The sequence below is a fragment of the Medicago truncatula genome, chromosome 8 (assembly GCF_003473485.1).
Source record: "Medicago truncatula cultivar Jemalong A17 chromosome 8, MtrunA17r5.0-ANR, whole genome shotgun sequence".
Taxonomy (NCBI): domain Eukaryota; kingdom Viridiplantae; phylum Streptophyta; class Magnoliopsida; order Fabales; family Fabaceae; genus Medicago; species Medicago truncatula.
In genome coordinates this window covers 23,352,984-23,425,072 of record NC_053049.1, presented here as the reverse complement: position 1 = coordinate 23,425,072, position 72,089 = coordinate 23,352,984, and the positions used below count along the sequence as shown (strand labels likewise).

General features: G+C 35.1%; 2 protein-coding genes across 5 annotated transcripts; one reads left to right on the top strand and one right to left on the bottom strand.

Annotated features, from left to right (window-relative positions):
• Positions 1-38,529: 38,529 nt before the first annotated feature.
• LOC25501262 (probable leucine-rich repeat receptor-like serine/threonine-protein kinase At3g14840) lies at positions 38,530-48,957 on the top strand. 3 transcript variants are annotated; one of them, XM_039828894.1, is made up of 24 exons: positions 38,530-38,549; positions 38,893-39,067; positions 41,242-41,287; positions 41,389-41,457; positions 41,608-41,679; positions 41,758-41,829; positions 41,934-42,005; positions 42,285-42,356; positions 42,459-42,530; positions 42,614-42,685; positions 42,858-42,929; positions 43,097-43,168; positions 43,946-44,008; positions 44,362-44,427; positions 44,537-44,572; positions 44,666-44,706; positions 44,870-45,252; positions 45,348-45,543; positions 45,630-45,773; positions 46,061-46,179; positions 46,286-46,496; positions 46,585-46,834; positions 47,027-47,177; positions 48,416-48,957. In XM_039828894.1, exons 2-24 carry the CDS (start codon positions 38,998-39,000, stop codon positions 48,788-48,790), a joined length of 2,796 nt encoding a protein of 931 aa, XP_039684828.1. In that variant the 5' UTR covers positions 38,530-38,549; positions 38,893-38,997; the 3' UTR covers positions 48,791-48,957. The 3 variants fall into 3 exon arrangements, with proteins under 3 accessions (XP_039684828.1, XP_039684826.1, XP_039684827.1); XM_039828892.1 differs by lacking the exon at positions 38,530-38,549 and adding an exon at positions 38,589-38,820 and having other exon boundaries at positions 41,216-41,287; XM_039828893.1 differs by lacking the exon at positions 38,530-38,549 and adding an exon at positions 38,601-38,820.
• Positions 48,958-52,291: 3,334 nt separating this feature from the next.
• On the bottom strand, positions 52,292-63,714 carry LOC25501263 (probable leucine-rich repeat receptor-like serine/threonine-protein kinase At3g14840). Of its 2 annotated transcripts, none has more exons than XM_039828670.1 (24): positions 63,465-63,714; positions 63,213-63,387; positions 59,422-59,493; positions 59,255-59,323; positions 59,039-59,110; positions 58,888-58,959; positions 58,712-58,783; positions 58,456-58,527; positions 58,282-58,353; positions 58,113-58,184; positions 57,905-57,976; positions 57,582-57,653; positions 56,770-56,832; positions 56,413-56,478; positions 56,272-56,307; positions 56,142-56,182; positions 55,596-55,978; positions 55,305-55,500; positions 55,075-55,218; positions 54,669-54,787; positions 54,352-54,562; positions 54,013-54,262; positions 53,670-53,820; positions 52,292-52,853 (listed from the first exon to the last, which is right to left on the bottom strand). In XM_039828670.1, the coding sequence occupies exons 1-24, from the start codon at positions 63,559-63,561 to the stop codon at positions 52,488-52,490; spliced, it is 3,015 nt and encodes a 1,004-aa protein (XP_039684604.1). In that variant the 5' UTR covers positions 63,562-63,714; the 3' UTR covers positions 52,292-52,487. The 2 variants fall into 2 exon arrangements, with proteins under 2 accessions (XP_039684604.1, XP_039684605.1); XM_039828671.1 differs by having other exon boundaries at positions 59,422-59,467; positions 63,465-63,713.
• Positions 63,715-72,089: the final 8,375 nt, after the last annotated feature.

Genomic DNA, 72,089 nt, shown 5'->3' with positions numbered 1-72,089 from the left:
TTGCAAACTTGATTAGGTTTGGAATGTGGAACACCTGGAGGAAGGGTCATATTGTAACACTCCTATTTCTATTAAATCAATTAAACATGTAAATAATACATTTGTTCAAGAAATAGAGGCTACGCCATCATTCAAAATTCAAAACCAAAGATTCAAAAACTCATGCATATATAATCTCAACAGTCGCAGCGGAATATAAACCAGAGTAATACAAATATACATGTCATGAATCAATAATTACATCAACATAGATGCATCTCAAAATTCCAACACTGGTAATCTCCAAACATAACAAAGTCTAAGCAAAAGATAATCTAGACTGACACACCGAAGCCTAGATCAGAGCCGACTAAACACTAAACACCGATATCGGAGAAAGCTCCCGATATCCACCAAGCACAAAACTCACCAAGCACTACTCCTGCAAACGTCTACCCATCCATACAGACAGGTAGGCAGTTACATCCACTTGGGGTAAGTATTACATCATCATAATCAAAATAATAGTTAACATGAATAATTCAATATAAACATCATGCATTTGATCAATAATGATATTCTCATATATATATATATATATATACATCAAAACCCCAATAACTCACATCAATAATCACCAATCACATGTGTCATGAACAAATATCAATTTCCAATTATTCACACACAATCACCAAACACATATATCAATAAGACTCATGTCATGATATGCACCTATCGACACATATATGCATGTGGTACCAAATCACCTCAAGGTCGTCACCCATATCAAGACCACCAAGGGTCTCTGCAAAGCCTGAAGCCCAAAATCTAGATCACTAAGGATCTCTGCAAGACCGAAGTCCACAACTAGATCATAGATGGTCTCTGCTAGGCCTGAGCCCAATTATGAATAAAACATCATATAAAATCTCAACCCGACTATAATGCATGGACATGTACAAGGACTCAATAATGCGACAACAATCCACAATTTTCACCTCAATATATAGGACAACACACAACTATATTGATTATCTCCATTTCATTTACATTATCAAGAAAACATGCCCATACACAATTAAATCATAGCATTCATCATCACCACATTAACATGATTATCAATAATCAACAATGTCATTCAACATCAACTATCACATATAGTTTCACCATTCAAGCATTCTTTACATTCTAAGTAAGATAGCATACACATCTCATGATACACATCATATTCAAAACAATCATTCATTCATACAACTTCACTTAGTTATATAAACATAGTCACCACAATTCTTAAGACAATTGATTCAAGAAACATTTCCGACCAAAAACCATATCAAGTGGCCACCGGCCAACATTGACAAACTCCGAGACAAAACGGCATAGACAAGTTGAAAACCTTCAAACAATCTTAATCGACAATGTATTCATGAAGTTAAGTCGCCTCCGGATCATTAAACATTAACCCAAGCACAACTTAAGTTCGTATGAAAAATCCAATTTCACAACCTTTCACATTCTACATGATTAAGATGTTTGACGACTCTTACAAGTTTTACCTAAGTCTATATGAGTTGTAGGTTCAACTAATATGTTCCAATGTTTGCAAAAGTTTGTTTCCGACAAAAGGCCAAGTTCCAAAATTTCCCAAGTTAAGACTCAAATGAAGAATTTCAAGTTTAGGCAAGCTAATCATTGTTCCAGTAGGTTTTAGGGGATTGACAGTAGTTAAACATGTTTAAAGAATCATTTTACAAAGCTCGGATTGGCCCCCAAAGACCCGGAACAAAAATAAAGTGGCTGAAAACTGGACCTGTTCGCTTAAGCGACCACCTGGTTCGCTTAAGCGAACGAGTTACAGTAGCAAACCTACTTGCACGCTTTCTGGTTCGCTGACTGGTCGCTCGCCAGTTCGCTTAAGTGACCACATGTTCGCTTAAGCGAACGAGTTCCAGTAGCAACCAGAAATCTTCGCTTACCAGCACGCTAACTGGTCGCTTAAGCGACCCAACCCAGAAAAATCAGTATGACTGTTCGCTTACAGGCGGCTTAAGCGAACCTCTAAGCGAACATTCACAGTTTTGCATAAAATGTTACGGGTTTGGACCCCTTTTCACCCAAAATCCCCAATTTTGATCCTTGATCGTCCAAATGTGTTTCCAGAACATGTTTATAGGTCAATATGACTAGAAAGACTCACAAAGACTCAATCAAACTTGAAAACACTTGACAATTGGACTAATTCACCATTTTCACCAAAACACCAACAACATCTCATTTCTCAACAACAATCCAAGAATTATGCAAACCCTAGCCATGAATTATCATCAACAACATGACTAAACAACAACAACAACAATTGATGATGAAATTTATCACAATTCATCAACAACAATGCATAATTCACCAATTGAGCATATTTTCACACATACCCATTTTCATACACTTTGAACAAGTAATTCAACTAACACAATTCAATTATTCATAACTTCGTACATCTAAACATGTCATCATAATTAGAGTACGGATTTCATCATTTATGAACAATTAATCAATTCATCCAATTAAGCACTTTTCATACAAATAATTGAAATTACAAAAGTGATTATGATGAATTATAACCCCCTTACCTTAGTAGATTAATCTCCCTAGCTTAGGCTTCAATTTTTCTCCTAGCTCTCTATCACCCTTGATTCTTCAAGTCCTATTCTCTCTAACCCTTTTCTCCTCTTGCTCCCACTTTCTCTCTCTATTCACTCTGAAAAATATCTTATGAAGGAAAGCGTGAGGAAATTCTCATAAGAGTAGGTTTTTATACTAAGTCCCCTTATTGGGCCTAACCCTCCACTTAATGTACTTAACCCATTTCTATTCAAACCAAAAATGTTTCTACACTCTAACCGGTAATTCACTAATAACGGTCATGTAATGGTAAAATGTCACTAACGGTCACTAAACGGTAAAATCTTAATTTTACTCTAGTAACTTAGTAAAACAACGGTTCTCACTAATCACTAAAAACAATTCTCACCAACAATTATAATTTTACCCGTCCTCACAAAATGACCAAAATACCCTTCTAACACGGAAACCCATGAAAATGCACCCAATGAAGAATAATCACACACAAACACATAAAACACATAATAAAAGTAATTAAAATAAATCTAGCTAAAAAAAAACCGGGCTATTACACATATAAACATCTTCCTGAAGCTCACCATGTAGAAAAGCATTATTTACATCAAGTTGATGTAGGTGCCAATGATTTATAGATGCCAAAGCAATGATAAACCTGACAATTGTGAGCTTGGCTACAGGGGAGTATGTATCAAAGTAATCCAAACCCTCAATTTGATTATAACCTTTGGCCACTAATCTTGCTTTATATCTCTCTATGGATCCATCAGCATTGTGTTTTACTTTGAAAATCCATCTGCACCCAATAGGCTTGGCTGTTGGAGGTAAATCAACTATTTGCCAAGTACCAGTTTGATGAAGAGCAGTCAGTTCATCTTGCATAGCTTGCTTCCAACAATCATGTTTAACAGCCTCAACATAGGTTTTAGGTTCAATATGGGTAGTAATAGACAAAGCAAACAAAGAATGAGAGTTAGATAAATGTGAATAAGAATGAAAAGCAGATAAAGGATATTTACTGGTTAAGTGGTTAGTTTGTTTAGTATGTGCAGATGAACAAATGAAATCCTACAAGTAAGCAGGTGTTTGTTTAGTTCTAGAAGAAATTATAAGAGGTGGAGTGACAGGAGTGGGAGGGTTAATAGGTGCAGGAGGTGGTGAAGGTTGAGGGATATGTGATGCAGGAGTATCAATAAAAGTTTATGCATGTGGAGAAGATGTGAAATATTGCCAATTTGATGTTGGATGAGGTGTAGATGAAATGTAAGGTAAAACTGACTCATGGAAGGTAACATTTCTAGATATGAAAATTTCTTTGGTGTCAATGTCATAGAGAACAAAGCCTTTATAACCTGACTTGTAACCCAAGAAAACAAACTTTCTAGCTCGAGTGCAGTTTAGTCCTATGAGCTTGAAGAGTAGAAGCATAACATAAACAACCAAAAACTTTGAATGAATTTATATCAGATAAAATATTGTACAAGACATGATAAGGAGATTGGTTTTGAAGAATAGGAGTAGGGACTCTATTAATGAGGAAAACAACATGAAAAACAACATAGGACCAAAAGAAATGAGGAAGTTTAGATTGAAAAAGGAGAGCCCTAGCAACATTTAAGATATGTTGATGCTTCCTTTCAACTATACCATTTTGTTCAGGAGTCTCAACACAAGACCTTTGATGAAGAATACCATGAGAGGCATAAAAATCAGATAACAAAAATTCTGGGCCATTATCAGATCTTATGATTTTAGGAGTGACATTGTGTTGAGTTTGAATAAGATGAATGAAATTTTTGATATGGGATGGAACTTCAGATTTATTTTTGAGTAAAATGGTCCATAAAAATATACTATAATCATCAATAATAGTGAGGAAATATCTATGACCATGTATGGAAACTTTAGCAATAGGCCCTCAAATATCAAAGTGAAGTAATTCAAAATTAGATGATGCAATAGAGGTGCTGGAAGAATAAGGTAATTTTCTGTGTCTGGCAAAATGATAGATATCACATATGGATTTATTATCAATGGTAATAGCAGGATACAAATGATGAATCTGAGACATTCTTTGATTGGACAAATGTCCCAATCTAAAGAGTGCCAAAGAGCATTGGAAGGTATATGAATATTATCATTGCAAGAAACTGAATTACATGACTGAAATTGAACTTTATTACAAGGAAATTTATTAAGGAAAACAAATGATTGACTAAAGGTTGAAGGAGTGGGAATTCTCAATCTATAGAGACCATCATAGAGATCACCCAAACCAATCATCTTTTGTGATTTCACATCCTGTATGATACATTGATCATTCACCAAATTGAACTTGTAAGTCATGAGTTTGCAAATTTTAGAAACAGAAAGGAGATTGACTTGAAAACGAGGTGAGTATAAGACATTAGTGATATGAAAATTGGGTGACAAGCTAACAGTTCCAGCATGATGAACTAAAACAGATGTGCCATTAGGTAAAGTAACAGGAACATGCTTAATTTTGTAAAAGGAATGAAGAAAATGCATAGATGAACAAATGTGTTCATTTGCACCTGAATCAATGAGCCAATAAGGTGATTTAGCATGCAAGGAACATGTATAAATAGTGTTTATACATGCAGAACTAGTCATGGTGGATGGTGTGGAGATGATATGATTGGTGGTTGCTGAAGGGGTGAGAGATGCTGAGGAAACCAAAGATGATTGTTGGAGCAAGGAGACAAGATAAGCATACTGGTCTTTAGTCAAACTAGTTTGAGAAATAGTTGAAGAACCTGCATTAATTGGAGTTTTGGGGGTTTTATTAGAATTAATAGAAATTAAGTGGGAGTTAATTAAAAATTAAAGGGGAGTTAAGTGTAAGAGTTAGGAAGAGAGAGAAGTCAGAAAACTGTTTCACGTACAAACAGAGCTTTTGGGAGAAAAAGGGAGAAGAGCCAAGTGAAGGACCAGAAAGATTGTAGAACGTTGTTCGTCTGAATTTAAGGTAAGGGTGAGGTTTACTTTCAATGGTATAGATTGAATTTCTAATTTTGATTCTAACAAGAGGGTTTTGGTGAATTGGGGAAAATAGGTTTTGATTATTGATTCTTGAATTGAAAATGTATAGAAACCATAATAATACTGCAAACAGTTTTGGGGATTGGATTGGGGAAAATTGGGATTTTTGGTGAAAAACTGCAGAATTCACGACTCGCCCTGGCGAAGCCAATTTCGCCATTCCTTCACCATTGGTTCACCCTGGCAAAAGTGCCCAGTAAATTTCCCGAGAGCACTGCCTTAGTTCACCATTGCCTCGCCACTGGTTCGCCCTGCCGAAAAGCCTTTTTGTTGAATTTCGCCAGGCGAGATTAGTAGTTCGCCTGGCGAAAGTGCCCAGAACTGAACCATATTTTTTGGTTTTGTATACCTAGTCGTACGCATTGTTTGGTTGATTCTTTTGGATGTACTAATGATTATATATGATTATATTATTTACCAAGAGGATGTTGATTGTTGAATTGTGTATAATTACACTTAAATAAATTATACAAATTGTTGGATTTCATTGTCGAAGGTTGTTGTGTCATAGTTGACCATGGTGATGATAAGTTATATTCATATATGGATTGTTGTGTAGCATGATGTTGTCGTTGAGTTGTATGTAGATATACACAAATGTTGAGTCCATTGCATAAACATAAAGTGGTGAGGGCTCATGCCCTAGAACGCCTTGTCGTTCAAAGCGGTGAGGGCTCATGCCCTAGAACGTCCTGTCGTTCAAATGGTGAGGGCTTATGCCCTGTGAATGCTTTAACCATTCAAACTCGGTGAGGGCTCATGCCTTGGAATGCCTTTTCATTCAAACGCGTAAAATGGTACCACATGCATGTGCATTGTCGCATTCTGTTGAGGAGTCCTAGTGGTATTGTCATGTCATTGCATGAGTCATTGTTGATGATTGAGTAGTTCCTGATATTGATTGAAGTTGAATGTAACACCCCGTTCCCAAAATCAATAGATATTGCATCGGAGTAATAACCCAAACGGGCATGTCACACTACATTTTCACAAATTTCTTAAATAGAATATAAAACAATTTAATAAACAACCAACTTTAATCATTTCTTCAAAACTTTGCAGCGGAATATTTTCAACTTTACATAACAACAACATCCAACATAATTAATCTCCAATAAATAATTCTTGGCATAAAAGCCTCATCAAAGAAATTCAAACAACAATAGGGCTACATCATCATGTTCCAAAATTTGATACATAGGAATGAAAATAAGCAATAAAATCCCATCATGTACGTATCAGAGCCCTAGACTCTTGAGCCACCACCTACTACTCAAGATCACCTGCAAGTTACCCATAGGAAGGGCAACATTTTCAAGGAGAAGGGGTAAGATTCACAACAATAAATATAGATAATAAATTCATCAATTGAATCTAACACCCTATCATAATAATAATTCTTCAATATATAAAAATATCCTCATTATCATCATCAACAACAAATGGTAATTAAAAACCAACAACATCGACTCATGCAACACTCAACAACTCCACTAAGATTCCTCTACAATGCTCATGCATGTGGTACCATATTTAGGGCCGGAGCCCTCACCGCTAATTGAATGGTTAAAGCATTCATTTCAGGACATAAGTCCTCACCGCTAAACACCGCTTTCAACAACAAAATGTTCCACCGCTTTGAACGACAAGGCGTTCCAGGGAAAGAGCCCTCCCGCTTCATATGCTTTTGCAACTGACCCACTAGTGTATATCTACATACAACTTAACAATGCATATGTTTTCATATGGCTTACAACTCCGCAATTCAAACAACATGTATGATTTAATAAATATAACATATATTACAGTCATCAACAAATCAACATAAGTAATCCACCAATCCAGAACATACACAATTAATTACAATTATGCTCATACATCAATTTCATTCAACATCATTCAACTAAACAACAAACAGTTTTGAAACTGGGTAACTCGACTCGCGAGTACTTCTACTCGCTATGGCGAGCTCACGAAAAAGGGTCACTCGCTATGGCGAGTTCAAGGCAAACAGAAAAAGGCTGGTCTTGGGAGTTTTGACACTTTTCTCACTAAATCTTCATTTTTAAGTTCCCTATTCAACTTTTTAATCTGAAAATTGTCCCAGACCTCTCTAAAATCATCTAGGCACTTAAAACTATCCATATTACACCTTATAACAACAATATGAAAATCCAGGTTTTCTCACAGGTACTCGCCACGGCGACTTGTCTTGCTCGCGAGGCGAGCTATGAAGTTGCTCACTCGCTAAGGCGAGCACAGGCTACTCACGAGACGAGCGATGAACTTCTGTACGGGCAGCATGCATGTTTTTCCCAAAAATCCAAATTTTCTCAATTTCACTCCCCAAATCAGTTTACAGATATGAATGAAATGTTGTATGCACTCAGAACCTATTCCTAATATCAGAACAACAATTCCTACACTCAATTCACTCAAAAACCTAGAATTCAACATAAACCCCAAAATTCCCAATTCTCACATAAACCTGTTAAAATCAAAATCAGAATTTATCAACTACACTATTGAAGTAAACCTCACCCTTACCTTAGTTTTGCAGAAAGAAATGCACAACAATTGATTCTCTTGGCTCTACTTGCTCTTCTCTCCCTTTTCTCCCAAAAGTTTGGTTTCACGTAAAAGCAGTTCTGACCATTCTTTTCCTAACTCCCCAATATTAACTCCCCCTTAATTTCATTTACTCCCCCTTAATTCTATTAATTATAGCATAACCCCCAAAACTCCAATTAATATAAATTTCCCACTTATTCTAATTATTATTAAAATAAACTATATAATAAAATAATACACACCACATAAATCACAAATATTATTTAAATTCACATAAAAGACTCTAAATAAATCCAAAATAAATAAAATAACGACTAGGGCGTTACATTGTATATGTTGATAATGATGTGATCATGAAATATATAAATATATTGAAGTATTGATGATATTTATGGTGTTAGATTCAATTGATGAATTTTTATCTATTATTATTGTTTGTGAATCTCACCTCTTCTGCTTGGAAATGTTGCCCTTCCTATGGGTAACTTACAGGTGATGAAGAATAGTAGAGTGTTCGCTTAAGTGTCTAGGGCTCTGATACGTAACGGGATGGGAAATAGTTGTTTATTTTCATTCCTTATGTATCAAATTTTGGAACATGATGTGGAGCCTTTTTATTGTTGTTTGAAACAATTATTGATGAATATTTACGTTGAGGCCTTTGTGCCAGAATTATTATTGGAGAATTCATCGTTGATGTTGATGTTATTTATTGAAAAATATTCCGCTGCAAAGTATTGATATTTTATCAAGGTTGTTTTATTAAATAGTATTTATTCTATTTAGAGATTTTGAAAAGCAGTGTGACATGCCCGTTTATTTGTGGAACTCTGATTATTTTAATTGTTATTTAATTGATTGGGATAACAGGGGTGTTACAATTGGTATCATAGCAGGTTGGTCCGTCCGGCCAAGTAGTAGAGTCGTGTTGAGCCACGTAGGATAGAGTGTCAACTCTAAGTTGTCTTTTGTTGTTCTGATTGTTGTTTCTTATGTAGAATTTTTGAGATGGCTGGGAGAAATGATGATGCTCTTGCTGCTGCACTTGAGGTTGTAGCTCAAGCTGTACAACAACAACCGAATGCTGGTGCTGGTAATGATGGTGTGAGGATGCCGGAAACCTTTCTGAGAAACCATCCACCAACATTCAAAGGGAGGTATGACCCTGATGGAGCTCAGAAGTGGCTCAAAGAGGTTGAGAGCATTTTCAGAGTCATGCAATGCAGTGAGGTTCAAAAGGTGCGGTTTGGTACGCACATGCTGGCTGAAGAAGCTAATGACTGGTGGGTGAGTCTGTTACCCATTCTAGAACAGGATGATGCTGCTATGACCTGGGCTGTGTTCAGGAGAGAGTTTCTGAACAGGTACGTCCCGGAGGATGTCCGAGGTCAGAAAGAGATTGAGTTTCTGGAATTGAAACAAGGGGATATGTCTGTGACGGAGTATGCAGCTGAGTTCTCCAAATCATCAAGTTTGAAAATGGTCTGAGAGCTGATATCAAGCGGGCCATTGGTTATCAAAAGATAATAAATTTTTCTGATTTGGTAAGCAGTTGTAGGATATATGAAGAGGATACCAAAGCTCATTACAAGGTGATGAGTGAGCGCAGTGGCAAGGGATAGCAGAGTCGTCCGAAGCCGTATAGTGCCCCTGCGGACAAGGGTAAACAGAGGATGATTGATGAGAGGAGGCCTAAGAGGAGAGATGCTCCTACTGAGATTGTTTGTTTCAAGTGTGGCGAAAAAAGCCACAAGAGTAATGTATGTGACCGTGATGAGAAGAAGTATTTCAGATGTGGACAGAAATGACACACATTAGCTGATTGCAAGAGTGGGGATGTTGTTTGCTATAATTGTGATGAAGAGGGGCATATTAGCTCACAGTGCAAGAAGCCTAAGAAGGTTCGGACAGGTGGCAAGGTATTTGCATTGACTAGTACGCAGACTGTGAATAAGGACCGACTTATCAGAGGTACTTGTTTCTTTAATAGTACTCCTTTAATTGCTATTATAGATACTGGTGCTACTCATTGTTTCATTGTTGTTGATTGTGCATATAAGTTGGGTTTGGTTATATCTGATATGAATGGAGAAATGGTTGTTGAAACTCCAGCTAAGGGTTCAGTAACTACTTCTCTTGTTTGTTTGAGTTGTCCATTGTCTATGTTTGGTAGAGACTTTGAAGTCGATCTAGTATGTTTGTCGTTGACGAATATGGATGTAATCTTTGGGATAAACTGGTTAGAGTATAACCGTGTTCATATTAATTGTTTTAGTAAGACGATACATTTTTCGTCTGCTGAGGAAGAGAGTGAAGCTGAGTTCTTGACTACTAAACAGTTGAAGCAGTTAGAACGTGATGGAATCTTAATGTTTTCCTTAATGGCATACTTGTCGTTGGAGAATCAAGTTGTGATTGATAGATTGCCAGTTGTGAATGAATTTCCAGAAGTTTTTCCTGATGAGATTCCTGATGTGCCACCAGAGAGGGAGGTTGAATTTTCAATTGATCTTGTTCCCGGAACGAAGCCGGTGTCGATGGCACCTTACTGTATGTCGGCGTCCGAGTTAGCTGAATTGAAGAAACAGTTGGAGGACTTGCTTGATAAGAAATTTGTAAGACCAAGTGTTTCACCTTGGGGAGCACCGGTATTGCTGGTTAAGAAGAATGATGGTAGCATGAGGTTATGTATAGATTACCGTCAGCTGAATAAAGTGACGATAAAGAATAGGTATCCACTTCTGAGGATTGATGATTTAATGGATCAGTTAGTGGGTGCACGTGTGTTCAGTAAAATTGATTTGAGGTCAGGTTACCATCAGATTAAGGTGAAGGATGAGGATATGCAGAAGACGGCCTTTAGGACACGATATGGTCATTATGAATAAAAGGTGATGCCTTTCGGTGTTACTAATTCGCCTGGTGTAACGCCCACTTTTATTTAATTAATTATTTAATTGAGTCTACACGAGTTATATTATATTTATATAATATATGTGTGATTTACGATGATTTGAGATGATTTATGTGATATGATGATTTTTATGAGGAGATGAGACTTATTTTGTTGTTTAATAAAATAAGATTTGAAAACAAAATAAAATATTTAGTTAGGGGCTGTTTTGAGATTTTAGAGAGTTTTGGGGGAGAAAGAGAGATAAGATAAGATATTAGGAGGAGATATAAAAAGGAAAGACCTAGGTTTTTAGAAACACTTTGTACGTACGACTGTTTTTGGAGAAAAGGGAGAAAAAGCCAAGAGAAGAGCAAGAGAGACCTAGGGCTGCGATTTTCATCTATAAGGTAAGGGTGAGACTAACTCTGCAATTTTATTAATCATGTAATCCATCTTGTTGTATTTAGCAAGAAATAGGATTGAATTGGAGAAGTCGAGAATTAGGTCAAATTGTTAGAATTGATGATTAAACGGTGAAAGTTGGTTAGATTGATGTAGAAACTGTCCTTTGACCTTAGAATATGATTAGGATGAATTCTGGAATTGAAATTAGGCTTAAAACCATGTGAGATGATGGATTTTCGTAAAAACTGCACTTCTGCCCGAGCCTATATTCATCGCTCGCCCTCGCGAACGATGATCCTCGCCTCGAGAGTGATGAAGTTCATCGCTCGCCACGCGAGCCAATTACCCTCGCCTTGCGAGTTGCACGTTGCAGCTCGCCCCAATGAACAATGTTACTCGCCATAGCGAGCATGACCAGAGAGCATGTAGAATTCTGTATTTTTTTTACTTTTGAGTTGAACCTTAGATGTTTTTGAGTGCCTAAAGATGTTTATTAATGATTAAATGATAACTTAGAATGGGATTGAACCTGGTTTAGCTTAGAACAACATTAGTTGGGAATCTGACTAGTACTCGCCATGGTGAGCAGATGCTCTCGCCTCGCGAGCACTTCCAAAACTGAGTGCAAATGAGGATGTTGCGATCTGTGTCGCATAATTTGATTAGAGATGGAACCCTGGGTAGTAATGTGACCTATTTAAGAAGTTAACTGCAATCTGTGAAGCTGTTATGAAATGTTAATGTTGAATATGATGTGATTTAATGATTAATTGCATTACTTGAGTTATGAATGAGTGATTGAAATGTTGCTTTTATTTGATATCGTTATGTGATGTCATACTGTTGTTGCAATCTGCCTATGCTGCTATTGTTATTTAACTATGTTGCATGAATTGATATAAGATTGTCAAGACGATGTTGAACCTCCAAATTATTAGATACATAAAAGATGATGATTAAGATGTTTTAAGAGATTGAGTCCATGCATTAGCATACATATGTTGGGGGCTCATGCCCTGGAGCTTAGTAGTCAACACGATGGAGCACTAGCTCAAATTAACGATGGGGGCTTATGCCCTGGAAGTATATTAATACTCAAATAACGATGGGGGCTCAGGCCCTGAATTGGTACCACATGCCTATAAGAGGTCTAAGTTGCATAGTCGCATAGTCGAGTCATTGATGAAAGATGTTAAGATGCTATGAGATTTATGATGTTTAAATGAAGTGATTACTTGATATATTATTATCTATGATGCTATGATGTTAAGATTCTTAAGTTGAAGTTTTATTTTGTTGATTATGATTGTTGAATTATATTGATTAATATTATTGTTTTGTGAAATCTCACCCCTTCTGCTTGGAAATCTTGCTCTTCGTATGAGTAACTTGCAGGTGATCGAGCTTAGAGTGGTGTGTTGCTGTCGTGAGTGACGTGTTCCTCACTGAGTCGTTTAGGTTGCTCTGATACGTAACGGGATGGGGTTCTTGATTGCATGCTTCATTTCCTTTACGTATTTGACTATGATATTTATGCTTAAGTTGTTTAACTGAAATATTATGACGAGGCCTGCGTGCCAAAACTATTTTTGATGATGAAACTAATTCCGCTGCGATGTTCGAAGAATTTTGTCGAAGGATAATTTGTTATCTATCTATTTATGATTTTTGAGAAATGTGATATCCCGTTTTATGATGTTTACTTTGATAATTGTTAAGAAATTTTTATGTTGGGAAAACGGGGTGTTACAATTGGTATCAGAGCAGGTCGGTCCGTCCGGCCAATTACATGAGTCGTGTCGAGTCTTAGTAATATTTGTATTACTATCTTATGTTGTTGTTACCTGTGGTGTAGAATCTCAGAGATGGCTGGAAGAAACGATGTTGCGTTAGGTGCTGCACTACCAGCCGTAGCTCAAGCTGTGGGGCAATAGCCTAATGCAAATGCTGGTGCGAATGCTGAGTCGAGGATGCTGGAAACCTTTCTGAGGAATCATCCTCCTACTTTCAAGGGAAGATATGACCCTGAGGGAGCCCAGACGTGGCTTAAGGAGATTGAGAGAGTTTTCCGTGTGATGCAGTGCACCGAAGTTCAGAAGGTGCGTTTTGGTACTCATCAGCTGGCTGAGGAAGCTGATGATTGGTGGATTAGTCTTCTACCTACTTTCGAGCAAGACGGTACTATTGTGACTTGGGCTGTGTTTAGGAGGGAGTTCCTAAACAGATACATTCTGGAAGATGTTCGCGGGAAGAAAGAGATAGAGTTCCTTGAGCTGAAGCAAGGAAACATGTCTGTGACTGAGTATGCTGCCAAGTTTGTGGAGTTGGCAAAGTTTTATCCGCATTACACTGCTGAGACTACTGAGTTCTCAAAGTGCATCAAGTTTGAGAACGGGTTACGTACTGAGATCAAGAGGGCAATTGGTTACCAGAAGATCCGAGTTTTCTCCGAGCTGGTGAGCAGTTGCAGGATTTACGAGGAGGATACCAAGGCTCATTACAAGGTCGTGAATGAGTGGAAGACTAAGGGCCAGCAGAGTCGCCCTAAGCCTTATAGCGCCCCTGCTGATAAGGGCAAATAGAGGATGGTCGAAGATAGGCGACCAAGGAAGAAGGATGTTCCTGCTGAGATTGTCTTCTTTAATTGTGGTGAGAAAGGCCACAAGAGCAATGCTTGTCCGAGAGAGGTGAAAAGATGTTTCCGATGTGGTAAGAAGGGTCATGCACTAGCTGAGTGCAAACATAATGACATTGTGTGCTTCAATTGTAATGAAGAGGGTCACATTGGTTCTCAGTGCAAGCAGCCTAAGAAGGCGCCGACTACTGGTAGAGTTTTCACTTTGACTGGTACTCAGACCGAGAATGAGGATCGGCTGATCAGAGGTACATGTTATATTGATAATACTCCTTTAGTTGCTATTATTGATACTGGTGCTACGCATTGTTTTATTGCTTTCGATTGTGCTTCTACTTTGGGTCTTGTTATGTCTGATATGAATGGAGAGATGGTTGTCGAAACTCCAGCTAAGGGTTCGGTGACTACTTCTCTCGTATGTTTGAAATGTCCTTTGTCTATGTTTGGTCGTGATTTTGAGATGGATTTAGTTTGTCTACCCTTGAGCGGTATGGATGTGATTCTGGGTATGAACTGGTTGGAATACAACCATGTTCACATTAATTGTTTTAGCAAGTTAGTGTATTTCTCCTCCGTCGAAGAGGAAAGTGGTGCAGAGTTCTTGTCTACCAAGCAGCTGAAGCAACTGGAACGGGATGGTATTTTGATGTTTTCCTTGATGGCTTCCTTATCTATTGAGAATCAAGCAGTGATTGATAAGCTACAAGTGGTATGCGATTTTCCTGAAGTTTTTCCAGATGAAATTCCTGATGTGTCTCCAGAGAGAGAAGTTGAGTTTTCTAATGATCTTGTTCCTGGAACGAAGCCGGTGTCGATGGCACCTTATCGTATGTCAGCTTCCGAGTTAGCTGAGTTGAAGAAACGGTTAGAAGATTTGCTTGAGAAGAAGTTTGTTAGACCAAGTGTTTCACCTTGGGGAGCGCCCGTTTTGTTAGTAAAGAAGAAAGATGGTAGTATGAGATTATGTATCGATTACCGTCAGTTGAACAAAGTAACTATCAAGAATAGGTATCCACTTCCGAGAATTGATGACTTGATGGATCAGTTAGTGGGTGCACGTGTTTTCAGCAAGATTGATTTGAGATCAGGTTATCACCAGATTAAAGTAAAAGATGAAGATATGTAGAAGACAACTTTCAGAACACTGTATGGTCACTATGAATATAAAGTTATGCCTTTTGGTGTTACCAATGCGCCTGGAGTGTTTATGGAGTACATGAATCGCATCTTTCATGCATTTTTGGATCGGTTCGTGGTTGTTTTTATCGACGATATTTTGATTTACTCCAAGACTGAAGAAGAACATGCTGAGAATCTGAAGATTGTCTTGCAAGTGTTGAAAGAGAAGAAATTTTATGCTAAATTATCTAAGTATGATTTCTGGTTGAAAGAGGTAAGTTTTCTTGGCCATGTTATTTCTGGTGATGGTATTGCTGTAGATCCCTCTAAAGTTGATGCAGTATCGCAATGGGAGACACCTAAGTCAGTTACAGTGATTAGAAGCTTCTTGGGTTTAGCTGGTTACTACAGGAGATTTTTTGAAGGATTTTCCAAGTTAGCACTTCCACTAACGCAGTTGACTTGTAAAGGTAAAGCTTTTGTGTGGGATGTTCAATGTGAGAACAGTTTCAATGAATTGAAGAAGCGGTTGACGACAGCTCCGGTTTTGATTTTGCCGAAGTCCGATGAACCTTTTGTGGTATATTGTGATGCGTCCAAGCTGGGTTTAGGTGGTGTACTTATGCAAGATGGTAAAGTGGTAGCTTATGCTTCAAGACAGTTGAGAATTCACGAGAAGAATTACCCCACACATGATTTATAGTTGGCGGTTGTGGTCTTTGTATTGAAGATATGGAGACATTACTTGTATGGTTCGAGATTTGAGGTGTTTAGTGATCATAAAAGCTTGAAATATTTGTTCGATCAGAAAGAATTGAATATGAGGCAGCGTAGATGGCTGGAATTGCTGAAAGATTATGACTTTGGTTTGAATTATCATCCAGGTAAAGCTAATGTTGTTGCAGATGCCTTGAGTAAAAAGACATTGCATATGTCCGCTATGATGGTTAGAGAGTTTGAGTTGCTTGAACAGTTTAGAGATATGAGCTTAGTTTGTGAGTGGTCACCTCAGAGTGTGAAACTGGGAATGCTGAAAATTGATAGTGAATTTTTGAAGAGTATCAAAGAAGCACAGAAAGTTGATGTCAAGTTTGTAGACTTGTTGGTTGCTAGTAATCAGGCTGAAGATGGTGACTTTAAGGTCGATGACCATGGTGTATTGAGATTCCGAGGTCGAATTTGTATTCTTGACAATGAAGAGATGAAGAAAATGATTCTTGAAGAGAGTCATAGAAGTAGCTTGAGTATTCATCCGGGAGCTACGAAGATGTATCATGATCTAAAGAAGATATTCTGGTGGTCTGGATTAAAACGTGATGTGGCACAGTTTGTGTATTCCTGTTTGGTTTGTCAGAAGTCGAAGATTGAACATCAGAAACCTGCTGGTATGATGGTATCTTTAGATGTGCCAGAGTGGAAATGGGATAGTATATCCATGGATTTTGTGATGAGTTTGCCGAATACTCCTAGAGGGAATGACGCAATTTGGGTGACTGTTGATAGATTGACGAAGTCGGCTCATTTTCTACCGATTAATATCAGTTTTCCTGTTGCCCAGTTGGCAGAGATTTATATCAATGAAATTGTGAAGTTGCATGGTGTTCCTTCGAGCATTGTAACAAATAGAGATCCAAGATTTACTTCTAGATTTTGGAAGAGTTTGCAGGAGGCTTTGGGTTCTAAGTTGAGATTGAGCTCGACGTATCATCCGCAGACAGATGGTCAGTCGGAGAGGACGATTCAGTCGCTAGAGGATTTGTTGAGATTTAGTGTACTTGAGCAAGGAGGAACTTGGGATAGTCATCTTCCGTTGATAGAGTTCACGTACAATAACAATTATCATTCTAGTATTGGAATGGCACCTTTGGAGGCTTTATATGGTCGAAGATGCAGAACTCCGTTGTGTTGGTTTGAGTCAGGAGAAAGAGTGGTCTTAGGACCAGAGATTGTTCAGCAGACTACTGAGAAAGTTAAGATGATTCAAGAGAAGATGAAAGCGTCGCAGAGTCGACAAAAGAGTTATCATGATAAGCGTAGAAAGGATCTTGAGTTTCAAGAAGGAGACCACGTGTTTTTGAGAGTCACTCCTGTGACTGGTGTTGGACGTGCTTTGAAGTCAAAGAAGTTGACTCCGAGATTTATTGGTCCGTATCAGATATCGGAAATAGTTGGAACGGTGGCGTAACGAGTGGGATTACCACCGCATCTTTTGAATTTGCACGATGTGTTTCATGTGTCGCAACTTCGGAAGTATGTACCGGATCCATCCCATGTGATCCAAAGTGATGATGTGCAAGTAAGAGACAACCTTACGGTAGAGACTTTATCGGTGAGGATTGATGATCGAAAAGTGAAGACGTTGAGAGGCAAGGAGATACCTCTTGTGAGGGTCGTTTGGAACGGAGCGACTAGTGAAAGCTTGACGTGGGAGCTAGAGAGTAAGATGTTGGAGTCTTATCCAGAGTTGTTTGCTTGAGGTAAATTTTCGAGGACGAAAATCTTATAAGTTGGGGAGAGTTGTAACGCCCACTTTTATTTAATTAATTATTTAATTGAGTCTAGACGAGTTATATTATATTTATATAATATATGTGTGATTTACGATGATTTGAGATGATTTATGTGATATGATGATTTTTATGAGGAGATGAGACTTATTTTGTTGTTTAATAAAATAATATTTGAAAGAAAATAAAATATTTAGTTAGCGGCTGTTTTGAGATTTTAGAGAGTTTTAGGGGAGAAAGAGAGATAAGATAAGATATTAGGAGGAGATATAAAAAGGAAAGACCTAGTTTTTAGAAACACTTCGTACGTACGACTGTTTTTGGAGAAAAGGGAGAAAAAGCCAAGAGAAGAGCAAGAGAGACCTAGGGCTGCGATTTTCATCTATAAGGTAAGGGTGAGACTAACTCTGTAATTTTATTAATCATGTAATCCATCTGGTTGTATTTAGCAAGAAATAGGATTGAATTGGAGAAGTCGAGAATTAGGTCAAATTGTTAGAATTGATGATTAAACGGTGAAAGTTGGTTAGATTGATGTAGAAACTGTCCTTTGACCTTAGAATATGATTAGGATGAATTCTCGAATTGAAATTAGGCTTAAAACCATGTGAGATGATGGATTTTCGTAAAAACTGCACTTCTGCCCGAGCCTATATTCATCGCTCGCCCTCGCGAACGATGATCCTCGCCTCGAGAGTGATGAAGTTCATCGCTCGCCACGCGAGCCAATTACCCTCGCCTCGCGAGTTGCACGTTGCAGCTCGCCCCAATGAACAATGTTACTCGCCATAGCGAGCATGACCAGAGAGCATGTAGAATTTTGTATTTTTTTTACTTTTGAGTTGAACCTTAGATGTTTTTGAGTGCCTAAAGATGTTTATTAATGATTAAATGATAACTTAGAATGGGATTGAACCTGGTTTAGCTTAGAACAACATTAGTTGGGAATCTGACTAGTACTCGCAATGGCGAGCAGATGCTCTCGCCTCGCGAGCACTTCCAGAACTGAGTGCAAGTGAGGATGTTGCGATCTGTGTCGCATAATTTGATTAGAGATGGAACCCTAGGTAGTAATGTGACCTATTTAAGAAGTTAACTGCAATTTGTGAAGCTGTTATGAAATGTTAATGTTGAATATGATGTGATTTAATGATTAATTGCATTACTTGAGTTATGAATGAGTGATTGAAATGTTGCTTTGATTTGATATCGTTATGTGATGTCATACTGTTGTTGCAATCTGCCTATGCTGCTATTGTTATTTAACTATGTTGCATGAATTGATATAAGATGATCAAGACGATGTTGAACCTCCAAATTATTGGATACATAAAAGATGATGATTAAGATGTTTTAAGAGATTGAGTCCATGCATTAGCATACATATGTTGGGGGCTCATGCCCTGGAGCTTAGTACTCAACACGATGGAGCATTAGCTTAAATTAACGATGGGGGCTTATGCCCTGGAAGTATATTAATACTCAAATAACGATGGAGGCTCAGGCCCTGAATTGGTACCACATGCCTATAAGAGGTCTAAGTTGCATAGTCGCATAGTCGAGTCATTGATGAAAGATGTTAAGATGCTATGAGATTTATGATGTTTAAATGAAGTGATTACTTGATATATTATTATCTATGATGCTATGATGTTTAAGATTCTTATGTTGAAGTTTTATGTTGTTGATTACGATTGTTGAATTATATTGATTAATATTATTGTTTTGTGAAATCTCACCCCTTCTGCTTGGAAATGTTACAATTGGTATCAGAGCAGGTTGGTCCGTCCGGCCGAGTAGTAGTCGTGTTGAGCCACCTAGGATAGAGTGTCAACTCTAATGTTGTTTTGTTGTTGTTCTAAATTGTTGTTTCTTATGTAGAATCTTAAGATGGCTGGTCGTAATGATGCTGCTCTTGCTGCTGCACTTGAGGCTGTAGCTCAAGCTGTTCAACAGCAACCGCATGCTGGAGCCGGTAACGGTGAGGTGAGGATGTTGGAGACCTTTTTGAGGAATCATCCACCAGCATTCAAAGGGAGGTATGATCCTGACGGCGCCCAAAAGTGGCTTAAGGAAGTGGAACAGATTTTCAGGGTCATGCAATGCTCAGAGGTGCAAAAGGTGCGGTTCGGAACGCACATGCTAGCTGAGGAGGCAGATGACTGGTGGGTAAGTTTGTTACCTGTGTTGAAACAGGATGGAGCTGCAGTGACCTGGGCTGTGTTCAGGAGAGATATTTTGAATAGGTACTTCCTGGAAGATGTCCGAGGAAAGAAAGAGATTGAATTTCTGGAGCTGAAGCAGGGTGACATGTCTGTCATAGAGTATGCTGCGAAGTTAGTGGAACTTGCAAAGTTCTACCCTCATTATACTGCAGAGACAGCTGAATTCTCCAAATGTATAAAGTTCGAGAATGGCTTGAGAGCTGACATCAAGAGAGCCATTTGGTATCAGAAGATCAAAAACTTCTCTGAATTGGTAAGTAGCTGCAGAATCTATGAGGAGGACACGAAAGCTCATTACAAGGTGATGAGTGATCGAAGGAGCAAAGGATAGCAGAGTCGTCCGAAGCCGTATAGTGCTCCTGCTGACAAAGGGAAGCAGAGGTTGAATGATGAGAGGAGGCCCAATCGGAGAAATGCTCCTGCTGAGATCGTTTGTTACAAGTGTGGCGAGAAAGGCCACAAGAGTAATGTTTGTACTAAAGATGAGAAGAAGTGTTTTAGGTGTGGTCAGAAGGGATACACTCTAGCTGATTGCAAGCGTGGTGATGTTGTTTGTTATAACTACAATGAAGAGGGCCATATCAGTTTACAGTGCACACAACCGAAGAAGGTTAGGACCGGTGAGGATTGATGATCGTAAAGTGAAGACGTTGAGAGGCAAGGAGATACCTCTCGTGAGAGTCGTTTGGACGGGAACGACTGGTGAAAGCTTGACGTGGGAGCTTGAGACTAAGATGCTGGAGTCTTATCCAGAGTTGTTTGCTTAAGGTACATTTTCGAGGACGAAAATCTTTTAAGTGGGGGAGAGTTGTAACGCCCACTTTCGTTAATTGTTTATTTAATCGAGTTTAGGCGATTATATTATATTTATATAATATATGCATTATTTTGGTATGATTTGAATGATTTACGACTATATTGATGGTTTGGTTGATATTGTGATAAGCTATGAGTTTTGGAAGATTTGATAAGATTAAGGGACTTATTTTATTGTTAAATAAAATAAAGATTTGAAAATAATATAAAATATTTAGTTAAGGGTTGTTTTGAGATTTTAGATAGTTTTGACGGAGAAAGTGAGATAAGATAAGTTATTAAGAGGAGATATAAATAGAGAATACCTAATTGTTAGAAAAACCATTGTACGTGAAAACTTTTGGAAAAGGGAGAAAAAGCTTAGAAGGGAGAAGATCAAAGAGAGGGCTGCGATTTCTTCATAACTAGGTAAGGGTGAGACTAATAACTCAGTAATGTTAATTGATTGTGATTTTGATGATTAGTTAGCAAGCTTTAGGATTGAATTGGAGAAAACGAAAACTAGGTCAAATACCTAGAATTGATAATCAAACGGTAGGAATTGGATAAATTGATGTACAAAGTGCCCCGAGACCTTAGATAATGTTTAGGACGAACTTTGGAATCAATATCAGGCTTAGAACCATGTGAATCGTTGAATTTTTGTGAAAATAGGAAGTCTGGCCGTAGCGACATTCATCGCTCGCCACGGCGAGCTATGAATCTCGCCTCGCGACCCCTTTTCCCTCGCCTCACAAGTTGTGCAATGCAGCTCGCCACAGCGAGCAACCTTACTCGCCATAGCGAGCTAAGGCAGAGAGCATGTTAGATTTTGTATTTTCGACTTTTTAGTTGGACCTTGAGTGCCTTTGAGTGCCTGAACATACCTAGTAATGATTAGGGATGAATGTAGGACAAGATTAAACCCAGAACAGCTTTAGTTTGGTTTTGTCTGGTACTCGCCATGGCGAGTAGGAACTCTCGCCTCGCGAGCACTTCCAGATTGGAGTGCATTGAGTGTTTGTGCGATCTGTGTCGCACGCTTTGATCAATAGTGAACCCTTAATTGGTAATGAAACTTAATGATGACGTTTAATGCAATCTGTAAAGCCGTTTAATATATGTTGATATTAATTGAGCATGAATTAATGTATTATACATTATGTAAGATTATGAATGAAATATTATGATGCCATTGAATTGCAATTGATATATTGATATCATCCTGTTGTTGTGTGACTTGACTATGCTGCTGCTGTTATTTAACTAAGTGCATAATGTCTATATATGATGAATAAGATGACGTTTAGCTCCAAATTATTGGATGCTTATTGATATGTTGATTACGGTGATTTGTTGATAAGAGTCCATGCATTAGCATTCATTGAGCTTAGTCCTCACCACGATTATTAGGAGTTTTGTCCTCCGCACGATTTATTAGGAGCTTTGTCCTCCGCACGTTTAAAGTATATTAATACTTATGATGACGATTGGTACCACATGCATATAAGGAGTCTAAGAGCATTGTCGCATTGTCATGTCTAGTATGCTATGTTGTTGATGACGATTGAATATGTGATTACGTGATGATTGTTTATCAAATATGAAAAGTTGTTTAAGATTGATATGATGTTAATTATGATTCAAATTACTTTGATTAACATTATTTTGTTATGAAATCCAATTTCAAAACCCAATTTCAATCCCCCGATTACCCAAAACGTTTTCCAACAGATGTTTACAGGTTCAATACACAACTAGGCATCTCAAGGAACACAAAACAGGCATCAACAACAACAATTCAGATCATTCTAGCAATCATGCAGAACCTCCAATTTTCCCAACCAATTCTAATCTCCTTCAAATTCTGATCATAGCAATCATTATAGATTAAGAAAATCATTCTGAACACGAAAACTAAACACATTAAACATGATTCTTACACCATTCCTTTCAAAATCAGCATCAACCCTAATTCTCAATTTTTAGTTTCAAGAACAATTCAATTAGATCAATTTTCAGAAATTATATACTATGATTATTGAGAGATAGTCTCACCCTTACCTTAATTCAGACAATCGCACGACACACGGTTGATCTTGGCTCTACTTGTTCTTCTCTCCCCTTGTTCTTGGTTTTCTCTCCCAAAACTTGTTTCACGTAAAAATGCTTCTGACCTTTTCTTTTCCTAACTCCCAAAAACTATAACTCCCCCTTTATTTCATTAAACTCCCCTTAATTCTATTAATTCCTAATTAACTCCCCATACTCCAAAATAATTATATTTCTGATAATATTCTCATTAAATTAAAATAAATCATATAATAAAATAATACACACCACATAAATCACACATATTATTTAAAAACACATAAAAGACTCTAATTAATTCTAAAATAAATAAAATAACGACTAGGGCGTTACATCCGTTGTCTATGTTTGGTAGAGACTTTGAAGTTGACTTAGTGTGTTTACCGTTGACGGGAATGGATGTTATTTTTGGGATGAACTAGTTAGAGTATAACCGAGTTCATATCAATTGTTTTAGCAAGACGGTGCATTTTTCTTCTACGGAAGAAGAGAGTGGAGCAGAATTCCTAACTACTAAACAGTTGAAGCAGTTGGAGCGCGATGAAATTCTTATGTTTTCTTTGATGGCATCTTTGTCATTAGAAAATCAAGCTGTGATTGACAGGTTACCGGTGGTGAATGAGTTTCCTGAAGTTTTTCCGGATGAGATTCCAGATGTACCACCAGAGAGGGAGGTTGAGTTTTCAATTGACCTTGTTACGGGAACGAAGCCGGTGTCGATGGCTCCTTATCGCATGTCAGCTTCTGAGTTAGCTGAATTGAAGAAACAGTTGGAAGACTTGCTTGATAAGAAGTTTGTAAGACCCAGTGTTTCACTGTGGGGAGTGTGTTGTTGGTAAAGAAGAAGGACGGTAGCATGAGGTTATGCATTGACTATCGTCGGTTGAATAAAGTTACAATAAAGAACAGATATCCACTTCCGAGGATTGACGACTTAATGGATCAGTTAGTGGGTGCAAAGGTTTTCAGTAAGATTGACTTGAGGTCAGGTTACCATCAGATCAAAGTGAATGATGAAGATATGCAGAAGACGGCCTTTAGGACACGATATGGTCATTACGAATACAAGGTGATGCCTTTCGGTGTTACTAATGCGCCTGGTGTGTTCATGGAGTATATGAACCGAATTTTCCATGCTTACCTGGATAAATTTGTGGTTGTATTTATTGATGATATTCTGATTTATTCTAAGACTAAAGAGGAGCATGCAGAACATCTGAAGATTGTGTTGCAAATATTGAAAGAGAAAAAGTTGTATGCTAAGTTGTCGAAGTGTGAGTTCTGGTTAAGTGAAGTGAGTTTTCTTGGCCATATTATTTCTGGTAGTGGTATTGCAGTTGACCCGTCGAAAGTTGATGCAGTATCACAATGGGAGACTCCAAAGTCAGTGACTGAAATCAGAAGTTTCTTGGGTTTGGCTGGTTATTACTGCAGGTTCTTTGAGGGATTTTCGAAGTTAGCACTTTCGTTGACTCAGTTAACCTGTAAGGGTAAGTCGTTTGTGTGGGATGCTCAGTTTGAGAGTAGTTTCAATGAGTTGAAGCGAAGATTGACAACTGCTCCTATTTTGATTCTACCGAAGCCGGAAGAACCGTTTGTTGTTTACTGTGATGCGTCTAAGCTGGGCTTAGGTGGTGTTTTGATGCAAGATGGTAAGGTGGTAGCGTATGCTTCTAGGCAGCTAAGAATTCATGAAAAGAATTATCCTACGCATGATTTGGAGTTGGCTGCGGTGGTTTTTGTTTTGAAGATTTGGAGGCATTATTTGTATGGTTCCAGATTTGAAGTATTCAGTGATCACAAGAGTCTAAAATATTTATTTGATAAGAAGGAATTGAACATGAGGCAGAGGAGATGGTTAGAGCTGTTGAAGGACTACGATTTTGGTTTGAATTACCATCCTGGTAAAGCCAATGTGGTTGCAGATGCCTTGAGTAGGAAAACGCTGCATATGTCTGCTGGTGAAAGAATTCCATTTTCTAGAACAGTTTAGAGAGTTGAGCCTTGTCTGTGAATTGACACCTCAGAGTGTTCAGTTGGGGATGCTGAAGATTAATAGTGATTTCTTGAATAGTATCTGAGAAGCATAACAAGTGGATGTGAAGTTTGTTGATTTAATGGTTGCTGGTAATGGCACTGAGGATAGTGACTTCAAGGTTGATGATCAGGGTGTGTTGAGGTTCAGAGGAAGAATTTGCATTCCTGATGATGATGGTTTGAAAAAGTTGATTTTAGAGGAAAGTCACAAGAGTAGCTTGAGTATTCATTCGGGAGCTACGAAAATGTATCATGATTTGAGGAAGCTGTTTTGGTGGTCCGGTTTGAAGCGTGACGTCGCTCATTTTGTATATGCATGTTTGACTTGCTAGAAGTCTAAGGTTGAACATCAGAAGCCTGCAGTGTTGTTGACACCGTTGGATGTGCCGGAGTGGAAATGGGATAGCATTTCTATGGATTTTGTGACGAATTTACCACATACTCCGAGAGGGCATGATTCTATATGGGTTGTGGTCGACAGGTTGACGAAGTCGGCGCACTTCATTCCGATTAATATCAGTTATCCGATAGCTCAGTTGGCGGAGATTTATATTCATAACATTGTGAAGCTACATGGTGTACCGTCGAGTATTGTGTCAGATGGAGATCCGAGGTTCACTTCTAGATTCTGGAAGAGTTTGCATGATGCTTTGGGTTCGAAGTTGAGGTTGAGTTCGGCTTATCATCCGCAGACAGATGGTCAGTCGGAGAGGACGATACAATCATTGGAGGATTTACTGAGAGTGTGTGTACTTTAGCAAGGTGGAGCTTGGGATAGTCACCTACCGTTGATAGAGTTCACGTACAACAACAGTTACCATTCGAGTATTGGTATGGCACCGTTCGAAGCTTTGTATGGTCGGAGGTGCAGGACTCCTTTATGCTGGTTTGAGTCAGGAGAGAGTGTTGTGTTGGGACCGGATTTGGTTCATCAGACTACAGAGAAAGTCAAGATGATCAGAGAAAAGATGAAAGCGTCGCAGAGTCGACAGAAGAGTTATCATGACAAGCGTAGGAAGGCACTTGAGTTTCAGGAGGGTGATCATGTATTTCTGAGGGTTACTCCTATGACGGGTGTAGGACGAGCATTGAAGTCGAGGAAGTTGACTCCAAAGTTCATTGGTCCGTATCAGATTTCAGAGAGGGTTGGAACAGTGGCATATAGAGTTGGTTTGCCACCACATCTTCGAACTTGCATGATGTGTTTCATGTGTCGCAACTTTGAAAGTATGTAGCGGATCCTTCGCATGTTATTCCGAGAGATGATGTGCAGGTTAGAGACAACCTTACAGTTGAGACCTTACCGTTGAGAATTGAAGACCGTGAGGTGAAGAAGTTGAGAGGCAAGGATATACCTCTAGTGAAGGTTGTTTGGGGTGGAGTAACCAGTGAGAGTTTGACTTGGGAGCTGGAGAGTAAGATGCGGGAGTCGTATCCAGAGTTGTTTGTTTGAGGTAAGATTTCGAGGACGAAATTCTCTAAGTTGGGGAGAGTTGTAACGCCCTAGTCGTTATTTTATTTATTTTGGATTTATTTAGAGTCTTTTATGTGATTTTAAATAATATTTGTGATTTATGTGGTGTGTATTATTTTATTATATAGTTTATTTTAATAATAATTAGAATAAGTGGGAAATTAATATTATTTTGAAATTTGGGGAGTTAAATAGGATTTAATAAGAATTAAGGGAGTTTAATGAAATATAGGGAAGTTACATTTTGGGAGTTAAGAAAAGAGAATATCAGAAAAACGTTTTTACGTGAAAATCAACTTTTGGGAGAAAAGGGAGAGAAGAGCAAGTTGAGCTAAGAACCAAGTTGTGGTGCATATTTTTCTGCAATTCTAAGGTAAGGGTGAGGTTTATTTCAATAAGTGTAGATGATTGATTCTGATTTTTGATTTTTAACAGGATTATATTAGAATTGGGGATTTAGGTTATTGTTGAATTATTGGGTTTTGGGAGTAAAGATTGTGGTTCTGATGTTAGAAATAGGTTCTGAGTGTGTACAACAAGTCAATTCACATCTGTAAATTGATTTGGGGAGTGAAAGTGAGAAAATTGGGATTTTGGGGTAAAAACCTGCATTCTGCCCGTACACAAGTTCATCGCTCGCCTCGCGAGTAGCCTATGCTCCCCATAGCGAGTGAGCAACTTCATAGCTCGCCTCGCGAGCAAGACAACTCGTTGTGGCGAGTACCTGTGAGAAAAACTGGGTTTTTGGATTGTTGTTATAAGGTGTAAGGTGGATAGTTTTAGGTGCCCATATGTTTTTAGAGAGGTCTGGGACAATTTTTCAGATTAAAAAGATGAATAGGGAACGTAAAAATGAGGTTTTAGTGAGAAAAATGTCAAAACTCCCGAGAGCACCCCTTTTCCAGTTCGCCTCGTACTCGCCACTGCGAGTAACCTTTTGCTTGAGCTCGCCATGGCGAGCAGATGCACTCGCGAGGCGAGTTGCCCAATTTTAGAGCTGTTTGTGTTTAATTGTTTATTGTTGATTGGTATTGGTGTCTAAGCATGACTATTATAAATGGTGTATTTTTCTGGGATTATTGGATTAATTATAATGATTTGTTGTTGGTTGGGATGTATGCTTCCATTTAATTAAGTTATACATGATGTTGCATTATGGAGTGGTGAGTCATATAAATACATATGCATTGTTGGAGTTGTATGTAGATATATACAAGCGGGTCAGTTGCATAAGCATATAAAGCGGGAGGGCTCTTGCCCTGGAACGCCTTGTCGTTCAAAGCGGTGGAACACATGTTGTTCAAAGCGGTGTTTAGCGGTGAGGACTTATGTCCTGAAAAAGAATGCTTTAACCATTCTATTAGCGGTGAGGGCTTCGGCCCTGATTATGGTACCACATGCATGAGTGTTGTAGAAGAGTCTTAGTGGAGCGGTTGTGGGTTGCATGAGTCGATGGTGTTGGTCTTATTTACCATTTGTTGTTGATGTTGATAATGATGATATTTATATATGTTGATGAATTATTATTATGATAGGGTGTTAGATTCAAATTGATGAATTTATTATCTATATTTATTGTTGTGAATATCACCCCTTCTGCTTGAAAATGTTGCCCTTCATATGGGTAACTTGCAGGTGATCCTGAGTAGTAGGTGGTGGCTCAACGTCTAGGGCTCTGATTAGAGCTGTCAAAACAGGCGGCCCGGCCCTAAACGGGCCGGCCCTAGCGGGCTTCGGGCTTTAGCGGGCCGGGCCAAAAAGCCCGGTTGACAAAACGGGCTTGAAATATACTACCCGAGCCCGGCCCTACATGGGCCGCGGGCTAAACGGGCCGGCCCGTATTAAAAATTATATATATTTTTTATTTTAAAAAAATACTATAAAACACTACTATAATTTTTTTATAAATAATATTTTTAATATGTTTAAATAATGTCTAGCACAAAAGTAAATTGTAAACATTTTCGTACAAACGTCGTAAACTAAAACGACGAGAAAAATGATTTTAAATAAATTAGATATGTTATGGTTATAGATATTTATATATTCGATCTTTAAAACTATAAATAACGAAATGAATAAATATAATTTTATATTACATTTATATTTGTGTTAATTCATTGAATTTTCACTTTTGTTTCTTACTTTGATAATCAACTAAGTAAATAATTATTTGAAAAATATATATAATTTATAGATTTTTTTTTTGTTATGCGGGCTAACGGGCTACCCGCGGCCCATTCAGGCTAGCCCTAACGGGTACCGGGCTTTTAAGGGCCGGGCTAAAAAGCCCTATTAAAATTCGGGCTCAATATTTTAGGCCCAAGCCCTATATTTATTCGGGCTAAACGGGCCGGCCCGTTTTGACAGCTCTAGCTCTGATACGTACGGGATGGGATTACTTTTTTTATTTTCATTCCTATGTATCAATTTTTGGAACATTCTAATGTAGCCCTAATTGTTGTTGAATTATTTGATTATGGTTTACTTTGGTGAGGCTTTTTATGCCAAGACTATTAGTGGAGAATCACACGACTATGCTGTTGTTATTAATGATGAATATTCCGCTGCAAAGTTTTGATGAGATGATTTAAGTTGGTTATTTATTAAAGGCTAAAATATGGTTTTGGTCCCTGCAAATATGGCTCGTTTTGGTTTTAGTCCCTGTAAAAAAAATTTGTTGTTTTTGGTCCCTGCAAATATGTCTCATTTTGGTTTTGGTCCCTGACTCGACTTTTGTGATAATTTGCACACGTGTCACATGATGACTGAACCATTTATTAGAGAAATAGTCCCTGCAAAATCTTTTGATTTTGAAAAAGGTCCCTGCAAAATATTTTGATTTTGGAAATAGTCCCTGCAGGGACTATTTCCAAAAACAAAATATTTTGCGGGGACCAAAAACAACAATTTTTTTTTACAGGGACTAAAACCAAAACGAGACATATTTGTAGGGACCAAAACCATATTTTAGCCTTTATTAAATAGTTTCATATTCTATTTAAGAAATTTTAAAAATGTAGTGTGACATGCCCGTTTGGGTTATTACTCTGATTTATTATTTATTATTTAATTGTTTTTGGGTAACGGGGTGTTACATCTAAGTTGGGCTTAGGTGGTGTTTTGATGCAAGATGGCAAAGTGGTAGCTTATGCTTCTAGGCAGTTGAGGATTCATGAAAAGAATTATCCTACGCATGATTTGGAGTTGGCTGCGGTGGTTTTTGTTTTAAAAATTTGGAGACATTATTTGTACGGTTCTAGATTTGAGGTGCTTAGTGATCATAAAAGTTTGAAATATCTGTTTGACCAAAAAGAATTGAATATGAGGCAGAGAAGATGGCTTGAGTTGTTGAAGGACTATGATTTTGGGTTGAATTACCATCCGGGTAAAGCTAATGTTGTTGCAGATGCTTTGAGCAGAAAGACGTTGCACATGTCTGCTATGATGGTAAAGGAGTTTGAGTTGCTATAGCAGTTTAGAGACTTGAGTCTTGTTTGTGAGTTGTCACCTCAGAGTGTGCAGTTGGGTATGTTGAAGATCAATAGTGATTTCTTGAACAGTATCAGAGAAGCACAGAAAGTTGATGTCAAGTTTGTTGATTTAATAGTTACTAGTAATGAAACTGAAGATGGTGACTTCAAGGTTGATGATCAGGGTGTGTTGAGGTTTAGAGGAAGAATTTGTATTCCTAACAATGATGAGTTGAAAAAGTTGATTTTGGAAGAAAGTCACAGAAGTATCTTAAGTATTCACCCGAGAGCTACAAAGATGTATCATGACTTGAAGAAATTGTTTTGGTGGTCTGGTTTGTAACGCCCTCTTTGAATTATTTATTTATTTATTTGAGTTTAGAGTCTGTTTTTCTAGAATTTAATTAACTTATTTGATAAGTGGTATTTTGTTATGTGTTGATATATATATTAGTAGCTTATATTTGTTTATTTAATTATTTTAATGAGATAGAGTCGAATTATATGATTTATTTGATTATGTGGTATGTTGATATTTTATTAAGTGGTTTTATTTTATTATTTATTAGAATATGATTAAATAATAGAATAAGTAGACTTGGGGGGCTGAATTAGAAATTAAAGAAGTTTAGTGAGCTTAAGTAGAATTAAGAGAAGTGGTTAGTGATATAAAAGAGGAGAAATTATGTTAGAATAGTTTTTACGTGAAAACAAGGATTTGGGAGAAAACAAAGAGAAGATAAGAGTCAGAGAATGAGAAGTCTGTAGAACCTTGCTGTCAATCAATCTAAGGTAACAGTGGGACTAACATTCAATAACCTTGAGTCTATGATTCTGAAAAATTGTATTTAACATCTTGTAGGTTTAGTTTTTGAGAATTTGAGAATTAGGGTTAAGAGTGATGATTGTGATGATTTTGAATTAAAGTGAAGTTGAATATTATAGGTTGCTTTTTCTGATTTTTCTTTTAATCTCTGCCCCGAATTTTAAATGAAATCTGGTATTGATAGGTCCAGAATTGGTCTTAGGTATAAACACGAAAGTTGTAGGTATGGATGTTAGCTTTCTAATGTCGTTGGTCTGACGTCAAAACGATTTATAGAACTTGAGTTATGGTCAAATTACTGCACGTAGATATAGTGAATTTTTATGAATTTCAGCACAACTTTGTCCGAATTTGAAATAAAAACTGGTATTGATTGGTACAGAATTGGTCTTAGGTGTAAAAACGAAAGTTGTAGGTATGAATGTTAGATTTCTAATGCCGTTGGTTTGACTTAAAAAGGATTTATAGAACTTGAGTTATGGTCAAATTAATGCACGTAGGTCATAGTGAATAATTGAATATGATTGATGAATTAGTATATGTATGTATATGTTTGTGAATACGATATTGTTCATGATTGATGAAGTGTTATATGAATGTATATGTTTATGAGTATGATGTTGTTTATGATTGATGAATTAGTATATGTATGTATATGTTTGTGAATACGATATTGTCCATGATTGATGAAGTGTTATATATATATATATATGATGTTTTAAGATGTTGATTTACTTTGATGATTAATGTGAGAATATATATATATATATATATATATATTGTGAAAGATATTGATATGAAGTTGTAATGGTTGTATTAGATGATTATTGTTGATGTTGATTTGCTGTAAATTATTTGATGGTGTTGCCTTGCTGATGTGATGTATTAATATCATTAAGATGTTAATGTTTGTTTAAATTGTTTAAGTTGTAAGATGTTGATCCAAATTATTGGAGTCATAAGAGATGTCTAAGTTGTTAAGTTGTTAAGATGTTGAGTCCATTGCATACTCATTTACGTTGGGTGAAGGCTTGATGCTCTGTAATGTATATTTATACATAATATGTGAAGGGAGAGGGGTTGATGTTCTGTGAGCCTATTTACGCTCAATATGTTGGGGGTTTGATGCCCTGGTTGGTACCACATGCATGATTAAGAAGTTGAAGTTGCATATGTTGAGTTTAAGTTGTAGAAGTTGCATTGTCGTTGTCGTTGAGTTGTCATTTGTCAATGAGTTGTTAATAAAGAACTAAGTGAAATAATAATATTTATTAATCGTTGTTGTTTATGTTGTATTGTATATGATTATTATCATTAAGCGATGATTATGTTATGTTATATATAATTATTATTATTAAGTGATGATTATGTTGTATTGTATATGATTATTATCATTAAGTGATGATTATGTTATATATGGTTATTATTATTAAGTGATGATTATGTTGTATTGTATATGATTATTATCAATAAGTGATGATTATGTTATGTTGTATATGATTATTATTATAAGATGATGAATATGTTGTTGTTATATTATTATAAGATGAGGAATATGTTGATGTTATATTATTATAAGATGATGAATATGTTGTGGTTATATTATTATAAGATGATAAATATGTTGTTATTTATGTGATTATGAGATGATGATTATGTTGTCTATGTTATTATGAGGTGATGATTATATTGTGTTTAATGAGATGATGATTATGATGTGTGTTAAAATTGATATTTATGATGTGATGATCTATGTTGGTTATGATTTAGTTGTTATGTACTATATGATAATGTTTATAATGTGATGAATATGAAGTTAATGATGATTAGAAGTTGGTTGAGTCATTAAGAATTATTACATGAAGAATTATTATTACTAATAGATGAAGTTAATTATGTTGTTAAATATAATTACTGAATTATATGCTTGATATTATTGTTTTGTGAAATCTCACCCATTCTGCTTGGAAATGTTGCTCTTCGTATGAGTAACTTGTAGGTGATCGAGTTTAAGTTGCTGTTAGATTGCTGTCGTGAGTGGATTATCTCTCATGTGTGTCTTTAGGTGCTCTGATACGTAACGGGATGGAAACTTTGTTGCAAGTTTTTCTATTCCTTACGTATTGCTTATGAATTTACATGATTAAGTTATTAATTGGATTTTTATGAGATACTTTGATGAGGCCTTCGTGCCAAAATTATTTTAGATGTTTGAATAAATTCCGCTGCGAAGTATTAAATATTATGTTATTGAATTTTGAAGGATAATTAGTTAATTATTCCGTTTATGATTTTAAGAAAAGAAGTGTGACATTCCGTTTATGTGTTGGATATTCTGATATATGTTTGAAATTTTTACGTCGGGAAAACGGAGTGTTACAAGGGGTGGGTATTATAATTTTTTTTAGGGCCATAGTTTTTAGAGGTTCGGCTCGATAGCGCTTCTTGCACTCCCCAAGGTCCGGCCCTGACTATCAATCATGTTATACTACACGAGTCAATTTATTTTGGTCCCTTGAGCCTTTCAAGCCACCCTTATTACTATCATCCTTTGCTAACCCCTTTGAGCCTCCACGCAATAATTTTTTTTGTTGCTGCTAAGTGACGAGTCAAGTCACAAGTTTTGAACCTTAATGTCCTCTATTTGATTTCTCTTGGAGTTAGATATAATTTTTAATAACTTTGTATGATTTGAAACTAAATTTGGGGCTGCTATTTGAAATTAACATCTTAAGTTTGGGGCAGGGTACCAACGGAACTTGTTTATCAAAAATGAAATAAAAATGTAGATAAAACTATACAAAAATATGGGTCTACAAAAAAAATTAGTAAAAGAAAAAAACCGAGAGCCAAAATTAAAAAAAAAAATTATCTATCTTACAAAATTAAAGATAAAAAGTTCTACTTAGTACCCATCTTATTTTGGTTTAAGGAAGGAAAGATGATAAAATTTCAATGTTTAGTAGGAATCTATAGGTTGAAATCTAACTTCAAGTTGTTTTATTAACCTACTTTCCCAAATATATCCCACCTTAACATAAGTCACGTTATAACCTTGACAGACCTCAAATTGTGTAAATAGTATATTCTTGAATGCCTATTTATAATTGTTTCAAATTTATAGCAAAATACATTCATGTGACGACTAGAGTGAGCAAATGTCGTGGCCAGTCCTATTGACTTTAGGAGATGCATTCATGTATCTTGGAAAAGAGTGTGGCTGAGAGTGTGAACTATTTTCTCTAAGCATGTTATGCTCGCATGAAAGTGATAAGTAAGTCAAGTCTGTAAATGGGACGAGATGATCATATAAGCAACCTTTTCGAAAAATTATGTTTTTCCGAAGCCTGTCCTGGGGTGTTATATTTCGGGAAATAACTGTTTTTTAGTACTATTTGTTGGAAAACCCCAGTTTTAAGGCCCAAACTCATATTTTTTCTCATTCATACAATTCATCTCATTCATATTTTTTCTTTCAGAACCAAGCAGTTCAAAAGGACGGCAAGTCATATGAGCTTCAAGAGAGCAGTCTATCTCCTCATTATAAGTCTCTATGTTATGTTTCATTTTTTTGTAATTTAACCTTAGTTATCATGAGTAACTAAGCCCTAGTCGGCAAGGTTCTAAGATGAGCCTCTATTTTTAGACCATCTACATTCCTAAGGCTTTGTTTGGATTGATGGAATATGATGGAATAGAATGGAATGAGGTGGAATATTGTTATGTTCCATTGTTTAGGTTTATAAAAAATGAATGGAATGGAATGGAACAAGATGGAATCCATTCCATCCTATGCCACCATCTCTTTTATTTTTTCATTTCCCAATTTAGGGTGTATGCAACGGAATGAAAACTCTTAACTAAATATTTACTCATTTACCCTTCTTTCATACGTTCTTATTCTCATGTGAACAGTGCTGCAACGACCCTCTTTCTTCTCACACAACAAAGTTACACACTAGAAAAGTTTGAGAACAGAGCAGAAAAAACTCAACTTTTGAGATGAAATATATGGCCTAACGAGGAACATGCTACTATCGTCCATATTATGTTAAAACTAGCTATGCGGTTATGAAATTATTTCCTTGTAGTTGTTCAAATTGGCTTGCTTCCCAGGATAGAACACTATCGAAGCCACCATATATTACATGGTTTCGGTAGATTTTGGGGTTGCCACGATTAATATTTTGGAAATTATGTTACAAGTTCGAAATACCAAAAAAATAGATCCTAAAAATATCGGTTCTTAATTTTATGTGTTTTTTAAACAAGGGTGAAAATAGAATAAAAAAAATTACAACTCATTCTATTCCATTCAATATTCAAACAATGGAATGACAACTTTGATAAGTGTATTGTTCAAAAAAAAACTTTGATAAGTGGGGTTAAGTTATATCATAAAAATTTATATAAAACTTTTACAAACAACAGAATGCTATGAGATAGTTGGTTAAACTCGTACACAAGTGGAGGTTCTGGGGTTCGAACCCTGGTCATGACATCCGACCTAACAATGTCGGCATTTTGCCAGTTGAGCTAGAACTTCTGGATAATATTTCTCAATTTCGAGTATAAAAAATATAACCATAATTAATTATTTTTTCACCACCAACGTAGCATCAATCACAACCTTTTTCAACAAATATAATAATATTTTATATTATAATAGTAGTTGTATGGTCTTGCCAACAATATGCTATGAGATAGTTGGTTAAAGATTTCATAAAAGAAAATTTTATCTTAAAAATAAGCATTATTTGTATCGATATAATAATTATAACAACTTTTTTTATATATAAAAAAAAAAAAAAAACTATTTCTTTTGGTTTATTAACTAGTGCTCTTATAACACTCATTAGGATCTTTTTAGTTTTGTAATTTTTTATAGTGTAATAAATAGACTATTTGAAGACAATAATATGATATAAAGAGGGGTCAAATTAGATATATATATCTAATTTTGCATTAAAAGTACAATACACATGTGGAGGCAAGTGGGGTCGCTTGACCCCGTTGCCCCCACACTAGATCCGTGCCTGAACAGACCCAAATAATGGAATGGAATCTTTATTTCATTCCGCTCCACTCCATTCCATTAAGTTTCATTCCACTCCACTCCCTTATATTCATCAATCCGAGCTGAGTCTAAAGACGCAGGTGCCCGCAAGAAGGCTCCCTGAAGTTCAGGCATGTCCCTTCGAGAGGCACCGCCCCCTAGAAAGCATCTGAAAGCACAATAAAATTTATATGAACAATCAACCTTATACATTCATCACTTCGCCTTGTCCCAAGACTCGTGTTTGGGGAGTTGTGGACCGTTAATATATTCCAAAGGGCATGCAAGCCCTCTAGAAAGGCTCCTGAGGACTAGGCGCGCCCTTCCAGAGGCGCAACCATAGTTAGCTTCTAGAAGCAGGTGAAAAGACCTAAAACCCAGCTTGATTGGAGCTTAAGCCACGCCGTAATGAGCCTACGAAGGACTATAAAGCCTTAGTTAGCTTCTAGAAGCATGTCAAAAGACCTAAAATCCAGCTTGCTTGGAGTTTAAGTCACGACGTAATTAGCCTACAAAGGACTATAAATACCACTCTTGGTATCATTCTCAAGGCATGACCAATACAATACTAAACCCTAATATCTGATATTATACTCACACTGCAAGTACACTATTACTATGGAAGAATTTTAGTATTACTATGGAAGAAGAGCCTAGTATAATTCGGGCCCAGGTGTATTCTAATTTGCCAAATTAATATAGTTTTCTCTATCTTTTTTTAAAAAAAAAAGTTGTACTAACAACTCATGGAGATGAATTATTCAAGGGAATCAATTGTTAACCATTTCAGTTTAGCAACCCTTACCAACAAGGACAGGAAACACCATATCCTACACATTGGGAAAACCTAGACGAGGAAGAAGACAAGGACAAACCGGAAGAAATGGTTGAACACCATATCCTACACATTGCAGTGGAGCATTATGGATGTTGCATTCTTATTCCTTCTTCTCCGAACAACAAATCTAATTACTTTGTCCGAACAAAAAAATTTACAAATAAAATAATTTCAAAAAAATTTCCAAACAATAAATTTTACAACTGACAAAAAATAATTAAAAAAAGCATCTAAATCTAAATTGTTTAAAAGTTTGTAGTCTTGAAAATTTTAAATTCAGTCTTCAAACACACTATGTTGGGGAAGGAAATGAAAAAGACTTTGATGACGATCTTGGTGTTGAACCAAACCACATGAATGTGGACTCTATTGTGGTCAAACTGATCCATTCCATTTCCATGCGGCCACCCATCAATAGTTTTCATGCATGCATGGGATAAAAGTTTGTTAGCTTTAACAAGATATTGTTGACTATTTTTAATAAGCAAAACATGATTTTTGAAATAATTAGTGGTTATAATTTCACCTTTAAAATGAATAAATGAGAAATAAGTTCGAACACATGATGCTTTAAATATTCCAATTCATTGTCTTTATCAAATGAATTATGATATGGAAACTCTTGCCATCTATTTTATGTCTTTGTCCAAAGAAAGCAATCCAGATGTCCAAAATGAAATGAATTCACACGTGGTCAGCAACATTAACGGTTGAGATTAACGCAAGATGGAAAACATGAGAGATAGCAAGAGACAACATGTTTCCGACTTTTGGGTTTTTTTTTTTTCTACTATAAAGTATCTCAAATTATATTGAATGAAGATTTTTGAGGGATTGTATAAATTCTTCAAATTTAATTTATATTGTTAAAATATAATAATCTTTAGTATTTATTTATCTTTATCAATCCTTAGCCGTCACTATTTTTTTCTTCTTGATCTATTCGAATTGTTTTTGTTTCTTTCTTAGTTAAATAAGTGATTTTCACTTATTATTAATCTTATTTTTTGTTTTTGTGATTTTGACATCTTTGCACGAATCTGTTTGCTTTGATTTTCCATCTTTGTGTAGTGCGTTTTTTATTTCCCGTTTTAGTGTGATGTTTATTTGATTCTGGTTGAAAAATTAACTTTGAGCAAATGCAGATTCAATTAATGATTTTGACATCGTCAACGTTGCAAATTTAGAAACATGGATATTCCGAATACTTGAATATAATCATATTTGTATGCATATGTACTCTGTTATTTTATACTATTAACATGGATATTGTGAGTTTTCCGCTGATTCATCATTTTTTTGTTTTAAAGGCGTTAAATTTATATTATATCGATGCAATCTATCAATTTGAATGAATGAATATAGTTTATTTTTGTCAATTTTTTTTTATCATTATCTATAAAAAACACTCATTTAGATTTTTAAAGGATTTCACTATTTTTCCATATTCTTCTATGCTTTAAAGTCCTATCCCATCTCCCTCTCCAAATCACTGTCTGAATTTAAAAATGTTTGAATGAGGTAATTATTTATTTTTTAAATTTATAATTTATAATCATAAACAATTCAAATAATTGAATTGAATTGTCTTAATTTTCAAATAATTTGTGTCAAAAGTATTGACTATACTTTAGTAGAAATTGCCTTTCAATCCATAAGTCCTAGCTCAATCGATAAAATGTCGAAATTGTTAGGCCGGATGCTATGATCGGGGTTCGAACCCCGGTACCTCCACTTATGTGTGTGAGTTTATAATAGCTTTGCCATTTCGTCTATCTACAGACAAAAAAAGAAAAAAAAAAAAAAAAAAGAAATTGCCTTTCAAATATTTGACTAAAAATATATTATTATTACTTTACCTTGCAAGGTCATTGACGACTCTAGCGCGAAGTTGATAAGTCTTGGTAAAAATTACCAATCAGGTGAGTTGCACACTCAATAATATATATTGGCATGTGAACAAAGCTATTTTGATTGGAAATTTGCATTTCTAAAACAAAACACTCATCCATTTTTTCTTCACTTCTTCCAAAATAACAAAAGGGTTCTTATATCACATTCATCATCAAATCAAATCAACAACAAACACAAAAATAATGAGTTTCTTCTTTTTCTCTCTATTTTCTCTCCTTTTGCTCTTTTCTCTTTGTTTTGTTTCATTTACTCTAGGAGCCACTTTACAAGAAGATGAAGGTACATAATAACAATGAATTTTACCCATTTTGCATGTTGTTGTTGTTCTAATATTTTGTGTATTTATTTCAGTGGAAGCTCTGAAAGACATAGGTAAAACACTTGGGAAAAAGGATTGGGACTTCAGTGTAGATCCATGTAGTGGAAGGAATAACTGGATATCTTCAACTCAATTACATGGTTCTGAAAATGCTGTTACTTGCAATTGCTCTTTTCAAAATAACACTCTCTGCCATGTTGTTAGCGTGTACGCATACTCTTCTTCTTTCATTTACTCTTTTTTAATGTGTTCTGTTGTCTACAATAATGAGAGTAGAGATAGATAGATAGATTTGTTTTTAAGAAGCTAAATTAGCCCATCCAAATTGGTACCAGAGATAATCGATCCTGAGACTTTGAGGGAGGAGCACACTCCCAGGTCCCAAGTCAATACCACTAGGCCAACCCAAGTGGGTTGAGATAGATAGATAGATGATTGTAGATAGTTTGAATATTTAAATGGGTTGGATTTTGTGTATACAGACAATGATAAGATTTTGTGGATCATATAATCTGATGGTAGAAAAAAGTGGTCCAACTTGGTGGTTGTGCAAACTAAAATGACTCTTCAAACTAACCAAATTTTCAACACTAGACCACATACAATGGAACCAATGGTTTTGGTAAATCTATGGGCGAAGAGTGGGTAGAGATTTTTCTTAAGATAGATGAAGAATTTCAATTTTTTCAAAAGGCTAAGAAAAATATATTAATAAACCAACAAAACCCCTCTAGCACAAGATGTATAAGAGGAACTTAACTATCCAAGATGTTTACATTACATACAAAGCTACACAAAAAAAAGCAAAATGCAAAGAATTAAGAAATGAGTAATGATATTTGAACAACCTTCTGGTGACAACTTTTGTGACAACCTACCTTTTCTCTCTTCTTATTGGTCAAAAACAATAGAGAGAGAAAAAGGAAGAGAGAGAATAAGAAGATAATGTAAGTATGAGAGAGAAGGTTGTACAAAAATTGTCATAAAATGGATGTATAAATATCATTTCTAAACACAACAAAAGATAAGCATCCACGTCAGGTAATCAAACTCAAACAAAGGATAACTAGATTTCAACCACCAAAATGTCTGGACTTTAACCTTTTCGGTTAAAGATTGAAGAAGAGCTTCCTTATGAGTGAAAATTCTCTCGCTTCTCTTCTTCCATATTACAAAAAGCATAGAAATCCAAATAATGCTAAAAGTTTGACAGGAATTTTTGGAAAACCCCCTAATCCACCAAACTAAAGATGATATTTTAAATAACCATGATATGTTGGGTCACGAGGGGAGCCAGAGGGACCACCCATATCTAGGCCAGAGCAACCACACAAGTGAGAGAGACACCACATTCTTACCCAAAACCTTAAGGCAATGGGACAAATAAAGTGTTCAACCTCCACTTTTTTATCTGATGTGAGACATATAACTCACACTTGCACACAACATGATGAGCCGATGAAAATCCTAACTAACAATCATAGGCCAAACACGACCATATAAATCACATTGAAAAAAAAAAAGATGATCACAATCTTCTATAAAACCACAATTGACCGAACAAAAAGTGTCAACATTAGCCAAAATATTCCGCCTAAGCAAATTGTCCTTAGTCGGAATCCGATTCAGAAATAGACGCCATATAAAAATATTGACTAACTGCTTTCAAGTAATTATAAGCACTTTTGACTGCGAACCGTTGAGTAGGATCAAGGTTCCACACCCAATGGTCCACGGTCTCAACGTGCAAAACAACATGTGTTAATCGATTCACACACTCCCTCCCCAACTCCTCCTTGCACGCAACCTTCTTCGCCATTTTCATGTCTCGCCATAACCCCCCACCCCAAAGCAAACATATCAACCACCATTGCCAATTTATTATCTGGCAACTCAAAAAGCCTTCTAAAACCAATATAAGAAAACTAATATTTGTACAACTATTTTGGAACAATTGTTGGGATAAATCCCTCTTTCATAATATCATTGTGTTCTTACTCTCTCATTCTCTCTATTGTTTTTGTCCCAAAAAAAAAAAAAAAAGATGACAATGTTATTCCAAAAGTTGTTCAAAAATGATTGTACAAATATCATTTCTCTTTTTATAAACACGACTTATTTTTTCATACATCGAATATTGCTACCATACTCTTTAACTCATATTTTCAACACACTCTTTTATTGGCATCATTGCTATGCTAATTTCTAATATATCTCTTTAATTATCTCTGTGGTTAAATGCGAATGTATGCTTGTATAAAACTTTTTTACACTTAATATGCATATCAATTAAACTCATTGTTTTTAAAGTTTTCACTTCTAACAGCATATATTAATGGTTTAATGGCCTTACAGTGTTCTAAAAGCACAAAACCTTTCAGGTACTCTTCCACCTGACCTAGTGAGGTTGCCTTTTCTCCAAGAAATGTATGTTACACTCAACAAACTTACAGTCTCACTATTAAATTACATCATTTTTATTAACTTTTATTAGTGTATTGATTACTTTTTATTTTTGGTTGATACAGTGACCTAACCCTCAACTATCTTAATGGTACAATTCCAAAAGAATGGGCCACATTAAAACTTGTAAACATGTAATACATACATATCTTTCTCTCTTATGGGTTTCATTTTAAATTTCATGAACCAATTTTCATATTTATGCATGTTTTCTAATGGTTATTTATCTTGTACAAAACTCATGAAACATGAAACATTGTACAATATTGTTTCTTTTGGTTAAGTTCCTTCTACGGAAATCGTCTATCTGGTCCAATTCCAAAGGAGTTTGGAAACATCACCACTCTCAAAAACTTGTAAGTATTTTGTTTGAGAATTTTCCCATTTCAATTATTTGTTGTAATATGTTGAGCAACTTTATTTTAAATGAACAGGGTATTGGAGTTCAATCAATTATCCGGGAATCTTCCCCCAGAACTTGGGAGTCTTTCCCAGATTGAAGGACTGTAAGCCTTTCATATGATTTTTGTTAAGAGACACTGATATAGTGATCTTTAATAGCATTGAATATATTTGATGCATGTTATTTGCCTCTTTGGTGTTCTTGTAGGCTTCTTTCTTCCAATAACTTCACCGGAGTGTTACCTGCAACATTTGCTAAGCTCACTGCATTGAAGCAATTGTAAATTTCTTACTTTCGTTAATACTGAATTGCATTGATATGTAGCATTGACACTTCATGTTTAAAGTTTGTTCGGGTATGGGACATGTATCAGTATTTGACACTCATAAGACACTTACACTTGTGGTTACGTTACACCACTGTTGCTTTCTCAAATTATTACCGGTGCCTATGTGTGTGTCGGTTTCGTGTTTGGTGTTCGCATTTGTCTTTGTGAATTACAGCTGCATTGTTATTTATTCCAAGTTGATATTTACTTCTAATTGTTTCTTAATGCAGTCGGATTGGTGACAGTGGATTCTCTGGAGCAATACCCAACTTTATTCAGAGCTGGATAAATCTTGAGATGCTGTGTGATTCTTTTTCTCCTTTACTACAAAATTTAGTTGCTTTAAGTTGCATTAGTATTGTCATTTATTTCAAGAAAATTTTCCCTCCTAAATGTTTTCACAGCACAATCCAAGGGAGTGGTTTGAGTGGGCCAATTCCTTCTGGAATTTCACTTTTGAAGAACCTCACTGACTTGTAAGTATGACACACTACATAAAGAAATATTTTAAAGCTTTCTTTTTCATTGTGATTAACTATACTTAAAATGTGATACCTAGGACTATTACTGACTTGAATGGATCTGATTCACCTTTTCCACAACTTCAAAACATGTCAAACCTGTCAAAATTGTAAGTTAACTACTCTCGTCATATTTATTACTCTTATCACTCATTTAATATACCCTCAACGAGGCTTTGTTTTAGGGTGATTTACATAAATTATATTGCGATGTCTTATCATAAAACAAAAATAGAGGAGAAATTTCGCAAAATATTTATGTATGGTCTTGTTGGCTCGCAGAGTATTGAGAAGTTGCAATATCAGTGGAGCATTGCCCGAATATCTTGGAAAGTTAACTAATCTGGAAGTGATGTAAGTATAGTTATGCTTCTTTCCATTTCCTATAGGCTTTTTATACTCGTTGATTTGATGAAGGACTGGGACATCATTGACATGCTTCTTTTCTTCACCACATAATAGGGAACTAAATTATATGTTAAATTTTTATTAATATTGTTAATATTATTTTCAATTTTCAGTGACCTCAGCAACAACAAATTAAGTGGACAAATCCCCGTGAGCTTTGATGGTCTACAGAACATGTATTTGCTGTAAGAATTTTTCTACAGGTTCTGCTATGATTACTTGAAATTGTAGATATAATTTAGTTTTTCTTAGTAACTGGGTGTTGATTCTTATTTTTAAAAAGGATCAAATTGGGCTGCTTATCCTGGAGATATATCATTTTGATATGCCAACTACTAATACGTTTGTTTGGATGATAGAAATTGCGTTACCAAACATAGAATTGTAAAGGAAATAAATGACTTTTGTCGAACAATTCAAGAGTCTTTCTCTCTCCCTTCTAAGAATTCGAGAGCTCGGTCTCTCCCAATCAATATCCAGTCCCAAAATAAAATGCCTATTGATTTTTCAAAATCTGTCTAATAGCATAACTTCCTGCCTAATATCGGAGTTCAAATCCTTGATTTTACCAGTTGGAATTCGATTTTCTTATATGTTCCTCTTAAAGCATCTGTCAGTGAATCATGTTCCTTCTTATCTGAACCAGATGCAAAATACGTCCCTCTTAAAGCATCCTGCATTTGATTTTAAAAATGTAGATGCAAAATAGGGAAGCCCAGATACAAATACAGTTAAGAATTGGGGAGTATTTCATGTTGAACACTGGAAATGGAAATATTTTCTTTCATTTTTTTTTTGGTGAGTAGACTAAAACAACATTGATGTCGCCAAAACCAAAGTCAACAAGAACCATTTGGAGACTGTAGAAATTATTTTAGATGGTGTTTACTGGTCTTTCTGCTAATTTTGTTCAACCATAATTTGAATTCTATTTATTAACCTTTTGATGTTGATTTTACTAGATTTTTATCTGGGAATCAGTTGTCTGGATCGCTGCCAGACTGGATAGCTAAACCAGACTATGTGTAAGACGTTTCTTACGCTACTTGATTAAATGTGAAATTTCTTGTTTTTTGTTATGTAAGAACTGTAGCTTTAGCTTCATGTGTGTGCATTCATTCTCTCATCTTTTTCAGGAAGTTAGGATATTGTACTTTTTTCATTGGAAAAAGTTAACGCCAATCATGTTTGTACTATAAAAACATAAAAGTGTGAGACAATACAAAAGTATTTCATATTCCAAATAGAAGAATATATGCCCCATGTTTTTTTTTTGTTGCTAAAAGTATGATTCAGTGCTAATGATATTTTTGCCGATAAGTTTATCCGTTGCGTCTTCATATCAGATTCTGAATCATATTCTAAAATATTTACGCAGAGACCTGTCATATAACAACTTCACTATAACAAACTTTGAGCTGCAGACTTGTCAACAAGGAAGTGTGTAAGAATCCCGTCATATGTAGTTTCTCACTTTTAGTTTACTTCTCTGTTTTCTTGGTTTATACTTTTATGAAGCAACTTGAGCGTCAGCCAATTTCCATGTGTCACAGGAACTTGTTTGCATCTTCTTTGAAGGGAAACAGCTTGTAAGTTTTTCTTCTCATGATAACTAATTACCTATTTAGTTCTATAGTTTACAATGCTAACTTGTTCTCCCCTTCCATTTTTAATCTTCTCAGAGGAAATATTTCATGTATGGAAAACTATCAATGTCCTAAAAGTAAGTTTACTTTTCATGGATTTCCTATATAGCATTATTTGAACTGGTTACTTTTTAATATACTTGTATATATTTCTCATGTTTTAGTTACAAGAGAAATTAAATTTTGTCGTTTGAGTACTAATTTATAATACTGGTTGATTCCTATTTCTGCTTTTCCAAGCTTGGTATTCTCTCTATATAAATTGTGGTGGAAAGGGCACAACAGTTGATGGAAATAAAACCTATGATGATGATTCAAATGAGATGGGACCATCAAGGTATCGTCAAATTGGACCAAACTGGGCACTTATAACTGCTGGTCACTTCTTTGATAGTGGACGCCCTGACTACTACACATGGTCTAATACAACAAAGCTCGCTGTGGACAACGATGATCCTAAACTGTACATGGATGCACACGTTTCTCCGAATTCTCTAACTTATTATGGTTTCTGCCTTGGAAACGGAAATTATACTGTGAAGCTCCATTTTGCAGAAATAATGTTCAGTGATGATAAAACATATAGCAGCATTGGAAGGCGTGTATTTGACATCTACATCCAGGTTCATGTTTTTTCATTTTACCACATAATACTAACCAATTTTTCTTAAATTCATTCAATTCAATACTTTACATTTGAAGGATTTATACATGGCAGAGAAAGTTGGTGTCAAAGGATTTTGATATTGTGAAAGAGGCTGGTGGTGTTGGTAAGGCTGTCATTGAAACTTTTACTGCTAGTGTGACTAGTAATGCATTGGAGATTCGCTTATATTGGGCTGGGAAAGGAACAACTACTATCCCATTTGGATCAGTATATGGTCCTCTTATATCAGCTATATCAGTAAATTCTGGTTAGTTGTATTTGTCTGAGATTTCCTGTTCTATTCGATCCCCTGTTTTGTGCACTAAAAATCTAATGCACATATTAATCTTGCAGATTTTACGCCCCCATCCGAAAATAGTAGAAGCATACCTGCCGGGGGTGTTGCTGCCATTGTGGCAGCAGCAATTGCTATCATCTTGATAATCGGCATAATGTGGTGGAAGGGCTGTTTAAGACTGAAATGTTTCGGGTCAAGAGGTAATCACTGAGAAATTACTTCAATAACCACGAATACCATTCTTTTGAATAAAATTCAGGACATCTTGCGACAGTAATGGGATTTAGCATGTGAGGGATATGAATTAATTTTATCACTATTTGATCTGTATCGAACTATTTTCCCTTTCTTTCTGCGTAAGCACTGCTAACTATCCTTCTAGCAAGTAATAGGACTTAGACAATGAACTTGGTGATATCATTTGTTTCTAAAAGTTCTAGTTTTCCTAATATAAGATATCTTTGATACTGTTTACTTTTATTGCCAGAGCGAAAGGGTCTTGCTTCACAAACTGGCTTGTTCACCTTACGGCAACTTAAAGCAGCAACAAACAACTTTGATGAATCCTTCAAGATTGGAGAAGGAGGATTTGGTCCAGTTTACAAGGTATATTCACAATTTGATATTATTGTTTTATCACCATGTGTTATGACCTAAACAATAAGTTGTAATTGGGCTAAACATGATTTGTATATTGTTTCTTTAAATGCAGGGTGTTCTATTTGATGGCCCCATAGTAGCGATTAAGCAGCTATCTTCTAAATCAACACAAGGATCTCGTGAATTTATTAATGAGATTGGCATGATTTCTACTTTACAACACCCCAATCTTGTTAAGCTCTATGGCTTCTGTATGGAAGATGATCAGTTGTTGTTGATATATGAATACATGGAAAACAATAGCCTTGCTCATGCTCTATTTGGTAATTACTTATATCTGTAATAATTTACAATCTTGAACATTTAATATATATTCATAAATGAATGGCACTGCTGTCTAATTTCTAACAGCCAAAAAAGAAGACCTAGAAAATCGTCAATTGAGATTGGATTGGAAAACAAGGAAGAGGATTTGCATTGGTATTGCTAAAGGTTTAGCTTACCTTCATGGAGAATCGAAAATAAAGATCATTCATAGGGACATCAAGGCCACTAATGTGTTGCTAGATAAAGATCTCAACCCCAAGATATCGGATTTCGGTCTGGCTAAGCTAAATGAAGACGACAAAACCCACATGAACACAAGAATAGCCGGCACTTAGTGAGTTCCCATACCTGATACTATCTTGTTATGACCTTTATTGAGTTTTCATGCTTTCAAGAAGCAAAAGAGTCGATGTTAAATATAACATCATTTACTTTTTATTGATATAAAAACAATTTCTTTTGATAGTATAAGAAACAATTAAATATGATATATAACAGCTTTATTTGATTTGTTTTCATGTCACAGTGGATACATGGCTCCTGAGTATGCTATGCATGGTTATTTGACAGACAAAGCAGATGTTTATAGTTTTGGAATTGTTATATTGGAAATTGTAAGCGGAAACAACAACACCGTTAGCCATCCTCAGGAGGAATGCTTCTCTCTTCTTGATTGGGTAACTTATGTTCTTATGCTCTTCTCGATTCATGCTCATCTTTTTGTCCTTGAGAATATCTAGCATGGTTGTGTGTCTAGAAAGTGGAAAATATCTCATAATACTTCATTATGTTCTCTTAACATTGTTTGGAATATTTCTTTATTTTTTGATGATATATTTTCTTATTTAATTGACCTTAGGAGTCTAAGAATTAACCAGTTTTTATTTTGAACAGTCAAAGCTAGTTAATTGTTATTAATCGTCAGAAAGTTAGTTGGCAGGGACCGAACCAAGATTTATACCTCTCAATTTCTAAATCCCTCACCCTATACCACTATACCACCTTACCACTCGCCAGTAATTAACCAAGTTAGGTTAGTTGAGTGGTAAAGACTTGAGCTTCTTAAGCAAGTGTTTAGAAGTTTGAAACCGGACTCGTGTTAATGATAAAACTTGGTTTGAAGGGTACTATACACCATTTGTGCCTCAAGGTTTCCCAATAGAGATTAATCACTGTTACTGACAGAAGATTCCCAACTAACCACCCCAAAAAAAGATGTTTAGCAATTATCAGTATTAGTTTTCCCGTTGTATAAGTGTTAAAAATTTAAAAGTCTAGTAATAGTATAAGGGTTTAGCACTTAGTCTTTTAGAACCAAAACATCATCACAATTTTAAGTTTCTATTGTTTTTCTCCCCTCCTTCCTTATCTAGAATCCGATAACTTCAACACGCTTTACTTTCATCTTTCGACACCATTGAACGGACAGGTTTTCTAAACAATCAACATGCTAGCTACGAAAACTGCAATAATGTCTAAAATTGTATTGACATCATTCAATTTCTAGCTTTTGTGAACATCTAGTGAATTGAATCATCATTAGTCCATAAAATTGTAGGGGCAGTGCATTCCTCCGAAAACCTTTTTTTTATTAAATGCCACTTGAAACTGAAATTCCCATGTAAAAATAGTCATTTTAGTCAATCAATTTAGTCCCTAAATATCTAATGCAATAACTGATTTTCAATTTTATGGATCATTTTAACATAAAATTAAATTTAGAGGTAAAATTGTAAAAACTTATATCGGTGATTCATTGATAACATCGTAGTTTTTGTGATTACTTGTCTCGTGCTTATTAAAACACCTTGTATATTTAATATCATATTGTGAATGACTGGAGTAACCAAAAAAAATATTGTGAATGACTGGGTTATCAGACCATTACTTGAAACTTAGAATTCTTCATTAACAGGCACGCCTCTTGAAGGAAAAAGATAATCTAATGCAGCTTGTTGATCGGAGGTTGGGCGAAGACTTCAAGAAAGAGGAGGTAATGATGATGATCAACGTTGCTCTTTTATGTACCAGTTTTTCTCCATCGCTCAGGCCCTCCATGTCTTCAGTTGTAAGCATGTTTGAAGGAAAAACAAATGTTCAAGAAGTGGTGGCAGAATCAAGTGAGGTATTGGATGATAAGAAATATAAGGTGATGCAACAATACTACAAACATAAAGGAGAAAATAGTACAAGTGAGGCTGGAAGCCAAAGCATTGCATCAGATGAATCGCATGCCTTTATATATTATACAGATTCTACTAAGAACCAAGAAATTAGGAAAACTATATAACTTGCATTAATTGAGTTATGACACATGTTACTCTTCTTTCTTAAGAGAGATGATAAACAAACACACAAATACAAGGGATATACATTTTTTTGACTCATGTGTGATTACTAAAGTAGATTAAGGGATATACATTTTTTTTAGGAGATTTATTAATTTATCTTTGAATATATACTTCTTCCTAGCACAATTATTAGAGTATTACTTTTCCCACCTATAGGATTCTCGTGCGCCCTGTGTTTTTTTCAAAAATGCCCTTGAGGTTTCCAGATTTCATAATCCGGAATGGTGTTTTCCTTTGTTATAGGGTGAAAAATGGAGTTACGGATTTTTCCGGATTTTGTAATCCGGAAACTTTAAAAAATAAGGCGCGTTACATATGTTTCCGGATTACATAATCCGAAAACTCCCTAAACACCATTTTTTAAGGTAAAATAGTTCGGATTATATAATCCGTATCAGTACAAATCCTAAACATATTTGTAACATGTATAGCCATTTTAGGGACAATATTAATCTTCATAACTCTTATCCTTTTGTTTTGGGTCATTGTTACATGTTCTTAGTCAAAAATCGGGTTTTCCGGCTACTTGATCAGATTGCTCTGAAACTTCTCCAAAAAAATCAGAAAAATTCAAGGACCATGACCCATTTTTAATTATTCATATTCTCAGAAAAATCTGAAAAAATTTGCACTAGTTTTATTTGATTTTTAGAATTTTTTGATGGTATTTTTATATTTCTATGATTTTATTTGACAGGTTTTTAGCATTTTTTTACTTAATTTTTTTGTTCTTTTTAAAAGTAAAACTCAAAACTGCTGAAATGTGAGAGATTCTGATGGTTGATTATACATAAGAATTGTCCGGATTATAAAATTCGAAATAGTAAACAAGATTCCGGATTATGAAATTCGAAAACCTCAAGGGCATTTTTGGAAAAAACGCAGGGCGCGCGAGAATCCTATAGGGTGGGAAAAGTAATAGTCTTCTTATTTTTATTTTTTTTTATCAAATATTAGAATTAGAGTTTTTTTGAACAACTTATATAATTATAAATAACAATGAATATATAAAAATATCAAAGGTATCTTGAATTGAAAAATTCTTTAACCAAACAATTTGACGGAAGAGATTAATGAGTTTGAATAGGAAAATTCTTTAACCAAAGACAAATTGTTCAGGACAACTTCCTAAATAAAACAATTTATTATTAGATTTTACTTACCTTTTAACCAAACTATGAATTATAGGGCCTTACCCTAAATGCTTAAAAACAAGATAAATTGAAAAGTTCTTTATATATTGTTTCTATGCATAAAATAATCTTTTCTTAAAAAGAAATAAACATAAAATGTAATCTCTTTTCTATGAAATTTTTAACTTTATTTGAAGTTATGACATTTGAATGAAATATTTAAGAGATTAAAAATATTTGTCGTCAATGTAAAATTACTTTTTTCAGTTTTTTTTTTTTTTTAAATGTGTATAGTATGCTCTGAGAAATTTAAAAGTTGTGATTAGACGTCGGTGTAAAATAACATTACACTCAAAGTGCATATCTCTTGATTTTATATTTAAAATATAAATCTTGAATTGTTTTTAAAAAATTTATTGAGTACATTTTTTTTATAAAAACTTATTGAGTAAATTTTTTTGCTGCATAAAACAAATTATTATATTAAATATTGGAATTTTTTGAAAGGGATAAATATGTTTTTAGTCTTTAAATTTTCATTAAATTTTTTTAAAATCTTCATATTTTATCTCCGTTATCAAAATTATTCTTTCCTGTTAATTCTCTAACGAAATGTTGATGTGGCAGTTAGTGGATCCCAATTATTTTAGGGTTAAATATATTTTTGGTCCCTACATTTTGCATAACTTTGAAGAATAGTCCTTATTATTTTAGGGATTTTAAAAACATTTATTGAAATGTAAGGACTATTTTTCAAAGCCACGCAAAATGTAGGGACCAAAAACATATTTAACCTTAAAATAATTTGGATCCACTAACTGCCACATCAGCATTTCATTAGAGAATTAACAGCAGGGATCAATTTTGATAACGGAGATAAAATGTGAGGATTTTAAAAACATTTAATAAAATGTAGGGACTATTTTTCAAAGGGGCCAAAAATGTAAGGAGTATAAACATATTTAACCTTTTTTTAAATAATTTTCAAAAATTTAATTATTTAAGAAAACTATTCATTTTTATAGACAGGAGAAAAAAATATATTTGTTGTATTTTTTATTGTTGTGTTGGCGTCATTTTGTTAAAATAATATATTATGGCAAGATCTGGTACCAGATGTTCTAAGCATGTAGTAAAACATCTTTACATAGAGTGGTGTACCGTATTTCATATTCTTTGGAGTAACGTTTCTCGTGCATGTTCCATAAGTTTCTGTCGTATTACTTGTGTTCCAAGAAGCATGTGGTTCTAGAAGTATTCCTCTATCGGTTTAAATTGCCGTGTGCTTGAAGTTATTTTCAAAATAGATTTGGAACAAATATATTTTGTGCTTCTAAAAGATTGTTGTTGAAAATATAATTATGGATAGCTGAATTGTTTTGCCCATTGAAGAAAAAGACCATGTAGAACAATGGCTATATAAGGAGACTATGACCTGGCTTTTACTCACGAAATCAAGCATTGAAGAATTGAGTCATTAGGGTTTCGTGTTTTAAGTCCTTTTGTTTTATTTTGTATACCATGCGTCATCATTGAATTGTATTTTGTATACCACTCTAGTGCATCTTACAAGTATTGGTTTGTGTATTAGAGTTGTTCTCCAATTTACTGTGACTGTGATTGAGTCAATCACGGGTATAGTGGTTGAGATAAAGTGAGAGGGGTTTCTCATTTTTAGGAACTGATACTATGAAGAGTGGATTTCCTTTCTTAGGTGGATGCCCCCCAGATGTAGGTGACGTTGCACCAAACTAGGATACCAAATCTCTTGTGTTGTGTAGAACATTTGTCTTATGAGAACAAGAATTTCAATATTAAATAAAAAGAAAGAGATACAGAGATTTGGGGCATTAGACCTGACTCAGGTACAACCCAGACGAGGAATACAACTTGAAAAATAAGACCAAGTGGATCAACCCTAATTTATCCTAACAAATAGTCACCTTTCACGGGCACAACCCAACAAACCCAGCGAACTCGTGTATAGGCGTAAAACCAAGTTACGAAAAAAAGAAGATGAAGATTGAACATCTACAGAGAACAGTTAGGGTTTAATCTAGCGTATGATCAATCCGCAATGGGGTATTAAAATCTACAAACCGACAACTACCTGAAGAAATCAGCAGGCATTAGATCCATTTCAAGCATCAACAGCCCGAACAACGATAGAGATTGAAACGATAAAAAGTCAGTACCATAATGGAGGCAGACATGACGCCTTGATATCAACAGATCTCAACGGATCCGAAACATCAAAGAATCGAAGAGGTTAGACCACCAACCACTAGAGGTTTCAATCAGACGGTATACACAATAAATAAATAAATAATACTTAACTTCGTTATTTACGAAATTGGCACAACTAAAGTGTAAATTGTGGTCACAAGTTCAACTTTCAATACCGATGTGCCATGTGCAATTTAACACCCTTTCCCTCCAAAAGAATGTTACATAATCAAGAGAAACGTGTCATAACTCAATTAATGCAAGTTCTATAGTTTTCCTAATTTCTTGGTTCCAAGTATGAAGAATCTGTATCATATATAAAGGTATTTGATTCATCTGTTGCGATGCTTTGGCTTCCGGCCTCACTTGTGCTATTTTCTCCTCTATATTTGTAGTATTGTTGCATCACCTTATATTTCTTATCATCCAATACCTCAGTTGATTCTGCCACCACTTCTTGAACATTTGTTTTTCCTTCAAGCATGCTTACAACTGAAGACATGGAAGGCCTGAGCGAAGGAGAAAAACTGGTGCATAAAAGAGCAACGTTGATCATCATCGTTACCTCCTCTTTCTTGAAGTCTTCGCCCAACCTCCGATCAACAAGCTCCATTAGATTATCCTTTTCCTTCAAGAGGCGCGCCTGTTAAATGTATAATTCTAAGTTTCAAATAAAGATCTGATAACCCAGTCATTCACAATAACATAATATTAAATATACAAGGTGTTTTAATAAAGCACTAGACAAATAATTAAAAAAACTATAATGTATCAATGAATCATCGATATAATTTTTACAGTTTTATCTCTAAATTTAATGTTATGTTAAAATGACCTAGCCCTCGCCTTTTTGGCGGCTTCACTCACCTATCAGTATATTTGGTGGAACACCTTAATCCAGCCTATAGGTAGCCCTTTCCGTGGTCCAAATTTCAACGAGAGCACCAATTATTAGGACTTAAACCCATGAGGAGAGCCCAACCCAAAAGACAAGTCCATTAGGTGGGGGAGCCTCGTAACTTAAGTACCACAACAAACACTTTTATGTACTCGATGTGGGACTCTTAACAATTGATCGACTAAAATGACTAGTTTTACATGGCAGTTTTATTTCAAGTGATTTAATAAAATAAAAAAAAAGAGAGAGAAAGGTTTTCGGAGGCCCAAATTCGCTGCCCCTACAATTCTTTGGATTAATGATGATGATTTAGTTCACTATAGGTTCACTAGCCTTGATATTTTTCAAACAAAGACTTGATCACATTTACCTTGCTAAACACCATAGCTTAACAAAAGCTAGAAATTGAACGATGTCTCTTAAATTTTAGACATTATTGCAGTTTTCATAACTGGCATGTTGAACGTTTAAAAACCCTCTCCATTCAATGGTATGGTGGCATGGGGTGAGGGATTTATAAAGATGAGCATAAACCGAGAAGAGCATAAGAACGTAAGTTACCCAATCAAGAAGAGAGAAGCATTCCTCCTGAGGATGGCTAACGGTGTTGTTGTTTCCGCTTACAATTTCCAATATAACAATTCCAAAACTATAAACATCTGCCTTGTCTGTCAAGTAACCATGCATAGCATACTCAGGAGCCATGTACCCACTGTGACATGATAACAAATCAAATAAAGCTGTTATATATCATATTTAATTGTTTCTTATACTATCAAAAGAAATTGTTTTTATATCAATAAAAAGTAAATGATGTTATATTTAACATCGACTCTTTTGCTTCTTGAAAGCATGAAAACTCAATAAAGGTCATAACAAGATAGTATCAGGTATGGAAACTCACTAAGTGCCGGCTATTCTTGTGTTCATATGGGTTTTGTCGTCTTCATTTAGCTTAGCCAGACCGAAATCCGATATCTTGGGGTTGAGATCTTTATCTAGCAACACATTAGTGGCCTTGATGTCCCTATGAATGATCTTTATTTTCGACTCTCCATGAAGGTAAGCTAAACCTTTAGCAATACCAATGCAAATCCTCTTCCTTGTTTTCCAATCCAATCTCAATTGATGATTTTCTAGGTCTTCTTTTTTGGCTGTTAGAAATTAGACAGCAGTGGCATTCATTTATGAATAATATATTAAATGTTCAAGATTGTAAATTATTACAGATATAATTAATTACCAAATAGAGCATGAGCAAGACTATTGTTTTCCATGTATTCATATATCAACAACAACTGATCATCTTCCATACAGAAGCCATAGAGCTTAACAAGATTGGGGTGTTGTAAAGTAGAAATCATCCCAATCTCATTAATAAATTCACGAGATCCTTGTGTTGATTTAGAAGATAGCTGCTTAATCGCTACTATGGGGCCATCAAATAGAACACCCTGCATTTAAAGAAACAATATACAAATCATGTTTAGCCCAATTACAACTTGTTATTTAGGTCATAACACATGGTGATAAAACAATAATATCAAATTGTGAATATACCTTGTAAACTGGACCAAATCCTCCTTCTCCAATCTTGAAGGATTCATCAAAGTTGTTTGTTGCTGCTTTAAGTTGCCGTAAGGTGAACAAGCCAGTTTGTGAAGCAAGACCCTTTCGCTCTGGCAATAAAAGTAAACAGTATCAAAGATATCTTATATTAGGAAAACTAGAACTTTTAGAAACAAATGATATCACCAAGTTCATTGTCTAAGTCCTATTACTTGCTAGAAGGATAGTTAGTAGTGCTTACGCAGAAAGAAAGGGAAAATAGTTCGATACAGATCAAATAGTGATAAAATCAATTCATATCCCTCACATGCTAAATCCCATTATTGTCGCAAGATGTCCTGAATTTTATTCAAAAGAATGGTATTCATGGTTATTGAAGTAATTTCTCAGTGATTACCTCTTGACCCGAAACATTTGAGTCTTAAACAGCCCTTCCACCACATTATGCTGATTATCAAGATGATAACAATTGCTGCAGCCACAATGGCAGCAACACCCCCGGCAGGTATGCTTCTACTATTTTCTGATGGGGGCGTAAAATCTGCAAGATTATTATGTGCATTAGATTTTTAGTGCACAAAACAGGGGATCGAATAGAACAGTAAATCTCAGACAAATACAACTAACCAGAATTTACTGATATAGCTGATATTAGAGGACCATATACTGATCCAAATGGGATAGTAGTTGTTCCTTTCCCAGCCCAATATAAGCGAATCTCCAATGCATTACTAGTCACACTAGCAGTAAAAGTTTCAATGACAGCCTTACCAACACCGCCAGCCTCTTTCACAATATCAAAATCCTTTGACACCAACTTTCTCTGCCATGTATAAATCCTTCAAATGTAAAGTATTGAATTGAATGAATTTAAGAAAAATTGGTTGGTATTATGTGGTAAAATGAAAAAACATGAACCTGGATATAGATGTCAAATACACGCCTTCCAATGCTGCTATATGTTTTATCATCACTGAACATTATTTCTGCAAAATGGAGCTTCACGATATAATTTCCGTTTCCAAGGCAGAAACCATAATAAGTTAGAGAATTCGGAGAAACACGTGCATCCATGTACAGTTTAGGATCATCGTTGTCCACAGCGAGCTTTGTTGTATTAGACCACGTGTAGTAGTCAGGGCGTCCACTATCAAAGAAGTGACCAGCAGTTATAAGTGCCCAGTTTTCTCCAATTTGACGATACCTTGCTGGTCCCATCTCATTTGAATCATCATCATATGTTTTATTTCCATCAACTGTTATGCTCTTTCCACCACAATTTATATAGAGAGAATACCAAGCTTGGAAAAGCAGAAATACGAATCAATCAGTGTTATGAATTAGTAATCAAAAGACAAATTTTATTTTCTCTTGTAACTCAAACATGAGAAATATATATAAATACATTAAAAACTAACCAGTTCAAATAATGCTATATAGGAAATCCATGAAAAGTAAACTTACTTTTAGGACATTGATAGTTTTCCATACATGAAATATTTCCTCTGAGAAGATTAAAAATGGAAGGGGAGAACAAGTTAGCACTGTAAACTATAGAACTAAATTAGTAATTAGTATGAGAAGAAAAACTTACAATCTGTTTCCCTTCAAAGAAGATGCAAACAAGTTCCTGTGGCATATGAAAATTGGCTGAGGCTCAAGTTGCTCAAAGTATAAACCAAGAAAACAAAGAAGTAAACTAAAAGTGAGAAACTACATATCCTAGGACTCTTACACAGTTCCTTGTTGACAAGTCTGCTGCTCAAAGTTTGTTATAGTGAAGTTGTTATATGACAGGTCTCTGCATAAATATTTTAGAATTTGATTCAGATTCTGAGGTGAAGTTGTTTTATGACAGGTCTCTGCATAAATATGATAGGCTCAACCGATACTTTTTTATTGTCTCACTTGTATGTTTTTATAGTACAAACATGATTGGCATTAACTTTTTCCAATGAAAAGAGTACAATATGCTAACTTCCGGAAAAAGATGAGAGAATGAGTGCACAAACATGAAGCTAAAGCTACAGTTCTTACATGACAAAAAACAAGAAATTTCATATTTAATCAAGTAGCATAAGAAACTTCTTACACAAAGTCTGGCTTAGCTATCCAGTCTGGCAGCGATCCAGACAACTGATTCCCAGATAAAAATCTAGTAAAATCAACATCAAAAAGTTAATATATAAAATTCAAATAATGGTTGAACAAGATTAGAAGATATGCTAGTAAACACTATCTCAAATAATTTGGACAGTCCCAAAATGGTTCTTGTTGACTTTGGTTTTGGCGACACCAATTTCTGTATTAGTCTTTTCACCAAAATAAATGAATGAAAATATTTCCAATGCTTAACTGTATTTGTAGTTGGACTTTAATATTTTGCATCTATATTTTTAAAATCAAATGTATAATGCTTTAATAGGGACAGATTTTACATCTGGTTCAGAGAAGAAGTAACGTGATTCACTGACAGATGCTTAAGAAGAACATATAAGAAAATCAAATGCAGGATGTACATCGAATTCCAAATGGTAAAATCAAGGTACATAATTAGCATAAAAGCCAATCCAAGATTTGAACTCTGATATTAGGCAGAAAGTTATTCTATTAGACAGATTTTGAAAAATCAATGCCAATGGCCATTTTATTTTGTGATTGGATATTGATTGGGAGAAACCGAGCTCTTGAATTCTTGGAAGGGAGAGAGCAAGACTATCGAATTGTTCAACAAAAGTCATTTATTTCCTTTATAATTCTATGTTTGGTACCAATTTCTATCATCCAAACAAACGTATTAGAGTAGTTGGCATATGAAAGTGATATGTCTCTAGGATAAGCAGCCCAATTTGACCCTTTCTAAATGAAATAGAATCAATGCAGAACCTGTAGAAAAATTCTTACAGCAAATACATGTTCTGTAGACCATCGAAGCTCATGGGGATTTGTCCACTTAATTTGTTGTCGCCGAGGTCACTGAAAAGAATATTAAGAATATGTTCTTCAGAGAAAGAGTTAATAAAAATTTAACATAAAATATAGTTCTCTATTATGTGGTGAGAAACGAAGCATGTCAATGATGTCACGGTCCTTCATCAAATCAACGAGTATAAAAAGCAAGGATACAGAATAAAAGTTCTTAAATGTGTTTGCAAAGCCTATAGGAAAATTTGAAAGTTATCATTTCATCAATCAAAGAAAATGAAAAGAAGTATAACTATACTTACATCACTTTCAGATTAGTTAACTTTCCAAGATATTCGGGCAATGCTCCACTGATATTGCAATTTCTCAATACTCTGGAAACAATAAGACCATATATAAATATATTGCAGGAATTTCTCCTTAATTTTTGTTTCATGTAAATCACCCTAAAACAATGCCTCATTAAATGAGTGATAAGAGTAATAAATATGACGAGATTAGTTAACTTACAATTTTGACAGATTTGACATGTTTTGAACTTGTGGAAAAGGTGAATCAGATCCATTTAAATCAGTAATAGTCCTAGGTATCACATTTTAAGTATTGTTAATCATGATGATAAAGAAAGCTTTAAAATATGTCTTTATGTAGTATGTGCGTACTCGCGTATCATACTTACAAGTCAGTGAGGTTCTTCAAAAGTGAAATTCCAGAAGGAATTGGCCCACTCAAACCACTCCCTCGGATTGTGCTGTGAAAACATTTAGGAAGGAAAATTTTCTTCAAATAAATGACAATACTAATGCAACCTGAAGCAAATAATTTTTGTAGTAGCGGAGAAAAAGAATCATACAGCATCTCAAGATTTATCCAACTTTGTATAAAGTTAGGTATTGCTCCAGAGAATTGACTGTCACCAATTCGACTGCATTAAGAAACAATTAGAAGTAAATATCAACTTGGAATAAATAACAATGCATCTGTAATATCATCGGTAATAATTTATGAGTGTCAACTACCGATACATGTCCCATACTCGAACACACTTTAAACCTGAAGTGTCGATGCTTATCAATGCAATTCAGCATTAACGAAAGTAAGATACTTACAATTGCTTCAATGCAGTGAGCTTAGCAAATGTTGCAGGTAACAATCCGGTAAAGTTATTGGAAGAAAGAAGCCTACAAGAACACCAAAGAGGCAAATAACATGCATCAAATATATTCAATGCTATTAAAGATCACTATATCAGTGTCTCTTAACAAAAATCATATGAAAGTCTTACAGTCTTTCAATCTGGGAAAGACTCCCAAGTTCTGGGGGAAGATTCCCGGATAATTGATTGAACTCCAATACCCTGTTCATTTAAAATAAAGTTGCTCAACATATTACAACAAATAATTGAAATGGGACAAATTCTCAAACAAAATACTTACAAGCTTTTGAGAGTGGTAATGTTTCCAAACTCCTTTGGAATTGGACCGGATAGACGATTTCCGTAGAAGGAACTTAACCAAAAGAAACAATATTGTACAATGTTACATGTTTCATGAATTTTGTACAAGATAAATAACCATTAGAAAACATGAATGAATAAATGAAAAACTGGTTCATAAATTTAAAATGAAACCCATAAGAGAAAGATATCTTACACGTTTACAAGTTTTAATGTGGCCCATTGTTTGGGAATCGTACCGTTAAGATAGTTGAGGGTTAGGTCGCTGTATCAAACAAAAATAAAAAATAATCAATATTATAAAAGTTAATAAAAATGATATAATTTAATAGTGAGACTGTAAGTTCATTGAGTGTAACATACATTTCTTGGAGAAAAGGCAACCTCACTAGGTCAGGTGGAAGAGTACCTGAAAGGTTTTGTGCTTTTATAACACTGTAAAGCCATTAAACCAATAATTAGTGTTGTTAGAAGTGAAAACTTTAAGGATAAAATGCCCTTTTGGTTCCTTAAGTATTTATTTGGTATCGTTTTGGTCCTTTAAGTAATAAAAGGTTTGTTTTGGTCCCTTAACTTTATTTAAAGTAACGGTTTGGTCCCTTCTGTTAATTTAATTCAAAAAAATGTTAAATTTTGGTCCCTTAACTTATTTAATTAGTATTAGTTTGGTTCCTTAACTTATTTAATTAGTATTAGTTTGGTCCCTAAACTTAACGTTTTTTTGAATTAAATTAATAGAAAGGACCAAACCGATACTTTAAATAAAGTTAAGGGACCCAAACAGACTTTTTATTACTTATGGGACCAAAGCGATACCAAATAAATATTTAAAGGATCAAATAAGCATTTAAGCCAAACTTTAAAAAGAATATGTATATTAAGTGTAAAAAAGTTGTATACATGCATACATCCGCATTTAACCGGAGATAATCAAGAGAAATTAGCATTGCAATGTTGCCTAATGATGACATGTGATTTAATGAATAAATCATCAATTTTGTCCCTAAACGATCACTCTCACCAACATAGTCACTAAACTATAGAAATCTATTAAGTAGTTCATAACCTACTATTAATCCTTTAAAATAGTCTCATTTATTTTAAAAATAAAAGAGAGAATTATATTCAAGATAATGTTGATGGACTAAAAATAGTTTAGGGACTACTTCTATTAATATATTTCTATTTCTCTACCTTAGAACATCTTCAATAAGAGTCATTTACTTAACAATAACTCAACCTTAAGAACTCATATTGGAGGGAAAAAACATGGGTACCTATTAGCTACCGGCAAATATATAATGACTATCTTTCTTCAACAACTAACGAGAGCCACGAATAAAATAGAAAAGGAAGTTGAATGTTGGTCACACCATTTGAAAGTAATGTGATTCTTACTTTTTTTTCAATTTTTTATATATTTTCTAAATGTGGACCTATTTATGAACTTTTTAGTTTACAACAATTGGAGTCATTCTACTTAAACAAAAAAAAATTGGAGTCATTCGGTCCATAATTAATATTTACATTTATTGAAAAAGGGAAAAACTAACTTGTGCTCTTAAGACACAAGTTAATAAATTAAACAGGAGAATGCTAACCATTGCCTTTGAGGCTTTGGATAAGGGGATAAAAATAGAAATATAACATTGAAAAATGGTTAAAAGTGATAGATTTAACTTTTTAAAAGTCAAAATGTTGTTGAAGCCAATGCAAACATGCTACTTTTGACTTCCTTAAGACAATGGTTAGCAAGACCCAATTAAATATAGTAATTTTTTATTGGTGCATGTTTGCATTGGCTTCAACAACATTTTGACTTTTAAAAAGTTAAATCTATCACTTTTCACCATTTTTCAATATTATATTTCTATTTTTATCCCCTTATCCAAAGCCCCAAAGGCAATGGTTAGCATTATCCTATTTAATTTATTAACTTGTGTCTTAAGAGCACAAGTTAGTTTTTCTCTTTTTCAATAAATGTAAATATTAAGGACCGAATGACTCCAATTTTTTTTGAAAGTATCTCAGGTACAATTCACTGAACCACTTCAAATACCTTCAATTCAAGGAGACACTCTTTCGATTAAGATTACACATGAGACATTTGTGCAAGGGTCATATGCTTTTAAGGTTAACCTTCATGGCAGAATAGTACTGAACAAAGGGGATAAGCCATACTCCTCCAAGGATATTGTTGCAAAGCGGCAGAAATTGTGGAAGACAGCGGGACATCGACATATGCTTTCGTTGGGCGTGGGTATTATAAGTTCTCTTTTGCCAACCATGAAGACTTGCGAGCGGTATGGGCATTAGGCACGGTCAATTTGAAGTCGGGTGTGATGCGTCTATTTGAATGGACAAAAGATTTTAAAGCACATACTCAACGGCAAACACATACTCAAGTTTGGATAAGGCTGTGGGAATTGCCACAGGAATATTGGATGGAGAGAACCTTGTATGAAATAGCAGGGGCTATCAGAACTCCATTGTTAATTGATAATGTTACTAAGAACAGATTGTTTGGTCATTATGCCAAAGTTTTGATGGACTTAGACCTTTCCGAGAACCTTTTTTAAGAAGTTATGGTGGAACGGGAAGGTTATGCATTTCCGGTGGCAATTGAATATGAGGGGCTGCCTGACTTTTGCACTCACTGTAAAAGTATTGGACATAATATAACATCTTGCTGGTGGTTACATCCGAAAAAATCAGACAAAGAAGAGAAGGTTCTTCCAATTAATAAAGGGAAAAAACTGAACTTTCACAGTAGCAGTCCACGCAAGGATGGAAAGCAAAGGATAATCCCTCTGGCATTGGCTCCTCTAAAGATTTTGAGGCTTCGATACGAGCCGCTCTTTCTCCCCATGTCAGCAGGAGGTGCACGCAGACCATGGAGCTAAGGTTGCAAACATACACACATATAGCGTTAAGCTACCTGTTACTCAGCATTAGCAGTCATCAGACCATATTGATGCGCATGTATTTATTTCTATTGATACAGTCCCACAACATATTGAAAAGTCTCAGACTACGTTTCATATGACTTGACATAACGTCTCTGATGAGCTAGTTAGGCAACAATCACCATTACATGGCATGACCTTAGTGCATACTACCCATGGTGTTCAGCCGGTTCTCACTTTTGCTAGAAACTTTGTGCTAGATATTCAGAATACTACTACTGGTCCTGATGACCCGATGGATACAGTTCTACAGAAGGAAATGAATTTAGTGCAAAATTTATTAGCTCAAAGTGTCTCAGCTGAAGTTCCTTTCACTCCCTATTGATTTCTCGTTTCTTTTCTTTTTCAGCATTGGCTCATCTAAAGCTTTTGAGGCTTTGACACAAGCCACTGCTTCACCCCTGACAGCAGGAGGTGCACGCAGACCATGGAGTTGAGTTAGCAAACAGACACATAGATAGCGTTAAGCTACCGGTTACTCAGCATTAGCAGCCAATAGACCATATTGATGCGCAAATATTTTCTTTTATTTCTATTGATACAACCCCACAACATATTGAAATATCTCAGACTACATTTCATATGTTTTTACATAACATCTCTGATGTGCTAGTTAGGCAACAATCATCATTACATGACACAAAAACTTAGTGCATACTGCCCATGGTGTCCAACTGGTTCTCACGTTGGCTACATACTTTGTGCCAGATATTCAGAATATTACTGTTGGTTCTAATGACCTGGTGGATCCAGTTCTACAGAAGGAAATGAATTTAGTGCAAAATTTATTAGCTCAAAGTGTCTCAGCTGAAGTTCCTTTCACTCCCTATTGATTTGTCTTGTTTCTTTTCTTTTTATGTATTTCTTTTTTAGGGTTTTGGCCTGGTCTCCCTTCTTGTATATATATTTTTTCTTTTTTAATAATATATATGTAGTAGGAGGTAGAGAATGAGAGTTTCAATTAGGTTGATACCAAGTTGGGATTTCGCCCATAGACTTACCAAAACCATTCTTTGCATTGCATGTGGTCTAGTGTTGACAATTTGGTTAGTTTCAATATTAAATTATCAACTATCATCTATCTCTCTCTCTAGCATTATTGTAAACTATCTATCTCTAGTACTATTGTAGACAGCAAGAAACATTAAAAAAAAAAAAAAGTAAATGAAAGAAGAAGAGTATGCGTACACGCTAACAACATGGCAGAGAGTGTTATTTTGAAAAGAGCAATTGCAAGTAACAGCATTTTCAGAACCATGTAATTGAGTTGAAGATATCCAGTTATTCCTTCCACTACATGGATCTACACTGAAGTCCCAATCCTTTTTCCCAAGTGTTTTACCTATGTCTTTCAGAGCTTCCACTGAAATAAATACACAAAATATTAGAACATGAAAAGTGGGTAAAATTCATTGTTATGTGTCATAATATCATATGTACCTTCATCTTCTTGTAAAGTGGCTCCTAGAGTAAATGAAACAAAAGAAAGAGGAAAGAGCAAAAGGAGAGAAAATAGAGAGAAAAAGAAGAAACTCATTATTTTTGTGTTTGTTGTTGATTTGATTTGATGAAGAATGTGATATAAGAACCCTTTTGTTATTTTGGAAGAAGTGAAGAAAAAATGGATGAGTATGTTGTTTTAGAAATGTAATTCCAATCAAAATAGCTTTGTTCACATGCAACTCATTCTGTTTCTTCACATGCCGCCAATATATATTATTGAGTGTACGATTCACCTGATTGGTGCGACTTATCAATTCGCGCTAGAGCTCGTCAATGACCTCGAACAGTTAAGTCAATCATTTATTTTTAGTCAATCACCTACTCTCTTTTCTTATTACCATTTGGAGACAAAATAATTTGAAAATTAATATAGTTTAATTAAATAATTTGAATTCTTTATAATTATAAATTTTCAATTATCTCACTCAAGTACATTTTATTTTAGTCAAATATATTTTTGCTTTGTTTGGATTGGAAGGAAAAGTGATAGGAAAGAAAGTAAAAGGAAACATTGTTGAAGAAATGAATGAGGGTAAAAAGTGTGATGATTTTTGAGTTGTTTGGTACAAGTGAAAATAGAAAGAAAGTGAAAGAAAGAATGTGAGATATTTAGTTAATGACACACATATCCACGCACATATGTGACACACATATCCACGCACATATGTGTGAGAATAGGTTAGGTCGAGTTAAGCTTTAGAAGGTCTAAGTCTGACCTGTCAATCTTTTTTAAAGTCTAAGTTTGTCTTGCGGCCTATCATATGCCTACTTTTTAGGCCTGAGTCTAACCTTCTGAAAGTCTGATATGATCTGCTAGCATGTTTAAAAGTTTATATCTTATGAACATCTTTAAATAAGCAATGTGATCTAAGTTTAAATAGACTAGCGAACTAATAGATCAATTAAATTAAACTCTCTTTTGATAATCAACATGAGATTTTAGGGAATTTGACAAAATTTTGTATCATATTTCAATTCTAGTTTATAATAATACATTTATATTCCCTAAAAAAAATACATTTATATATGAAAAAATTAATGTATATTAATAAGCTTAAATTACTAAAAAAGTTAACAAATTTATTTTTTAATTCAAATTACAAAATATAATATATAAATAATGTTATTCATCCCTTCAAAAAAAATAAAATTATTCATGTTTACTTAAATAGGTCGGCCTAATAGGCTAAAGAGGCTTTTTGAATGGTATGTGGTCTGACCTTTTAAGCTAAAAAGTCTAGACCTTCTCTATTTAAGAAAAAAATCTGGCGTGCGTGCACACACAGAGACACACAGAGAAACTCCAAACATAAGTGTAAAAAGTTACTCTAAATAATGACCCTTCATTTTAATAGTAATTAATGAATGTGATTAATTTATAATACTACCTCCGTTCCTTTTTAACGGTCACTTTTTGACATTTTACACAAACCAAGACACTCAATAAATGTTACATTTTCTTATACAATAATTTATACTTTTACTATAATAGCCTTAGTCGTTTAATATCTTATTTAATATATTTCTCTCTCTGTAATAAATAACTAAGGGTAATGTTGGTAAAACAACATTTATTGTTGCATTGAATTTTGAAAGTGACAGTTAAATAGAAACAAATTTTTTTTAAAAGTGATACTTAAAAAAGAACGGAGGGAGTAATTGTTATGGTGAGAGTTTTGTACTCCTCCTTTTGAGAGTTTTGTACTCCTTTCAAGTCCAACGACATGCACAACCTTCCTTGATTCTTCTATGGTTCTCTCGTTCAACCTTCAACAATCTTTCATTCTTCAATTTTAATAGGTTCCTCCTTTTATCTCAATTTCACCAGTCTCAATTTCACAGTTCTCAATTTACTCAATTTGACCTTGTTGATTTAGTAATTAGAAACAATATACGACTTTCCTCCTTTCTTCATGTCATCTTTTTCATTTTCTTTTTGTTAACTTACCATTATTTACAATTGATTGATGCAACCTTGTTAATGGCATATAACACCGTATTTGTGTTTTGGGATGAAGCAATGACCCTATGTATCGTAGTTGAACTTGAAAGAAGTACAAATTAATCCTCAGTGTAGCAATTATTATAAGTTAATTACAGCCATTAATTACTATTAAAATGAAGGATCATGATTAGGAGTAACTCTACACTTACTTACTCTTAAAATCGATGAATCCTTTCTCTCTCTCATATATATATATATATATATATATATATATATATATATATATATATAGAATTTGCTAGAACACACCCACTAGTTTTTATGTTGGAGTGTTTTAGCAAGTTATAACTAAAAAGTTAATAAATACACCTTAAGGTGTATGTTACTATAACACACCTTCTAAAAAAATAAGTGGGTGTGTTCTAACAAATCCTATAGGCATTTGCTAGAATACACCCACTTATTTTTTAGAAGGAGTATTTTAGCAAATGAATAACTAAAAAATGGTTAAATACACCCTAAGGTGTAGCTTTGCTAAAACACTCCCACATAAAAATTAGTGGGTGTGTTGTAGCAAACCCCCTATATATATATATATATATATATATATATATATATATATATATATATATGAGGAAGGATATTTTGACTCCAAGAGTAACTCTTTTGAGTTACTCTAAATCACATCCCTCTATTTTGTTTTAATCCAATGATCCTTAATTAATTATTAAATCATCTTCATGATCACGCACTATTATCCTCTACATCGCTTCCTTGTTGCTGCGTCACTAAGAAAAATGAATACGTTGTTTGGGTCTTTTTTCTCGATCCTTGCACATATGTTCTCAAAGATTAACAATAGTCATGAACAAAATTGGCTTTGGATTTCAATTTTATGTCTACAAGATCTCTATTTTATGCCCTTTGATTCCCACAAAGAATTTGGACTCCATAAAAATCTAGCGACTTTCGACATTATTTTTAGATTCCAATAATTTTATCCTCCTTATCTTTGAATAACATAGAATTCTCAAATTTGAATAAATAGAATTCTCAAACTTAAATTATTGTGGAAAATTCTGGTTGGAGAGGTGAGGTGAGATGGTTGGGTATAAATGTGGCAAACACTGTAATTCATAATTTTTGCAGCATAAAAACAAAGATGTGAAATTTATCAAAAAAAACTGAACTTATCAATGAATTTAATTAATTCATATTCAAATCATTGCTTCTTAAGATCTGCATGGGAGGAAGAAGACGCTACTTCTTCTACGCATATGTTGAGGCAATGATTTAGTACTACTTGATCATTAAAGATGATTTAATAATCAATTAGGATGGTTAGATTAAAACTAAATGGAGGGATGTGATTTGGAGTAACTCAAAAGAGTTACTCTTGGAGTCAAAATATCCCTCCTCTCTCTCTCTCTCTATATATATATATATATATATATATATATATATATATATACTAGATCGTCTACCCGTGCGGCAGCACGGGTCATATATAGTTTAGTACATTACTTGCAATTCATTATAATTTTATATGCGAAAGATTAGAAACACTATGTTTTTTTAAATAAGCTTTTCCTTGTCCATAAGTAAAAATAAGCATCTCTCATCCGTAAGTTTAATTGCACTTGGAAACATTATACATAGTTAAACATTTTTGAAACATACACTATTGCAATGCCTAATGATATCAATTCCAAGTTGATGATGTTCCTTAGGATCTCGATATAACATCAACAACAATGACTGCTACCTTAGCCTCCAAACCGCATGGGAAGTTAACAAATGGAATGTAAAGCATGATATCAACGTAGATGTGTCAATATGGTTCAATTTGAAAGCTGCCAATTCACGTTGAACATACCAATGTACATATTTCATCTATAAGAAAACACAAAACAGCTTTAGCCACCATGTATGACCAACATCCTCACGCGTACAATAAAATTGCATGCATACAAAAATTATGTGTCTGAGTTTAAAGTGACACTTGCATTTTCGTCTACATATCCAAAAAACAAAGAGATAGTAAACTTGGAATGAAAATTGGTTTAAGAAAATATCACTTTAGACCTCAAACCAAAAACAATTTTAGTGAGTCTACAAAGTTGGAATATAAAGTAGTGCTTTTAAATTTTTGTATATGGACATGTTTTTTATTTCAACTATTGTAAACTTTTGCCTTAACCATGAAGATAATTTATAATAGTTGCTATAATCATTATCAAATTTCAAAAAATACCTTGCTTTAAACCTCAGAAACGGAACAAACATTAAGCATCATTATTATCAGTGTTATGACAAAAATACAGGTATACAAACATAAAAAATCTATCATTAGTATTAACTGAGATCCAAAAAATAAAAACATACTAAAATCATAAATCACTATAAAATTTGGCATCATCTCTCCACCAATTAAGTGTTGTCCATCCAAGAAGTCTCTACGAAATGAAAATCTGCCAACAGTCACAAACAATCGTATATAAACCGGCCCCGACACAAGCAGTACCTAAAATGGTAAGGGAGCAATCTGATACAAAGGCCAAGACAGCAAATCAGGAAAAGGAAAAACATGAAAACAACCGAAAAGCAAGGACAACAGCTGCTAGCCTACACCAAAAACCAAAAACACTGCCTCTCCCCTAACAGACACTACACCAGACCACAAAACCAGCACCTGTGTTGGTGTTTATACGTAACTCATAAAATAGGAAAGGAAAAACTGAAGCTTTATTGAATAAAAAACTGCTATCAAAATACAAAGCTGTGACTTAAATAAAAACAAATGCTGAGTAACTAACTCCTAATCTTTAGCCACTACTTTATTAGCTAATTTAAAAACTGAAATATTAAAACAAATTCTCCTAAAGACTTGGTCAATCAGTGCAGCTGGCAATCACAACTGCTGATACACACATTCAACACTCCTCCTTGTATCAGTAGTTGGATATTCCAAGTTTCTCCCTTAGTAACTCAAACCTGCCTTTTGGAAGAGCTTTTGTAAAGATATCTGACAGTTGGTCTTCAGTCTTGCAGTACTTCAAACACACATCACCATCCTTTTGGACATCTCTGAGGAAAAATAATTTAATACTAAAATGCTTTGTTTTACCATGAAAGACAGGATTTTTGGAGATGGCAATGGCTGCCTGGTTGTCCACCATTACCTCAGTAGTTTCCTTTTGCTCTAAATGTAAATCAGTTAGAACTTTTCTTAGCCACAAGGCCTGATTAACAGCTGCTGTGGCTGCAATAAACTCTGCTTCAGCTGTTGATTGTGCAACAATTTCTTGTTTTTTTGAACTCCAAGAGAATATCCCTGTCCCAGAACTAAAACAGTAGCCTGAAGTGCTTTTCATGTCATCTAAAGATCCTGCCCAATCACTATCGGAGTAACCTTGCAACTTGAATTTTTCCGATCGACAGAACTTAATGCCATAATTTAAGGTTCCCTTGACATACCTCAACACTCTTTTTGCTCCTTTGAAATGAGATTCTTTAGCACAGTTCATGAATCTTGAAAGAACATTTACAGCATACAAAATATCTGGTCTTGTAGTTGTAAGATACATTAAGCAGCCAATTAAACTTCGGTAGAGTGTTTCATCCATTTGTTCTTCTTCAACATCCTTGCATAGCTTCTCCTTTGGACACATAGGAGTGCTCATGCTTTTACAATAATCCATATTGAATTTCTTTAACATCTCTTTTGCATACTTCCTTTGACAGATGAATATATCACCATTTTTCTGCTTAACTTCCATGCCAAGGAAATAAGACATTTCTCCCAAGTCTGACATCTCAAACACTTGCATCATATCATCCTTGAACTGTTGAATCAGTTCAGCACTGCTGCCAGTAACTAGGAGATCATCAACATATAAAGAGATCACCAAAAAATTAGCTTCATCACCTTTGATATATAAAGTGGATTCACTTAGACTTTTAACAAAGCCTAACTGCACTAAGTACTCATCAATCTTGCTGTACCAAGCTCTTGGAGCTTGTTTCAAGCCATACAAGGCCTTCTTCAATAGATAGACCTTATCTTCATGCCCTTTCACAACAAAACCTTCAGGTTGCTCAACATATATTTCTTCCTCTAGAAATCCATTTAAAAATGCTGACTTGACATCAAGATGACATATTTTCCATCCCTTTTGTGCTGCAATAGCTAACAACATTCTAATAGTATCTTGCCTTGCAACTGGAGCAAATGTATCAAAGAAATCTACTCCAAAAATTTGAGCATACCCTTTAACCACTAATCTGGCTTTATGCTTGTTGATTGATCCATCTGCGTTTAGCTTTGTTCTAAACACCCACTTCACCCCTATGACTCTTTTGTGCTCAGGCCTTTTAACAAGTTTCCAAGTCTGGTTTTTATCAATCATGGTAAGCTCCTCCTGCATTGCAGCCCTCCATTTGGGATCTTCTTTTGCATCCCAATATCCTGCAGGTTCAAGTACTGCAACATTGCATCTTTCATAAACATCAGAAAGCAATCTGGTACCTCTTACAAGAGGATCATCAACTAACTCATCTGGATTTTGCAAAGGATCAGCTATTGGCTTATTTTCTGTATCATTCCAGTTCCACTGCTCATTCTCCATGAACTGCACATCCCAAGCTTCAAAAGGAGTCTTTCCGTCTACTGCTTTGGTGGAAAGTCTGTTAAGTAAAAATACAGCTGTGCTTGCAGCCTCTGCCCAATATTCCTTAGGCAACCCTTTCTCATGAAGCATGCATCTGACCATTTCCATTATTGTCCTGTTCTTCCTTTCACTCACTCCATTTTGTTGAGGGGTGTAAGGAGCTGTAAGTTGATGCTCAATGCCTGCCTCCTCACAGAACATAGTGAATTGTGTTGATGTGTACTCAGTGCCATTGTCAGACCTCAACTTGAATCACACAGCCACTTTGTTTTTCAATCCAATTCTTAAATCTCCAAAATACCCCAGCAACCTCTGACTTGGACTTGAGAAAATAAATCCAGCACATTCTGGTGTAATCATCTATAAAGACAATGTAGTATTTGCTCTCATTAAGTGAAGTTGTTCTTTGCGGTCCAGCCAGATCTGTGTGAATCAGTTGCAGCTTCTCTGTTGCTCTCCAGGTTGCTTGCGTGAACGGTAATCTTACTTGCTTACCATACTAACATGCCTTGCAGCTTGGTAATTCAGCATCTAAGTGAGGCAAACCTTGAGCCAAATTCTTTCTTTGCAAATTCAACACTGCTGCATGATGAAAATGGCCTAATCTTTTGTGCCATATCTCTGTACTATTAACAATAGCTGGATAAGCTATTTGCTCCTCCTTCATTGGATCAAATGAAAAACTTTTGCTTCTCATTTTAATGCTGAAAATTACCTTATCATTGGCATCTTTGATCAAACATTGCTTATTTTCAAAGATGACTTTAAATCCTTTATCAAGTAATTGACCCACACTCAACAAGTTTTGATCAATCTCAGGTACATATAAAACATCAGAAATTAGCTTTGTACCTGTGCAACTTTCAATGGCCACGGTTCCTTTTCCTTCAATAGCAATCAGTTTACCATTACCGATTCTGACTTTTGATATTTGTGATATGTCCAGCTCTCTGAATATTTCTTTATCATGGGTCATGTGATGGGTACAACCACTATCCACTAGCCAACATTCACTTGAGCTACTGCTTGTAAAACATGTTGCTACAAACAACTGCTCTTCCTCTTCTTCTTCTTCTTCTTCTTGATCTTCAGCTTGAGCCTCATTACTTTGTTGAAAATTGCTTCTGCAAATTCTCTCGTGATGCCCAAGTTTGTTGCACTTGTCACACTTCACATCAGGTCTTCTCCAACATTTGAAAGGAGGATGACCGAATTTTCCACAATACTTGCAAGGAGGAAATTCTCTATTTTTTTCTTCATTTTTGTAGCTAGTGCTTCCAACTGCTTCTTGTTTGTTGAAACTCTTCTTATACTTATTTCCCATGCTCTTTTCTCCTTTGTTGATTTTTAATTTAGCTTGTAATGCTCCTTCCACTGAACCTTCAGACCTTATCATTCTTCTTTGTTCTTGGGTCTGCATAGCATTTACAAGCTCCGCCACGGTAAGCTTTGACATGTCCTTGGTATTTTCCAAGGAAGTGATGGTTGCTTCAAATCTTTCAGGGACAGTCACGAGTATTTTCTGAACTATTCTTGAATCAGACAATTCAGAACCAAGCAATCTTACTTTGTTAGCAATGCTAATAAGTTTATTTGCATACTCTTTAATTGTTTCAGACTCCTTCATCTTTTGCATCTCAAATTCTCTAATCAAATTAAGCGCTTGCATTCCCCTAATTCTTTCATCTCCTTCATATTCAGTTTTAAGGAAATTCCATATTTCAAATGCTGATTTGATGGTCATAATTCTGGTGAAGATTTCTTCTGAGACAGCAGCAAACAAAGTAGCTCTTGCTTTTGACTTTCTTGTTTTCCTTTCCTTGTGATTTTTTATCTGAGCCATTGTTGGATTGTCTGACAAAGGAAGAACTTCGTAGTCCTCCTCAACAGCTTCCCAGAGGTCATTTGCCTCTAAGTATGCCTCTATTCTTGCTGCCCATATATGAT

Bases quoted from the DNA above. Each gene is read 5' to 3' on its own strand.
- LOC25501262 (XM_039828892.1), top strand. From the start codon at position 38,724: ATGAGTTTCTTCTTTTTCTCTCTATTTTCTCTCCTTTTGCTCTTTTCT. The intron at 42,686-42,857 runs GTAAGTTAACTA...GTTGGCTCGCAG, and splicing joins ATGTCAAACCTGTCAAAATT to AGTATTGAGAAGTTGCAATA. The intron at 44,428-44,536 runs GTAAGAATCCCG...CATGTGTCACAG, and splicing joins ACTTGTCAACAAGGAAGTGT to GAACTTGTTTGCATCTTCTT.
- LOC25501263 (XM_039828670.1), bottom strand. From the start codon at position 63,561: ATGAGTTTCTTCTTTTTCTCTCTATTTTCTCTCCTTTTGCTCTTTCCT. The intron at 59,494-63,212 runs GTACGCATACTC...ATGGCTTTACAG, and splicing joins CTCTGCCATGTTGTTAGCGT to TGTTATAAAAGCACAAAACC. The intron at 56,308-56,412 runs GTAAGAGTCCTA...CATATGCCACAG, and splicing joins ACTTGTCAACAAGGAACTGT to GAACTTGTTTGCATCTTCTT.